Raw genomic sequence first — 72,089 nt, 5'->3', positions numbered from 1 at the left:
TTTGGTGAGTATATTTACAGCAGTCTGCAACCTGCTTTTTCTTAGGTTGTGGTTGTCTTTGTGCCATAACTCTAAGTTCATATTTATCATTATTAAAAAAGCTTCACAATTTTCTATTACCTGCATATATCATAATATATTAATGACATTTAAACTACTACTAATATCCCAGTAATAGAAAACTTATGCACTCTTCACTTAACATGTGAAAACATGCACATCATACGGTCTTGTCATTCTGCCTCTAGTACTTAACTGGTAGAAATGAAACTTATGTCTATAGAAGACCTGAACACACATATGCATAGCAGTTTTATTTGTAATAGCCAACATCTATAAGCAACATGATAATGCAATAAAAAGTAATTACAGGGCTGGAAAGATAGCTCAGCATTTAAGAGCACCTGCTGCTCTTCCAGAGGACTCTGCTAGTTCAGTTCCTAGCATCCATATTGGGAGACTCACAACTGCCTGTAACTCCAGCTCAGCTTCAGGGAATCTGACACCCTTTTCTGGCCTCCAAGGGTACCACACACACACACACACACACACACACACACACACTTACATATGCGCGCGCGCACGAGAGAGAGAGAGAGAGAGAGAGAGAGAGAGAGAGAGAGAGAGAGAGAGAGAGATGCAAAAATAAAATAAAAATAAAAGATAAATACAACAGTAGCAATGAGTATCAGGATAATTAAGCTCATTGAAAGCAGTTAGACATAATACACACTATGAATCTGTGCATATGGAGTCTAGAAAGCATCTTCACTGCAGTGAAAGATAGTATGTTGGTGGTTGCCCACACAAGAGGGAGGGAGAGGTGGAGGGAAGTTTCCTTAGGGGGATGAGATGCTGGAGGTGATGGTGGTGTTCCTGTACTGTCTGTGATGACTGTGATTACAGATGCCTACTATGCACAGATTAAGTATATGTAGTTCACATGTCGGCCATACCACATTGTATAATGCTACTTTTTACATGTGCCAATTGCTTAGGACATTCTTTTGAACTGGTGTAAGTATTTCCTTGAACTCTGTCTTCCTAACATACTAACTACTATGATAGATTCCTTGCAGGTTCCAAGGTTGCTAGCCTGGCCTTCTAGACCCTTCCTGGAGCTGAGTGAATCTTAAAGCACAGCTCTGATCAAATTTTTTCATCTGCTCAGTACCTAGTGCATTAGTTTTTAATTAAGTCTCCACATGAACCCCTTATCAGGGTTTCTGAGACCTATTTGGTCCCAGTCTCTCTCTCTCTCTCTTTTTTAATATATATATATATTTTTTATGTTATTTAATTAACTTTTTTTCATTTATTTTACATACCAACTACATTTGCCTCTCCCTCCTCTCCTCCTATTCCCTCTCCCCCAATTTTCATCTACCCCCCTCCCCATCCTCTCCTCCTCTGTCTTCATTCAGAAAAGGATAGGCCTCCCATGGGCTTGAACAAAGCATGGCATACCAATTTGAAGTAGGACTGAGCTCCTCCCCCTGCTACCTGAGCTTGTGGGATCACATGGACTCTGGACCAACAGTTAGGGAGTCAGTATGGGACTGATCTTGGCCCTCTGTATTATGTGACAGTTGTATAACTTGGTCTGTTTGTAGGGCTACTGGCAGTGAGATCAGGACATGTCCCTGGTGCTTAGCTGGCTTTGGGAACCTGTTCCCCATGCTGGATTACCTTGCCCTAGTCTCTTTTAAAAGCCTCTTTTCCCCTCACTCCTTACTTTCATGCAGTCCAGGTGTCATAAGCAAATTGGGTCATCAGCAGGGAAGGCCACTGAAGCAAATCACTTTATGTATAGGACTCAATTTCTTCATCTGTAAAATGGTAAAATGACTATAATCTGGTTATAGTTAATAGGGAAGTCAAATATTCTCAGGAAGATTTAAAGCTATGATTGGCATATGATACTCTGTCTGGACCCATGTCTCTTACACTCATAACATGTTTTCCCCTTCTACACATTCCAGTTTCATTCAGCCTTTATGATCTTTCACAGTCTTCTGAATTCTCTCCATATATTAGATGTCCTTGTGTCCAGACACTTTCTCAGCTTCCCTACTTCTCACAGGCATGTCTGTGATTGCCAGAAACATCATGGTGCCTTTCTGTCAGCCTTCATCAATAAGATGCCCACGGACAGGCTAGTCTGATTCAAGCTGCCTTTTCCACCATGCCTTGATGATAATGTGCCACAAATACTGTTCACGGGTGAAAGGGAAGATGTCCAGTGCCCTGTCCTCTGACATGAGTCATTATTACTTAGGCTGCATTTCTCAGCTCTCAAGAAGAAAATGACTCCAGAGTTATTTCTAGTGACACCTGAGCACTAAACCTTCAAATCCCATGTCCACAGGACAGTGGCCCATGTCTGGGTCATGCCCTGACATGACTGTACTGTGTGTCCTGGCTAGTAGAGGGCACCTGAGGTCTTCTCGTTGTCTCCTGGGCTCCATTTTCCCTTTGTACACACATTTCTCTATCCATATCTTCAGCTTTTCCTGAGGCTTTGGCATCTATTAAACTCATTACTAATTTCTATGATCACTTGCCTAGTTTTCTGCCTAATCAAGCTGTCAGGCTTATGAGGACAGACCCATGCCTGTTCCCACAGCAAATGGTACTGAGCACACAAAAGTCAATGAATAAATATTTGTTGTACAAGATTAAAATTATTTGAAGAGTTTCTCAGTAATCTCATGACAAAAGTTCCCCATTGTTCTGCATTTCCAGACACTTGAAGTATTTGAAAAATGATGTTTTGTTTCAAAGAACAGGGGGGTGATGCAGAAACTATACTGCCAGGTAAATGCACTTAAACTTTCCCCCAGAAAAAAGGATTCACTAAGGAAACAAGAGAAAAGAGATACCTGAATTTATTATTGCATATCATACAGGATCAAGAGATAAAAGCCTTGGATTTGGGGAAAACAGATTCAGTGAAAGACCAACGTTTACAAAACGGATAAACATTGCATTAAAAGAAAAAGAAAATATACTTAGACATTTTGGCAATTGAAATGTTTAAATGTGTTAACTAGAAAGAAGGCATTTAATTTAATGTATCATAATAATTAAATACACACATACTAATGACAGCAAAAATTCTAAGTAACCAAATATCCAGTGATAGAACACTAGCCAACTCAAAACTGAAGAAGCCTCAAACTACAGCTCTGTGCAGGCATCAACAGTCACTATGATGATTTTGGACAGGAATACTGCCAATGATGAATACAACTCCTTAGAACCATCTTACTGAATGATACAAGTATACAATTCCATTTACACATAATAACTCATAATTGCATACTATGATTTATGAAATAAGAGAATGACTACATGCCAAGGATATTAAACATCTGACTAGGAACAATCATTTGTAGGTAAGGTTGTGTTATTTTTGCTCTTTTTGTTTATCTGCCTTTCCTAAAATTTCTTCAGTAAATATGAATAGTTTGATAAAGTGAATAACCTGGAAATCAGGGAATAGAATGCAGACATACACCATACATGGTACAAAGAAAATCAGTGCAATGGAGTGAGATAGCACAAAACAGCCATGACAACAATAAGCTGTTCGTATCGAAAACATTAATGTTTCAAAATCTGACAAGCATGAAAGCGAGGAACCCACTGTGAGCATCGCAGGTGTTTTCTATACAATGAGAAATAAAGGATCGTCAAGAAGAGGAAGCAAGGGGCTAGAGAAATGGTTCGCATGGTAAATTACGTGCCAGGCAAACGTGGATCATGAGATTTGATCCCCAGGACCCACATAAAAAGCTGGGTGCCATGGTATACACCTGTAGTCCTTACAAAGGGAAAGCAGAGACAGGAGAATCTACCCAATCTTGCCAGGTTGAAGTGGTGAGCTCTGGGGTCAGTGAAGAGGCCCTGCCTTAAAAGGAAGGTGGGTCTAATTGAGGAAGACACCTACAACTGACGTGTTGTATTGCCTCAATGTGCATACACATGCACACACAGGAACATGTATACATACACCATACACACACACACACACACACACACACACACACACAAAGGAAGGGAAGCAGAAAATAGAAGAAAAGTGACAGAAAGCAAAAAGAGAGCAGGGAGCATACCATCTGGTATTTCCAAGCCCAAGAATAGAAGTATAAAACAGAAATGGCTAGGCTACTTGTAATTCTGTCTTCAAGGAGGAAATGTCACCAAGTGGAGGAAAAGGGCCTGGCACATGGGTAACAAAGGGGAATAAGAGAGGCTGCTCTTGTTTGGGGAACCTGTGTGTGAGAGAGAGTATGTGTGTGGATCCTGAAGAACAGAACGCATGCCTGTGCCAGTGGCCGACAACTGCTCCTGATGTGCATCCCATGTTCTGCTCTGACACTCTGAGGCTGGAGTGTCAAGAACTACATTTCCCAGATAGTTTTCCAGTTGGCTTTCTCTGAAGTTCAACAACTGAAGACACCAAAATGAGCAATGATGTCACTTGCTTTGTGGTCTAGCTCTCTTCTGAACATCTATACCCTTCAGAGAAGCCTATTTTTGTACAAAGAAGCAGTAAGTCTGCAGGGCCCTTCCCCTGAGCTCCTGAGGCTGAGGAACTCTACCCCACCTTGGTCCTCTATCTCTGAGAGTAGTACCCATTCCCTATGGATACCTCTGGGGAGGCTTTATAACTCTCTTTGGTAATCTCTGAATACTCATGAAGTTCATTCCCTAAGTTAAATTCTCTCCACTGAAATACCTAGTTTCCTAAGTGGTCCCAGATTAACACAAAGAGGTATAGAGAAAATGGCCCCAGAACACCAGTGAAGCACTGTGTGAGTGCCTGCAAGCATCTCTCACTTGCATGGCAAGCATTTTGATTCAGTCCTTCGAGGCGAGCTCTTTACTAGGCATTACTAGTTGCTAAAATGTCTAAAATGATATATCCCATAGAGAGCTGCCTCCCTGTGATCCTCAGCATCACTGAACTGATGCTAGATGCCATCCCACTTATCCAAGTTTTTTTAATGCTTCAAATGTTGTCTACATAAAGCATATTCATTTCCAAATTAAATATATTCCACTCCTTCAATCATTAATCATTTTCCATCAGAATTTTTTCCTTCACCTTCCTAGAGTTTTTTCCATCGAAAAATAATTCTTGATGTCAGTATAATGCCCAAGTTATGGCTAGATGAGAGCAGAGGCCCCCATGAATAACCCTTAAGAAAAACTTCACTCAGCAACTCATCTGCTCAAGAACTATACTTGTATTAAATTTGATAGTTTGTTTAAACTTTACTTATTGGGGTGGGGATGTGGTAAATTTGGATGAAATACATTGAAAAGGGTCCCAAAAGGTGTCATTTCACTTAGAACCAAAAGAAAAATATTTTAAAGGGTCTTGGATGGAAGTAGAGGGAAAGGCAGTCATATAATGTCAGTTTTAGAAAAAACATTGAAGGAAATAATTCCTCTAGTAATTCACATTTGTTATGGTTTCTTTAATTTTCCAATTTGATCTCCTCTGAACATGTCCTTTTTTTTTTTTTTTTTTTTTTTAGTGTTTCAGTGTAATATTGCACTTGAATGTAATATGTCTGATGGAATAAATGAAGACACATTATACCCGGTATAGGTTATGTCAATATTGCCTGGGATTTTGTCTGCTTTTAGGGTAACTATATATTGTGCTACCTTAAATTGTGTCAGTAGAAAGATTTGTTTTTAATTGATGCCTTAACTAAACTATCCCTGTCCTGTTCTGTATCTTTCTACATGTTGTTTTCACTTGAAATCAGGAATACAATTTTCACAGTTCAGGTCAATATTGTTACCTCCCATTTCCAGCCTGCCAGCTTCATTTATGGCTGTGATCTTCGCTGACTGACATAGCTAGCCTCTATTCCTCTTTCTTGTCATTTGTGATGTTGTAGATGGTCTTACTATATTGCTACGTAAATCTATGAATAACCTAAAAAAATAAAAACATATTTCCAGGACAGAGAGCTGAGGTCCCTGCCTCCTCACATACCACGGGAAGTGTGAGTGTGTCACCTTCTTCAGGTAATGCCCTTAGACCCAGAATGGGGAATAAGGATGAGGGACCTAAACATCAGCTCCTCCTAGAGTAAAATGAGTCATCACTGCCACATACAGGAGTCTCAGTGGGGAAGCCCAGCCATCTCAGAGCAGAGATCTATTCTGCTTAGGAATGGCAGTGTAGGCAGTAATTGGACACAGTGGTAAGTGCTGGGAAAAACTGTAACAGAATGATAGGTAGGATCCAGATTTTAATAAGTGGCAGAAGAAGCCACTTAGAAGATAGAGATGTCTTAGAAATTGTATGAACTGGAACAGTGTGAGCCCAGGCTGAAGTATGCTTCTTTATCACTGGGTCAATCAAATTCATGTGAGCTAGTAACCAAGACAACGATTAAAGATAACTTCAGCACGGATCATGGTGCACACAGAGCAATATTTGATGCTGTTGGTTGGCGTGGCTGTGACGAATACCCGGAGCTTAGAGAAGGATGGTGCCACGCTGGCACTGAAAGCGTAAGGAGATACCCCTGATGACTGACATCATGAAAGGGGTACACTCACTCCTTTGCAAAGGGTGGAGCATGATGAGAGGGGGACAGAAGAAAGAACTTCAGGGGGCTGGAGTTCAACGTAGAGGATGAGAACAGGAGCAAGAGGAAGAGAAACTCACAACTGGCAGATAAAAAGTGAATGAAGAGAACTTCACTTGCTTAAAGAGCCAGCGCTTCCAAGGAGTGAGTGACAGATTTTGAACTCCCTTACCAAGTCCACTGCTTGGGCATGCTTTATGTGAGCACATTCACAACTGCACATTTATCATCTGTTTGTGTTTTAGAGTGTTAAAACAGACACAAGTCCGAGAATATGACTCCTATTAACCAGAGCCCCAGAGTCACCGGCACCCCCTCCAAACACTTTTTTTGAGGGTACCTTTTTCTAGGGTGCCTGCCGCTGCTCCTTGGAGATTCATAGATATCACAAGCCCAAGACATTGCAAAGGATTGGGAGGAAGGCAAGTGTGCCTCATCAGTATGCCTTTCTCCTCTTGCCTCTGGCTGCCAACTTATTTTGGGAGGCAGTGGGATGGAAGGTGGTGTTATTGCTTTTGACTTGGCTTTCTGTTTTGGTCTTTTACACATAATCTGCTCCCTGACCCAGCATTAGCATAATACTCGTTAATCAAGCTCTGGCCTCCAATTAATGGCCAGCTGTGTGGATGCCATACATGTAATAGCTTCTGAGTCAGTCAGGCAAAAGGCTAGACAAATGATTTTGGCGGGAGAGACGGGGGGACATCGTAATTCTGACAGAGCCCAGAGCTATCTACCAATGCGATAAACGTGCATTGATCTCATTTGTGAATAACTGGAGTAGGCACTAGAAGGGATTTTATCCCTTCCTCCAGACTCTGGCCCACCTCAGATGGCCTGAAGACAACCCTCTCTTCTATACTCTGGCCTGGGGTCACACCCCACATCACTGAACAGGCAGCCAACCAAAGAAGAAAGCCCTGATTTATTGCTCTTGGCAAAATCTAGGCTGGGCATTTCTATAAACCCAGTACCGGGCTTGACTAATAAAACATACACTCGGAGTTGCCCCTCAATAAATGTCTTTCAACCTTTAATCCTGTTCAGTGCAGTCTTTTAGGGGGCATTGATTCAGTGGGCATGAGGGCTTTTCCTTCCATCTATCTCCTACGAATCGATGTCCTGTCACCCTGTTCCACCCAGCCTGACAAAGGGGAGGCCTCAGAGGAGAGAGGGCAGGGGAAGGGGAGGGCATCCTGCCAGATTTATTTTACCCTTCTTCTGAAAGGGTTTTTAAGATTGTTACTGGAATCCTGCTCCGGTCACTTCTTTGACCCTCAGTACTTCTAGGTGACCTCCTTGGCTTGAGCAACAGAAGCCACATCTCAGAGTAACCCTGCAGGCATCAGGAAGCCTTTGTACACCTCACCCGGATAAAGGAAGACTTCTCCCCTTTGCCATTTCCTCACTCTTCCCCCGAGGTCCTCATCTTTGTTGTGAGCATCAGCATCTGTCCAGACACCCAAGTGATGCTCCTAAGCTGTCTCCACTCATTTCCCTAGCTGCACATGAGGATGGGAAGCAGGACTTATGTTTCATGCTGAAGTCACATGCCATGTGTATGCCTTCATCAGCCCCCAAGCCCAGAGGGACTCATCCATTCATCCCACTATCCTGCCCCACCCTCAATCAAACACCTCACTGCAATGACTCTGCTCATATCATTCCTTTGATTGTAAAAGCTTGGTTTATTCACCCAAAGTCACAGCTAGTGTCCCAGCAATAGGAACAGAGTCACACCACCTGAAATTTGCTCTCAACCCCAGGAGATATGAACTCCCTCTCAGCCATCAACTGTACAGGGCATAGATCAAATCTTATTTTGTTTCCCAGACCACCACATGCTTCTTGGTGTCAAATACACAGGCCAGCACATTAGCAGATGTTGGACAAATATTTGCTCACAAAATGTACTCAGGAGCTCTGTCCTGAGATCAAGCCAAGTGTGCCTTCAGACGTATCCCCTGGCATTTTCTTAGGGAGCAAGCATTAGAAACTAAACAGTGTTTCCAATTCTTAGAAGGAAGCATCCAAATCTTAATTGAGTTAGAATCATCTGCTCAGTGTTAAGGGTAAATAAACAGGAATATACAATCTGCCACTTGAGACTGTCCTGTTTTAAAGGTTTAGAGTCTGCAACCATTCTCTATGCCTTGGGCAAAAGGTCTGTACTATAGTAAGTGGAAGGGATACAGAGCATTAGAGCAAGCTGACCAATCTTCCCATCACAGAAAGGACCTGCAGGCAAGGCCCCAAAATGTTGTCATCCCCACCCCCCTTGCCTTACCGGTGTATCTTTGTTGAAAGTCACTATCCTCCCTACCCTCAATTTGGCCTTTCCTCAGCATCTTCAAAGGTTCAAAGCTACGCAAGTATACTTATTACCTGCCAATGGAATGTCAGGTTGCATTAGCTGCGATTGAATTAACAATATCCTATCCAGTTTCTGGAGAGGCTTTTGACATAATTGTTCCCATATCTCTGCAGATTAATACATCTGCAAAGGTAATTCTGCCATGAGAGAGAGCCAACGGATGATCTCTTTGCCTCACATCTTCCATCCCTGCCTCTTGCCTACCTCCCCTTTTTCTCCTTTCTGAGCCATGATCTATACAAGGCAGCCTCTCTCTGGGGTAAGCCTACATCCTGGCTTTAGGCTGACAGAACTAACTTCTTACTCAGCTGTTGGCAAGAAAGTCACTAACAGGAAGCAGGGGCCAACCCATCCAGATGAGAAAGGGAAGTCAATCTGCTATGCCCAGCTCTCTCCTTTCTGGCAGAGACAATCAAATTGAGATGTAAATTGACTCTTTCAAGAGCTTCACTTTCTACTCTAGCTCTTGTTGTTTACCCCAAAAGGAAGGTCTCTTGCCCGCTGGCTCTGTCTCTCCAAGGCAGCCCATAGCTGGGAGGCTGAGCTCAGAGCCCGGAGGCAGATTAAAATACAGTTATGACCTTTCAAGAGAAAGCCTCTTGCTCCACCCACACTTTCCACAGCCCTCTCAAGTGGAAAGTGACTTCTCCCTAGGATAAGTGAGTCTGAGCAAGTCTTTGAAGTTTACCTTCCCAAAATCCCTGTGCTCATAACCAGTAATGGCACAGTGTCAACCACAGACTGAGAGGGAAGGTCTGAGATCAAGGCTCTGCACCGAAGACTGTGAGCCCAAGCTGAGGAAGCAGGACAGTACATCTACTTTTTGGTGTCTACACCTTTCTGGAGACTCTTCCTTATTGATTATGGGATGAATGTGGTAGATTGTAATGAGTAGGACAGGGCAGGAGTTAGGTGAGGAAGCCACTCTTTTCCCTGAGGGATCACAGACTGCAGGGAGGCCGGGGAGTGGCTTTTAGTGTGGCCTTGTACGGGTTGGAACCAGAAACACCAAAAAAGAAAAACAAACAAACAAAACAAACAAACAAACAAACAAAAACCCAAAGCAGCACTGAGCTCTGGCCCACAGAAACTGAGACTAACATTTGCCGTAAGAACACGCTGTCTGTGGGGTAGTTAGGAGTTAGGCCACATTAACCAGTAGACACATTTGTCTCTGTGTTGACTTGACTGGCAGGCAGGGACCACATGCTTCAAAGGAAGGGAGCTTAGGGTTCTAATCTCCCTAGTGCTTCAGCTTCCAAATGGGGGAGACAGTTGGGGCTGGGCTGCTATGTTCCTGTCCCTAGCTATTTTTTCTCTCACACAAGCAGGAATGCTTTTAACCCTTGAAAGGTTTCCCAGGACAGATGAGGAGGCCCTGGCCATGAAGGCCCCTGGTGGTCCCGAGAGGCCCATGTCTCTTGCTCTTATCTCTGAGCTAAGGTCAGATTTTCAAAATACCAGACATGACTAAGCCAAAACCAAACCAAACCAAACCAAACCAAACAAACACACTCTTTTTTTTGTAAGATATTAACTCTTCCTTCTGTAAAATACCATGGCTTCTAGAGAGAGCAGAGGAGCTAATGCAGTTACAAAGTGGGACCCCAGATGTTCTTTCTCTCTTCCTTTTTTCCCCTAGTCTCTCACTGAACATCAAGTCAGGCAGCAGCTTGTTCCATACTGTGTGGCCCAGCTGAGGAAATTCTAAACATTGCTTCAAGGTTCTAACTCACAACTCATCTTAAACCATCACTAGAAAAGCCCCATTAATGAGCGAAAGGGGAAGTGTGTGTTAATGAGCTGAAGTGTGAGAATGGGTATGAATCAGCAGCCGGGATCCAGCATGGGCGGCAAATGAAATAATTACCCAGCTTACCATTGTTACGATGCAATAAATTTAATGTAATTCCTAAAGGCCAACCCTGTTTGTTTTTTTTTTTTTTTTCAGTTTTTTTAAGTCCTTTTTACATTTTCAGAATTATACTTTAATTAGCATAGCATTTAAATTAGCGAATGGAGTCTTAATTAGCGGAAGAAATAGACTTTTGTTGAAGTGGTAACTAAAACAAATAAATCTACTTCCTTTTTCAAGAGCCGTTTGCTTATGGTGCATTTAATAGCCTAGTGTACCATATACAATTTGAGGAGGAGATAAGTAATTAAATTAGAAGACATACTGGACAGCACCCAGATCCTTTCTGTCTTTCTCTCTAAGGCTCTCTCCATTACCTTTAATCCTGTGGGCCTCTGCACTTGAAGAACAAGAACACAGACTCGCCGGACGGTGGTGGCGGCGCACACCTTTAATCCCAGCATCCGGGAGGCAGAGCCAGGCGGATCTCTGTGAGTTCGAGGCCAGCCTGGGCTACCAAATGAGTTCCAGGAAAGGCGCAAAGCTACACAGAGAAACCCTGTCTAGAAAAACCAAAAAAAAAAAAAGAACACAGACTCCTCTAGGCACATGGGTCTAAAGCAAACTGAAGGTTTAAAACTTCTGTTTTCCCAGTCACATGAACTTGTGCCATTCACTGGGTTGAGGACAGAGGTAGGCACCTCTGGCTTAAACAATGGCTTGCTACTAGATACCTCATTTCTTTGCTCTTCTCCAAGACCTCTTTCCAGGCTGCCTGTTCTCCCCTCTGATTGGACACTCGGGACCAAGGAGGATTCTGGGAAGCACTGCCCAGGGAAGCATCACAGTAGCAGATAGGACAGAGCAAGGTGATCTGACCTCAAGTGTCCCAGGGTACTGCCCACCCTCCCATCTCAGATGAAGGCACAGGTTCTGGAGATGAAGGGTCTGTTTGTAAACTGGCCCTGGAGGTAGTTGGTCAGATCTTCTGGTTCTCCATGAACTCTTCCTGATGTACTGCACACAAATGTTTGCAAACACCTGGCCAGGCTTTCTGAGATAATTCCTAGGAAGAGACAATGCCTGGCTTAAATTTGAAAACAGATCTAGGCTCAGAACTTAGAGTGGCCCTGTCTGTGGTATGGAAGAACTACCATATAACCAGTCAATGCTCTGGTCTCAATACAAAGGCTAGATGCCACATGCATGACATTGAAGGGTTCAGTGTTGGCCCATTTCACAAAGAGACCCTAAGACTGACAAGGGAACAGACACAGCCTGTGTGTCATCTAATCTGACGTTTGTACACAAATGAAAGTTATGGGCCTCTTGCCTGCCTGTCCCACCTCAGTTTAGCTGGCTTCTCAGGGCACTGAAGGTATGAACACCTCCCTGGCCTCTCAGGACATTGAAGGGATGTAGGCTTCCCTGACTGCCGTATGGTTTACTAGAAGGTTCGGAACAAACTCACCAGACATTTGAGCTTAGGAAGCTAATCTGCCCAACTAAGCCATGTGCTAGTTGATTAATTCTTTCACCCAGTATTTGTATTTATTCTGTAAATATTTATGCACAGCTTGCTATATCCCAACCATTTCCCCAGGTAGAAACATGGGATGAACAAAACATACAAAAGCCTCATTCACATGGCCCAAGCTCCTAATGAAGAGGTCAGGTCTCTCTAGCATCTCACATGATCATGTAAAGTCATAAGCACTGTGAATCAAATGAAAGATGGGTTTGGGGGTTATTCAAAATTCTGTAAGGATGTGTCTGTCTCAGGTAGGAACTTCACAGAGTCATAAATCTCCCATGGAGATGGCAGTTCAGAGCATTTCTTCTGAGAGGTCCTCCATGTGCAAAGGGACCTATGCAACAACCAGCTTTGTAAAGTAAAGGTGGTAACCCTGCTGTGAATGAGAGGGGCATACACGGACAAACCACAGAGGGACATCTGTCCCTGGTTTCTAGTCTTGAGCTTTAGGGGAAGTTCTGAAGTGGATGTTCTCTTACAGTACAACTGTCACCTGCCTGGTACCATGGCTAGCCCCTCGCAAACACCGATACAATTCTGATTATAATTACCTCAATCATGCTTACAACTGGAATTATTGTATTATAATAGAGGCTAAAAGGAGAGGAGCTTGTCTGACACACAGACACACGCGTGGAGTGTCACTCACATCTAGTGCCTCCTGTTTAATTTTGCCCTCTTGAGGACACAAGGAAAGTGTAAATGCACTAAACACTTGAGGAAGGGACAGATGTTCTCTCTAGCTCCTCCCCTTTGGGTGTGTCAGGCAAAAGACTGGCAATACAAGAGAGGACTGCAGTGCAGGAACAAGTTGCCAGGCAGATGATAAAGTAAAATCAGTGCCTTTCTCAAGGAAATTGTAATCAAACCCAGGAAAGCTCCTTAGGATTCCCGGGTTCAGTCTACGGCAAGCAGAAAGTAGTGGCTTCTAGCGGGGATATAATGAGGCATTAGATGTTCTCTACTCTGCTTTGGGGTCATTTCAGGGGATTCCAATGCTTCAGGGCATGTGCCTTGCTTTCTATCTGCCTGATAATACCATCTTAATTAAGTTATCATATACCACTAACCTTTCCCCAAAACCGTGAGGCTCAACACGGGATACACGTGAATTGCCTTGGTAATTTAATGTGGGAGATAGTAAACATTACATTTTATTGAAGATTTATTATATTCTAGGTTGAGTAGCCAGTGCTTTAGAGGCTGCAATACAGGCAAAGTAGTTTTTTTAAAGTATCATCCTCATGTAACAGATGAGGAAACAGAGGGACATCGAAGACTAAGTTTATCTACTTAGTGATTGGCAGAAGTAAGAATTGGACCCTAAAACTCTGACCTTACTACACAGCTCTCACTCTGTTCTCATCCTTTAGTGACTTGGAGAATATTATGGATAACAACTGTCCTTCTTAGCTCTTCTGTGACTGATTTCCCACAAGAAGGATGACAAACATACCAGAAACTAGAGGCCTTGAACCAGAGCAACGACTCATTGCAATGAACATTTGCTAGTAAAGCTGACTGGACAAAAGGGTAGACTGTGTGACACACCACTCCGAATGCCACCAGGACGAATGAAGAGGTGTTGGAGAGGCGGGAAAGATGGAAGAACAAAGAGGTGATTTTTGTTGTTGTTGTTGTTTTGTTTTATTCTTGTTTTTGTTTGTTTGATTTTTTTTGGTTTGGTTTGAATGTTTTAACTTTCTTTTGGGGGGCATGCTACAGAGGTAAGAGGAGGATATGGGGGGACTGGGAGGTGAGCAGAATTAGGGTGCATGATGTGAAATTCCCAAAGAATCAATAAGAAATTATGGTTAAAGAAAAACAAAGATGTCAAAATCCCTACCCTGGATGATAGAATCTTACAAGGCTTTTGATCATAAAATGTGGTTTCTATGCATAAAAACGTAACAACAGCTTGAATTTACTCTGAAAGAGACATCACCATGTAGCCCTTCCCACAGCTGACAGAGCAGCAGAGAGAGCACACGTCTGGGTTGGAGTCTCTGTTTGTCCTCTAACCCCCAACGGGCTTCTTGCAGATAGCATGGCTACTCAATGTGTCTGCTCAGATCTGACTTCCTTATATCTATTTTGTAAGGTTCCTCTCAGAACGAAAAACAGAATTATCTAAGTGTTTAGTGCGGCCAGCCCCGAATGAAACATGTTTTAATGGCAGTGGTTGTTGTTATTATTACTTTCTCTTACTAACATACATTGTATCTCACACAGTTGAAATAACTTTGGCTGAGCTTTGACCATCACAGGTCAATAAATGCCCCCAAAGCCCAGACATCCTTCACTTGGACACTGTTATAAGACATTACTCATTCTAACGTTCATGCTCAACTCAATTCACATTGTACTGAAGATTTCTGATCCTTCTTGCAGATTAAGGATTCTCACATTTTAGGATTTATAGCAAGAACTTCTGTCCATTGACCCAACCTGAAGAGGCAGGTGAAAATCTGCAGGAAAGTGGGTCTCCAAAGTGAGGTGGAGACCACTGACATTGAAAAAGCCTTGAGTTCATCCAACCAAAATAAGGGGACTACAGGGAGAGAACCATGGCCTTTAGTTGATCCACATAGGACTCCATTGGAGTGATAGGACTTCAGAGAAGATGCGACAGAGTAGAAAGCCTGAGTGCACAGTTACAAAGGGAGTCAACCCAAAAGTTCAAAGCAGTTTGACACAGGGCTGGGACCAAAAGGAGGAGACTGAACAAAAGGCACACATACCCCCAAAATTTCTGGTGAATAAGCCAATGGAAGAAAAAGCTTTTCCAACTGCAGGCCCCCTCAATTCCACTCTGGCCAGGCAACTGCAGAGAGCAATAAAACTTTAATGGCTCCCAGTGGGTCGATTCGGCAAGAAGGAAAGTGCTATAAATCTCGTCCAATGCTTATGTGCAGCTTAAAAACAAACGGCTCAATCACACTTAGCAGAGCCAGCCAATTTCCCCAGCATGTGGATGCAGTGGGGGGAAGATTTACCCACCTGCGTGACTCAGTGGAAGAAGTTTGGGGAAGAGAAAGGGAAAGAAAGATCTGCTGTATGATGAAAGTCAACAGCTCCACAATGGATGGCTTTCTGGAAAGACCTGGCATACACTTGGTGACCCTGCTGAGCAGCATGGACAGGCAGCCAAGATAAATGGTTCCGTGCAGTCATATGTACCCTTGGAGACACATTTGTGGCTGCAAAACGACCTCCCAGTGATGCTTCTGCAAGCCCACAAGGAGATCTGTTTGTAGCTGTGTTCCCTATTACTATGGTTGGTTGCCCAGTATGCCCAGCTTCTCCTGGGAAGCTCAGTATCTTATTGATAGCTGTTCTTCAAGACTTCTAAGGATATTTGAACTGGGAATACTGGGAAGCAGACAGCCTTTCCTCTACCAAGGCAGCCTCTATGCAATTGCTCAGTCCTCAGCTCTCAGAGTAACCTACAAAAAGCCACAGAGGATTCAGAGAGAGACAGAGACAGAGATATGCACAGAGAAAAGATGAGTAGGTAGAAAGAAGGTGGGGGAGGATGTAGGAGGAGTTGGGGGAGGGAGATGAATACGATCAAAATACATTATATAAAATTCCCAAAGAATAAATAAAAACAAACATTTTTTAAAAACATAAGATTTATTCCAAGGATGTACTTTATGGGAAGAAAGTTTGTTAGTGAAGTTAAGAAGTGTATCTAGAATCTCTAGAAAGCATTGCAATATATTCTCAGAAACCCAGTTACCTCATTATTAATAATACTATATGTCACAAAAGTTCTTTTACATGCATTACACCATTTAACACTCTAAACAATCTGAGAGTTAGGTATTTTCTCTTTAATGGATTAGGAAAATACAATTCTAAGAAATTCGGTAATTTGCCCAGGATTGCTCAAAAAGTAAAGAAGATTGAAATAGAACTGAAGTTATTGTCTGTATTTTTTATTCTCAGGCATCAGTAAGATGCAACACTATGCCTTGATCATTGACAGGAATTGATTGCTTTGTTACAGCAGATACAAATAAGAACAGATGGGTGTACAGGTAAATATGCAAAAACAAACAAACAAAAAACCAATCATCTCTATTCCTCTTTTACCTGCCTACTGAGGGACATTGACCCAACACCATAAAGTAAGTCTTTTAATGATAAGGCAAAATACATCATCTGGAGGGAACAGAAGGAGGGGACAATCCTGGTACTAAACAGATAACACGTTGCATTTGCCTCTAAGTTTGTGCTAGCTAAGGCAAATGTAAGGACACTGACTTGTGCCACTTGCTCTCTAAAAACAGAACACATACAAATTCACCAGCAAAGACAGCATCGTGCTTGAAACCAAACTTAAGCAGAAATTTACTGTGAGACAGTGTGGAGCTGCAATCACTAGGATTTATAAAAAGGACTTTGAGTGACAGAGTGGAAAAGTACCTTCAACGCAATTTTTACAAAAGATACAGAGAGGCTGTTCAATTGCCAGGTCTCATATTGATCCAGGTAAAGGTACAGGCATTCCATTAAATCTTGATGCAGCGAGGGCATTTCTTCAAGAAGAGGATGCCTTCTACCCATCATTAGTATGGCATGTTCTCTGAACTATTTTCTAACAGCGATGATAGATTTGAGTTTTTCCAACCCCGCGCTGTCACCTCCTGCTTCTGTTGTCAAGAGCAAGCTCCCGAGAAACAAATGGAGGAGGCTTGCTGACAGGGACCTGAGCCGAGGGATGACAGACTCCTAACAAATGACAAGAGCCAGCACACAACTCAGACATCCTTCATGGCAAGTGAGGCCCTCTCTCTGACATTTCCAAGCTTGGGCTCTCATGTTTACCTTAGAAGTGGTCTCTCTCAGGGCTGCCCTCTGTGGTACAATGTGGCCCCTTGAGAAGTCAGATCCCTGTTATTTCCACACAAAACAATTTCATGTGTGTGTGTGTGTGTGTGTGTGTGTGTGTGTGTGTGTGTGTGTATACACATACATTATATATGTATCAATATTATATATTATATATATTGTGTATGTATTATACACACACAATTTTCAAAATAAGTTTTTGAGGTTCTAAATTGTTTTGTTATCCCACTGTAAGAAATACAGAGCCGTTCAGGCTGTGCGTACACCCTCAGATCCTTTTCTAATGCTTTTCAACCAGGCTTCCTCAATCTAATCCCAATAGCATGCAAGGCAAATGCCAGGCAGTTCTTTCTCATCTCCTTGCATTTACCAAACCTACTTTTCTATCAGCCTACCTCTCCCATGTGGAGATCATTCATCTATTCTGCAAGACTTCTTCATGCAAAAGGTTGGACCACTGGCAATGAACAACGTCAATGAGGCATCAAGGAAAGCTACACCTGCTGAGTTCAGAGGCAAATATGAATTCTTGAGAACGGGGTCCATTAGGAGTGCCACTTAGATGGGAGGAGCCTCTTCTTCAGCTGGAACATTGGTATTTAATTGCTTATACTGTTTTAAACTCTTTTTGACATCTGTAACAAATCAAAATATGATTTCTATATATTCCTTTTCAAAGTAGGAAAAATTAGTGAAGAAACTATAGTGTAAAGGAGAAGACAAACAGGAAGATACTTTTTTTGTTTTGTTCTATCACTTTTTCCTGGAGAAAGTGGGTCAAATTTGCTATTTCTACTGAGGATGGAGGGTGGTCTTTGGGCTTAGGAGTAAAACGGGACTGGATGTGAACACAGCTTTCACCTTCATTAGCCCTATGACCTAGGACAATTTGCATAACCGTCTCAAGCATTAATGAGCTTGATGAGTAAGAAGTAAGTTAGTTGATGTGTTTCATGAAAGGCTGTGTGCACAGTAAGCTCTTAATAAATGCCGATAGTTGTCCCTTGTCATCACTACCATTACGTTTTCCTGCTTCTCTCTCATGGTGCATTTGTAAACCAATCTCATTACTGTGGCACATGGTGTGTGCATGCCGTCAGAGCAGAATGAGTCCTGTGAATTGTTTTATTTTTCTTATTTTTGTAAGTTCTGGGGATTAAGTCTATGGCTTATCTGTGCTAGACAAGAGCTTTCCTACTAGACTATTATCCCCAGTCCTGAACAGCACAAATACATACCCCACCTTTTTACTTTCATTCTCTAGATGAGTAAAGAATTGGACACTAGACACAAATGGCCATTTGGTCCAAATTTAATTCCACAGAAACTGGTGAAAATAAAACACTCAGACACAGATCCAAGTCATCTGATTTGTCTTCTCAAAAGGAGCACATCATTTCCACATCTGTCTTCTCTTTAATCCAGTTTCCAAACTTCAACCAGATTTGCAACATATATATTGCAAACATATACACTGTTGAATATATAAAATGCTTTCATGTGTTTATCTACTAATGAATGTGTAGGGCCATGCTGCATTGTGCTATACAAGGTAGACAAACCTTTCTGAGAACTCAGGATGGAAGAACTGGTTCGGATAAAGTCAGAAGGCCACCTAGCATCTGTGAAAACTTCAAAATCACACTTGGGAGAGTTCTTTCTCTCAACTATTTTTAGACGGATTCATTAGGCCTCATGTGTTCTCTCCCTCTCCTGACTTCTTCAGCTTTCCTGACCCACTCATTTCAAATGTGCAGCAGGGGGGAAATGATATCTTCTAAGTCTAGGCTCAAATGAGGAAGTGATTGATGCAAATTTGTTGAAAGTTCAAGTTGGGCATGACTTCAATTGCTACAGGTAATCCCTGGGGCATCTCCACTAATTTGAATCCTTCAAAAGAGATCGTTTGCTCGGCCTTCTCCAATCATTTACAAGTAAAGCAACCCTTTGAAGGTGACCTTTGCCCCTTCTGCTAAATTATTGGGCAATAAGAGGCATGACAATATTTTGCATTCCTATGGTGAATTATGCTCTTCTAAGAGCCTTCACAGAAATGATTTCATTTCTCTCTAAAAACAACCCTTATAGCCCTGGAGATGGATGGTGGTGATGGTTGCATAATAATGAGAATGTACTTAATGCCACTGAACTGTACATCAAAACATGATTAAAATGGTCAATTTTATGTTATGTGTATTTTGCTGTAATAAAACATTTTAATTTAAATAGGGAAGTAAGTAGCTGGCCAATTCTGGAAAGGGAAGTGGCATGTTTAAAAATAAGCAGTGCTCCTAGAGTGGCCTCCAATTCTCAGTTTAATGGTGTCCCCAAGCATGGCACCACCTCTGGACTCAACTCCAGCCTCTCTCAAGATACCAGGGTTCAGACATCGTTATTCAGTCTAAGCCAACTGTCTTGGTTTTGGTTTGTTTGTTTTCTATTGCTGTGAGAAAATACCCTCACAAAACAACTTGGGGGTGGGGGAGTTTATTTTTGCTCATGGTTCCAGGTTCCAGTCCATCCTAGGAGGAAAGTAACATTGACAAGAGTTTGAGAGAACTAATTACATGGCACTCACATTTATGAGAAAAGAGGAATGAATTCATGCAGGGATGCTGTACTGGGTGGTTTTGTGTGTCAACTTGACACAAGCTAGAGTCATCAGAGAGGAAAGAGCCTCAGCTGAGGAAATTCCCCCTTGAAATCCAGCTGTAAGGCATTTTCTTGTTTAGTAATCAATGGGAAACAGTTCAGCCCATGGTGGGTGGTGCCATCCCAGGGCTGGTGATCCTGGGTTTTATAAGAAGGTGATCTGAGCAAGCCATTGGTAACAAACCAGTAAGCAGCTACCCTCCATGGCCTCTGCATCAGCTCTTGCCTCCGGGATCCTGCCCTGTTTGAGTTTCTATCCTGACATCCTTCAGTGATGCACAGCAATGCTGAAGTATAAGCCAAATAAACCCTTTCCTCCCCAACTTGCTTTTTGGTCATGGTGTTTCATCACATTAATAGAAACCCTAACTAAGGCAGATGCCTAGTGCTCAACTGGCTTTCTCCAGTCTTAGCCCAGAGCCCAGATGATGAAATGGTGTGACCCTTATCCAACATAGATTTTCCCACCTCAATTGATCCACCTAAGAAAATTCCTCACAGGCATGCTCACAAGCCAATCCATTCCAGATAACTCTTTATTGTGACTCCCCTTTACAGGTGATTCTATGTTGTGTCAAGTTGCCAAGGAGTTGACTTGTGATAATTAAATGGTCTGTCAACCTGACACAATCTAGAATGACATTAGAAGATAATCTTCATGAGGGACGGTCTAGATTAGGTTGGCCTGTGAACCTGTTTGTGAGGGATTGTCTTGAGTGAAATGGGATGGGAAGACCTGCCCACTGTAGGAGACACCACTCTCTAGGCAGAGGACACTGAACCATTTAAGAGCCAAACACAAGCATGCATCCATTCTCTCTCTGCTCTTGACTAATGTGACTAGCTGTCTTTCTCTCCTAAGGTGCTTTGGTCAGGGTATTTTATAACTGACAGGAAAGGCAACTAGATGGCCACCTAAGATAGAAGATTCTTGAAAAGGATCCTCATCTCATGCTTTAAACATGCCACACCTTCAGAGAACACTGATCCCCCTCCCGGGACACTGTGACTCTTTCCTTTCCAGCACAACCTACTCTCATAGTTACAAACTTCAGAATCCAGAGTAAATGTTATAAATAAATCCATGTTGCCAATTACTCATTCTAACCATCTCCAGAACTTTACACATAAATAAGTGCAACCAGAAAATAAATAAATACCAAAAGTCCTAGAAGTTAGAGCCCAACTTACTTTAAATATTAGACAACTCAATCTCACAATGGGTTCTGTAGGGTAAAGCAAGCATGGTGTGGGAGCAAAATGAAATAATTGATGTGAATGTACACACAGTTCCAAGGAATTAATAATCAAACACTTCATTCTCCAAGCTACAAAAAGAGATAGAAAATGAATAATTTAAAAGGGAATAAAATCCATATACATTTCTGTAAATATAATTAAGCTTTATACAATATTTTACAACTTGCAAAACAGCCTCCCATATATTTTTCCTGCAAAAAGACTACAAAATAAACAGATAGTATTATGTTTATTCTCCTTTTATTAAGAGGTAACAGAAGGATTGAGAGTTTGCATTTTTCTAGGATATCAGGTGGAAAGTGATAGAGTTGGATCAAATAGCAGATCTACTTTCAAATGCTGTTCTGACTTTATTATTGTTAGCACACTTTCTGCAAGTTTCCAGTTGCATATTGATAGGCTTGGATTTAATAGGATTAAGAATTGAGAAATTTATTCCAAATAACAGTAGCGTGCAATTTTAAAAAATTGACAAGGTGGAGGGGGATGCTAGGTGGCAGGGTGGGTGTGCGTGGGGGTGGGGGCATGTGGGGGGGTAGGGGGTGTTACAATCAAATGGCAGCTTGAGACTATGTAGTTTCCTAGAAGACAATTCTCCCACTCATGATCTCTTCACAACCAACTCCATACTAAAAATAGACCTCTTTCAGGCTTATCCTCTTTCAAGGCTTCAGTGGAGTGGGGGAACTGTTGAGCGGGAAAATTTCAAAGGCCACATCTGGGAATTTCAACGAAGCTGGAGACAATGCTCACAGCAGTGAGTTCCCTGCGCCACAGCCGCGTGGGTTCTGTAACAGAATATGTGCTGATTGTCAATCTCTAAAATCAATCGGGCCATGAGCAAGTCAGGTGCACAGACTCCAGGAAGATATAAAAAGATTCTGGAAGTCCTCGTGAGGACTTCATCACCTTACAGCTACTGTAGAGAAGGCTGGCAGCTGCACTGTGCAGACAGGTGATCGCTCTCCCATAATCACACAGCTTCTTAGCTTGGATCTCGTGTCTTTGAAAGGACAAAAAGATATTTTTCTACTTACTACAAAAATATGGACCTTGCCTGGAGTCAGGAAACTCTGAATCTCTTGGGTCTGACAAGACAATGAGAATAGCAAGAGAGAAATTTCCAGAGCCAGAGACTAGTGGGGTATGTGGCCATCCCAGCTCAGGCTGTTCTCCTGTGGTGCCCCACTGAACATTCTCGGGGAAGCAGACTATGTCTCTGCCTGGCAGGCAGCTGCACAACCTCCAAACACAGAAGCTCCTCCCTGAGACCAGGCACCTGGACCAAAGCAGAGCAGCAGCTGCAAAGATGAATCAACCACAGGTGCCAGTCCCTCCTCTCTCCCACCAAGGGGCAACAGTGACTTCATCGAGAAGTGCTGTACCTGCACTGTTCCCATGACCAGGGTGATTCTCTGCTTGCCTTTTCTACTGCCACACTCAAAACTCCACTGGGAGATTGTGTGTGTGTGTGTGTGTGTGTGTGTGTGTGTGTGTGTGTGTGTGCATGCGTGTGTGTGTGTGTGTGTGTGTGTGTGTGTGTGTGTGTGTGCGCAGTGGTTAAAGAATTCAGGAATCAGATTATCCAGGTACAAAAATGGGTCTCTGCCACTTAACCTGTGACCTGGGTAATATCTATGTCCCAGGAGGGCTGCTTTCATCCTCTGGGCAATGGATGTACTGAACCCTGAGTTACTTAGCAGATCTGAGGCAGTGTAATAAGTACATTGACTGAAATATAATAAAGACTTTATAAAATGGAGGCATCACAATACCTGAACTCAAATAATACTACAATATTACATAGCTATAGTAACAATAGCATGGTGTGGGCACAAAAGCACCTATGCGTGTGTGTGTGTGTGTGTGTGTGTGTGTGTGTGTGTGTGTGTGTTTAGGAAATAAAAGTAGAAAAGTGACTATGAGAGGGAAGGAGTCTAAAGGGGGAGGTGACAAAAGAGGATAATGGAAAAGATATGTTTTGAAAGTAGACCAGGGGACTATTTGGGAGGGGAAAGAGGACCAGTTACAGAGGGACAGGGAATAGTGAATGAGACCAAGGTATAATTATATGTTTATGTGTATTCATATAATTATATATATATATTACAATAATCAAAAAATCAGCTTTTTAAAAATTTTAACTATTGTTTTATTGTCTTATTCACCGTTGCCTCTTATTTCCAGGATAATGCCAGGCATATAACAGACCACTTTATTAATGTTTATGAATGAAATCCTATTCAAGATCAATACAATTCTACATATACTCCTAACATGAGTTGGTGTATATTGACTTATTTGCTTAATTTAAAAATGCTTTTACTGGGATTTACCAAATATCATAGAAGGAACTCGTAGAGGCGTGGGACAGAATCAGTATATGCAGGGGCTAAACTGACAGATGGAGCCAAGAACAGGTCCTTGCAGGTAGTAAACCCCTATGGAAAGTTCCCTTTCATGTATGCTATTTTTAAAGTTATTTGGATGTGCACTGTCATCACACCAATTATATCTCACAACATGATTAAAATCATCCAATTGAATGAGAGAAAATACACTTGATATTTAATTTACAGTAGTCAATACATAAAATGTGCTGATAACCTCTACTTCCGTGAAAATCACCCCATAATTCTATACTTACATTAATGACTTCATGGTGGGTTATCTCCAACTGAACACATGTTCACTGACTAACATCTTCTACTGTCCAAGCACTCTTACCATTTGATATTTGGTGAATATCCAGGACGGCACTTCCTTGGCCTGTAAGTCACCATAAACTAGGTAGTTATAAACAACAGATACTTATTCTCTCATAGCTCTGGAGGCTAGAAGTCCAAAATCTAGATGTTGACAGTGACAGTTCCTTCTAGAAGTTCTGGAGGAGAATCTGCTCTGTGTACCTCAAGAGCCAGCATTCTTATGCATAACCTTCCTACAGACACATCACTCCAATCTCTCTCTCTCTTCACGTGGAATTTTCTCTTGTGTTCATCTGTGTCTTCACATCTTCCTCAATGTAAATCTTAATTCATCTCCTTTTGCAAAAACTAGCACCGTTGCATGAGTCCACACTCCTCCAGTTTGCCTCCCTCTTAACCTAAGTAACCTTCTCAAAGACATTACTTCCCATTATGGTCATGTTTGCTGGTCTGAGCAGTTGGATGTGAACGTATCTTTTCAGAGGACACAAATGAACCTATAATAGTACCCTTCATGATTTGGAGAATAAAAGCTACCAATTACATAGCACTGCATGCCAAGCTTTTCTTCAACTCACACATCATTCGCTGCTCATGTAAGCCTCACTACACTCCATCAAGTACCCGTGTCTTCCTCCCTACCTTACAAACTAGGGATAAAGTGACTTCTCAAAGTCATATAGCTGCCTAAGTTTATTTTTTAATATTTATTCTTATTACTTTCATGTATGTGTTCAGGTAAGTGTACATGAGTGCAGGTTCCCACAGGTAAAAAGAGAATGTCAGCTGGGTTTACATGTGTCAGACCCCTGAAAGGGGTGCTGGGAAACAAACTCAAGCTTTCTGCAGAAGTATGTTTTTGTGTTCTTAACCACTGAGCCATCTCTCTAACCCCAATACAGCTGCCTCTTTACCACTAGGCTACACTGTCTCTTGCAGGTCATAGATGAGACTAGGCTGATTAAGCAATGTCAAGAAGAAAAGCACAGAAGATAAGGGGAGTCCAGAGGAAGGTGACACTGCTCTGACTAAGGCCATGTGAACTGAGGTGTTGTCTCACTCAGTACATGGTGAGCAGTTCTGCATGCCAAAAGCAGTGCTGCTGCTGGTGAGGGGTCCACAACGTCTCAGAGGTACAAACAAAGTAACAAATCCAGTTTGACAAAGTCTGGTCTTGCGCAGAATAAAATATAAGCAGCTAATATCTACATAATGTGTTGTGATGAGTCATAAGCACATGGAGAAACCATAGGAATCACCACAGGGAAATAAAACTGGACATTGTACCATTTCCTTACATGTGTGTATATCCGTATACCAATCAGAACACAAATACCTTGAGATGTCATTCCATTTTTTTTTTCTTTTATGCATCCCTAACAGGCTTTTGCTGGGCTTCTTGTGCACAGGGCTGGGCACACGGCAAACGCAGCTGGAGAAGATGCTTGCTCAGCCAATAGTGTGAGAAAAATACAAAAATATGACAGTGTGACTTCTGTCCTTCAAATACTTGACTTTCCCAGATGGCTGACACCCCATAGGGGACACTAGGGACATTTGCAATTGTTAAACACAGTGTCCCCTCTCATGGAGTGTCAGAGTTCAGCAGAGTTTTGAAGGCACACCTGTTTCCTCTGAGAGAGTGGCTTGTTTGGAAGAACATGACACACCAGGCAGACAGTGTCTGGCAGCCACAGGCTTGGGATCCCAGCTTCCTTCTTCCACTGCCCACACATCTCTCTCCTGGTTTGCCCCCTCCCCCCCACCGCCTGTGTACACGTTTTCCTTCTGTTACAGTCTGCATTTGGACCTCCCTGCTCTACACCATAGGATATGAGACACAAAAGACCCGAAAATTGCTGGTCTTCACACAGATCCGCACACCTCTATTTCTAGCCTCTCCCATCCCCTGGGTTTTCTCTGCAGCCTGACCCAGGGCCTATGGAGGCAATGCTTCTGCAGCATTGCCCAAAGCCAGGAGTGGAGACAACAGGATCTGTCTTGTACCTTTATCCCAGAACTTCAGCTGATGTCAACGTCTCCAGGCCTGGTGTCTTGCCTCCAAACCAGATGTCCCTCCTCTTCCAAACCCTCTTACTTGATACTTTATGAAATTGACAGCACAAAGAAAAACCCTGAGCAAAGTGAAGACTGGGCAGTGTGGTTCGGGCAATGCAGAGAGAAAGAGATGCCTTTGCTAGGCAGGAACCAGAAAGGAAATTATTTCTTCCTTTTTCTACTCTCTCTGCAGTTCATTTCTGTTGTTCCTTTTGTTTAGGTCTTACTTTGCTTCCACAAATATAATAGGTCCACTGGGGAGGGATGGTGTCTAATTGTGTGCTGTTTGCAATGCCTGGTACATTACAGTTCTCAATAAACACATTATTATTATGATTATTGTTATGATCTATTGTAACAATAATTGCAATTCAGTGCGCATTTTTCTACACTTCAGGCTGCTTAGGGGGCCAAGAACATACTCATGGTCTCCTGGATATCCTTAAGTGTCCTGGATAAGGATCTAAATTTAAGGGGTACATGTTCGAGATGCACCTCTAGACCTATGGAGACTGGAGGGTAGTTATCTCCTAGCCACAGAGGGAGCAGAATAGGAGACCTTCTCCTTCCACGCAGAAACAGTGAATAAGAAGTAAGGAGCGATCAGAACAGATAAAGGAAAGTGGGATTGTATTAGAACATATGTTGGTTTTTTTTTCCCCCTGAGACAGCAAAGACCACAGCTAGAGCTGACCCAGTGGCAGAAAACCTGTTCAGGCAATGATAAGAAAAATCATTTACTGGGCACATTAATTTAAGTTGTGGGAGCCGAGCTCTCCCTGGGTTGCCCATTGGATAAATGCTGTCAGGATATGCTGTGAGCTCTTCCAATGAGATGTAATAATTGAATTTGTTTTCATTTAATTTGGAGGGCCTTTAATTAAAAGCCAGGCTTGTGTGTGCAGAGAGATAAAGCCAGGCACACCGAGAATGGGGGTAATTTAGGTGCTGAATGTAGTAATTAATTGTAAATTCAGAGGTCAGGAGACTGGCATTATCTTTGGGAAATCAGAACAGGGAGCTGGCCATCCGACTGGAATAGGGGCTGAAGTAGCGGAAACATACGCTTAAGTGATTTTTTGAAACCTTAATCGCAATTACGGAGCAATATGGAGGTTAATTTGCGAAGTTCATTAATCAGAGACATAAATACATCAGTGATCACCTGATGGAAGAGAACCTGTAATGTCATTTTCCAGCCACAATTTCCAAAACTCAGCATGGGAAATGATGTACACTCCATCTTCTGACTGTTCCCACCCTCCTTCATCATCAAGCTGCTTAGAAATATATTTCTCCTCTCTCGGTATGAGCTAAAGCCTACCAGCAAAGTCTACTTCCAGGCAATATAAACATATCTTAGAATGATAGGGCTTGCACCAATAATAAGCCCCAGAATGATTTTTAGGTTATTCTATTAGTACCCAAGAAACCAACACCTAGAGGTAGTATCAGAAGACCATGCTTGAATTAATGCCCAATTTTAATCCCTAGAGTTAGGATTTGAGGATGAACAGCCTCATCAATCTTCAGAATCTATTGTACTTCATGATATAAAGCAATAAAGTCAATGTTTGTGCTTACATGTGAGTTTCTACCTTGAAAAATGACATTCCATTAGATGCATATTTTGTGCTTCAGAGAGCATCATGATGGGAGTATGTCCCAGAATGCAATGGGGAAGGTGATCGAAAGCTGCTTCTTTCCAGCCCTCCATGCCAGGGCGGAGATGGGCTCGTGATCATTCCTCCACCGCAGTGCTCAGGAGCTCACAGTTACTTAGCTACCAAAGACAGTGGCTCTCTGACATAAAGGTCACGGCTGCCTATGCCCAGGCTTTATTTCTGAATGTCTGTCACTTTTCATGCCTTCTCCCCAAGGTTCTAATCACTCCGCAGAAGACGACTTACCTTAGAGAAAGGGAACGAGACCAGAAAATGCCACCAAAATTGCTTGGGGTACTTTTAATATATGTATGTTTTCATCTTTCCCTAGACCTGCTGATTCAGGGCCTCGAGGAACAGAAATCCAGGTACTAATTCTGAATCACCCCAAATTACTGCCTCACTAGCTAAACAAAGCTCTAAGCTTCTCCCACATCTTCAGTTCTGTGAGTCTGGGCTGTATTGTTAGAAGTCGAACACATGCAGTGTGGTGCCTGGCAGTTTGCAATCCTAGAATGTAACCCCAGCCTCTGGGGGCTGAAAACTTTAATGCAGTCACCTCTCAGCCACTGAATAACCTTGTCTATATCTCTGCCAAACACTGCCTATCCTCTGCTGAGGTTTTTTTTTTTTTTTTTCACCTACTTAGCTATAGGCTTCCTGTAGTTCCTGGCACACCTTGGACAGAGAAGCAAATAGCAGACAGATGAAAAGAAAGGACTGCAGATTGCCAACAGAAGGAGGCAGTGACCCTCTGGAACAGGGAGCGTCACAGTATCTGTTTCACAGATGGTAAAACCAGGGGATGGAGACAGTCACAGCAACAGAGAACTCAGTGTTGGAGCCTGGGTTCTTGGTGCTAAAGCAGTGCTAGGCCTGCTTGTGCCAAGGCTCTTTCAGGGCTAAGTGGTGAGTTCAAAAAACTCAGCAGAGGAAATAACGATGTGATTAGGAGATGGCACAGGAAACTCCTTCAAGCGAGCTGGTGTGCAAAGGCTGGTGTTACCATGGAGAATATTTGCTCCATGAATAGAAACTAAAAGCACCTTGCCTCTGGGTGGGAGATTCAAGCAACAAAATTTCTCTAATGCTGGTCGAAGCCACATAATTATTACTACTACTAAGTTCTGATTATGAGCTACATACTTGAAATCTTATTCTTATGTACATATCTATGTTTTTTTTTAAATTTGTGTATGTGTGTGTGTGTTTGTGTGTGTGTGTGCGTGCGTGTGTGTGTGTGTGTGTGTGTGTGTGTGTGTGTGTATGTGTGTGTTTATACCACAGTGCAAGTATGGAGGTCAGAGGAGATCAGTTTTCTCCTTCCACCATGTGGGTTCTGTGGATTGAACTCAGGTCACCAGACTGGGAAGCAAATAACTTAACCACCTGAGTTATCCTGCAATATATTGCTGGCCTGAATTTTTCCGCCAACTGAAAAGATATTACTGGCTACAATATAGAGTTCACAAGCAGATGGGGACAGTCACCTTGGGTCCTATCAATAGTAAGAGACTTCAGCCAATTCAAAACAAGGACAATAGTTTCTTAAGTGAAAGGCTTAATCAGCAATTAAGCAACAAATAGATGCTAGGTACAGTGCCAAGAACTGTATTGCCTGTAGACACCGAATAAAGAATCTTGCCTTGAGGCTGGAGAGAAGACTCAATGATTAAGAATATTTGTTGCTTTTGTAGAGGACCTGGGTTCAATTCCCAGCACCCACATGGTGGTTCAAAACCATCTGGAACTCTAGTTCTAAGAGATCCAATGCACCTCTTCTGACCCCCTCAAGCATCAGCTACATGTATGGTGCACATACATATATGAAGGCAAAACACTCACACATAAAATGAATAAATGTTTAAAGAAAAAAGATCTCTTGCCTTGGGGCCTTGACAGTCTAGTCAGAGAGACAGAAAACATCACAACGTGTCAGTCCCAAAATCAGGAGAATGCTCTGTGCTCTGACAACATGTGGGTGGGCCATCTACCTGTAGACAGAAGACAGTCAGGGATGGGTCAAGGCAAGACGTGCTGGAGGTGAAGAAGTAATGAAGACTAGAGCTGGCTGAGAAGACAGATCATGCCAAGGCTTGGGGATGAAAGTTAAAGTGCTGAAGCTCGGGAACCTGGGACGATCTGGGGTGAAAAGGGCTTACACGCAGCCTATGAGAGCCACCACAAAGTGTTATACTAGGACAGTATGTGAACAAGCAAACATCGTATGGCCTTAAGGTTCTTGTTCGAGGTCCATGTCATCAGACGCTTATCCAGAACTCATCTGACATCCCTCACCACCACCACTCCTGAGGCCCCCAGTGACTTGCTTTGCTTGTGATGAATCGATTACTGGAGAGAGGCAGAGCAGGAGACACCTCAGCACTTAGCTGATTCAAGAAGCCAGGCATTCAGGATGTCTTTTTCTCTGGGTTGTAATTGCTCCCTTGAGAAGGGTTGCAAGGTTGTGAGGCTTGCGTTGGCTTCCCTTGCTGTCTGGCTCTATTTTGGGAACCAGTTTAGAAGTTGCAGCGGGGTGCTTTTCCCTCTCCCCTTGAGTGAAAGTATACATATGTTAAGGGAAAGAAAATCTCACTCCCATTGGCTCTTTTGATGTTGCTGGGAGACAAAGCGTGCAGTAGCAAGTCTCCAAATGGGTTCTAAAGAAGAAATATATTTTAAATAAAGCCCTAAAGCAGAAAACATCACTTGGCGATTTGTTGTATGTTCTGATTCGCCTCTGCCTGCTGCCAGGAAAGGCTTTGTGTAGAAAAGAAGCAATTCAGAAGAACCCCCAACTTAACTTTAGAAATAACAGGACTACTCAAGTCCTGACCCACAATAACAATGAACATGCTTTCAAATCCAGACATGGTCCCCAATAGTTACCCAACAGTTTCATCCTTCCCTCCAGTATTCTTTCTCTTGAATCTCCTTTGGTTAGGCCTACAGCTGGGTGAGGTCCCGAGGAATTAAATGGATGATAAGGGAGTAGTAGATGAGACAAAGTAAGGATGCTGGAACTGAAGCAAATATATTAAACTTCCAAGCTTGAATGGAAGACACAGTATCGTTAGTCTTCAAAGATTAAAGAGGGCATGAATAACAGTTGTCCATGGTGAGAGGGACACACTAGAGAGCTTGGTGGGGGAATAGGCTCAAAATAGAACTTAAAGTGATTTAGCTTTTTAAAAGCATATATGATCTTTAGTCTACATGTGAATTGTTGAAGCAAGGCTCATAAGCACTTTTTGACCCCACCATTATTTTAAAGCAGTGGCTGATTAGCAGAACTCCAGGAATTCTTTTCTGCACTTGCCTTTGAAAGCATCGTTAGGGACCAGCACAGTCCTTGAATGAATCTTCTAAGAGAAGGAAACCAGGCCAAAGGAGGCCAGGGGCAGCCAGAAGTGGTAGGAAAGAAGCCCTCAGGGTGGGATGCAGCTAACCAGGCCTGACTGGTCCTTGCTGTTGGGATAAACTTCTCTACATGCGTCACATAATTCCTGTATCTGGGCCCTATTACCCCTCAGTCTTAGTAACATTTTAGTTGTCTTTGAGAATAGCAACTTATAGTGTTTACATACATTGTTTTGTGTTGCTATCATAATAAACCTAAGAGACAGTGGGTGGATATTACATTACTACATCAATTTATCAATGAACAAATGCCAGGTTCAGTGAGTAGAGCCCAGAGCAAAGCTCAAAGTTTATCAAATCCTTGGTTTTCTTGTGCTTCTGTGGTAGCAAATAATAGGAAGGTATACCTCCACTCAACTGTAGCCTTTTCTTGTTATCTTCAAGTACATCCATCAGTGTAAGACAAAAGGAAAGGACAGTGTCTCTACCTCACACAAAAAGGATCAGTGAACATGATGCCTGTCACCTTCAATGTCATCAGAGCAGCTGCATACCTATCATCCCTCCAGATTTATCTGCTCATTTAGTACAGGACAGTCTAAATTCCTGGGTGGAAATACACAGCACATTCCAGTTGGCTGTTATGAAGAAGACACAGTCAAGGCAGTAGCCCCCAGGGATGGGTATGAGGAAGCCCACAGAAATGATGGATGCATTCCTAGAACTGAGGTTCTGTGTATTGTTACCATTCCTAGACCCGAAGGAAGGACCATCGCTGGAACAGTGACCTAAAAAAAGCTTTCAGAAAGGCCCACTCAGCAGAAGGAGAAATGTGGTCTCTTGTTGAAGAATGCCATGATCCCACAGGTACCCAAGAAGGAGAGCCAGGAAAGGAAAGAGCCGAACCTTATTTCCTTCTTCCAAACTTCTACTGCCATTCTCCGTTGTCCAAACCAATCAGAAACCATACCAAGTCAGAGGCCACATTGCTCTGGGTAATGCAGTCAGCTACAGGGCACAAGATCTCTAAATAGAAATGCCTTGCCCTCAACATGGTCACATTATTTTCTTTCACATTGGAGCCTACTTCGTGTAAGTGCATTTTCTACAAATAACAAGGCTCCTGGTTACCACAAGCCAGGTGTGGAAGACAAGTATGAAAAACAATGGGCTGACACCCCCTCTCCACACCTCAGTGAGCCTTCCAGACTAGTTTATTATTTGTGTTTCCTGGATACTTCAGCCTTGGTTTTAGAAGGGAAGTGCTAAACAGAATGTTGGAAGTAAGAATGGCTGCGGAGCTCTGTGTGGGAGGGTAGAGCCTGTTTACTGGCCAGTTGTGATACTCAGAGCAAAATGTTCTAAAGCTGTAAACTTGAGGAGCACCAAGGACTATTCTTCATCAAACGTTTGTGTTACTTCCTTTTGTCTTTAGCAGTCTGCAGGCTCTCCCTGGAGGCCATGGCTTTTACTGAGGTGGAATGTGACTTAGCATCATTACGACATAGGTTCGGCGGCACAGCTGGTAGGTTAGGTGACTATCCTTAGAGTGTGGAGGCCTGAGGGCAAATACTTAGGATGGTCAGGTTTTGAACAGGGTGGGATCTGGGGAAGGTAATGATGACTGGGGAGAATTTGAGAGCACAGAGAGTTTTACCAAACTGACAAGATGCTGTAGGCCCCCCTGGAGACCTGTAGAAAGCCTAGTGGTCCAAGAAAGAACTTGATACAGTAGCCATAGGAGACTACTGGAGCTCAAACTCTTTTTTCCTAATTTCATCCAATGTCCTTTGCAAGTGCAAAGAAAACTGAGCATCTTGGCCCGCTCATCATGGCATCTTCTTTAGCCGAGGCAGACCCAAGAACTGGGTGAGTGTACTTCCTTTCCTCCTTTTCTCTCCTTGACTCCAAGCCTGGGGACTTGTCCAGCAAGGGGAGCTAACTTTCCGCTGCTAGAACTGTGCTTAATTAAACATTTTAATTAAAACCTACAAGAGTGATTGCGCCCGTTGGGTGTGAAAGGAAAGCTAATAAAGTTCTTTTCATTCAGTCCAAGGACATGTCCCTGGGGACAGAAAAGCCTGGGAGCAGAGGGGCTGAGCACTGTGGCCTGCTCTTCCCCAGACTGGAGTAATCAGGGAGAAGTGGCCCTCTTCTTCTCTCCTCCCTACAGCTACCTAAATTTATGTGCTCACTTAGAAGTGTGGCAGATGGAAAAGAACCCAATCACAGTCATTCACACTCATTCATGTGTTTTCCTTCCAACAGCTGCCTACCTCCAGCCTACACGCACAAAGCACACTGTCCCTTGTTGAGGGACTGGGTCCTGGTTTGGGCAAGTTACAGTATCTGTGTGCTGATCGTGGTAAAGAGTCAGGCTACAGAAGCCTTGATGGTTGACAGTAGGAACGCTCAGCCTCTGTTCTTAGTGGAGCCTTACCTTGGTAAAGATTTGAGGTTTGTGGAGCATTTTCAGAAGGCTGATGCCCTCCTGAAGCTGAAAGTGGGGAGAGACACACTGGGAGAAAAACTCTCACTACATGACCTCACCTATACACAGTGATTCTTCCAGGCACACGGCAAACATGTGAAGAGCTATTGTTAGCTATCGACGTGTGTGCTGGTCTGGAGGTGCAATGTTAACAGGAGAAATTCTACAACTGTCCTCAGTGTACAGTTGCTTCACATGAGCACAAGTGGCTTTGGCCCCAATGGGCTTACAACTTTATGTAAAGCTGCAGACTTTGAGAAGGAAACAATTCTGTCTTTAATGACTCTCCAAGAAACCCAGTTAACATCTGGGGATCAAGAATTCCCAGTCCCTGCCTCTTCTTCGTCTCATGAGCATAAAGATCTGAACAGGCTGCACCATTTAAAAGCACTTTCCTCTCTTAAGCATTCACCCCAGGGTTCTCTATACTTTCCACCCCTTGCTGGCTGTGCCATTCTGAACTTGGAGCCCTTCCCTTTAGAAACACAGACACAGAAAGGGCCACAGGACTGGCATCAGTTCCTACAAGTTACCAAAGGATGAAGAGGAAAATTTGGTGCTCAACACAGAGGGTGTTTTTGATGAAATCCCCTCAGCAACACAATGGGACAAGAGAAGGAAGGAGACCACTGCCCAGTGTAGACAGAACAATGGTCCACTAATGATTTTTGTGTCAGAACCCCCAGAATCCACAAATATATTCAATTATATTTGGCAAAAAGGGCTTTGCAGATGTGACCAAGAATAGGAGCCCATGATGAGGATCTTTGATTGTCCAAGTAATCACAAATTTCCCAGGCTGAGTCATGGGGACGTGCTGAGGAATGGATGCCCATGTGCTTAGACACCAGTGTGCAGAAACAGGAGTGAGGCCTCTAGGAGCTTCTGGTGATTCCGAGCTGATAGCCAAGAAGGAAATTGAATGCCCCTATCTAAAAGCCATGGAAAGCTGAATTCTTGTGATGAACAAAAGTGACCCTCCATAAAGGAGCACAGGTTTGTCTGTACTTTAATTTTACCTTAGTAAGACCTATATAAGACTTCTGGCCATCAGATAGTAGATTTGTGTTGTTTGAAGTCACTAAATATTTTTGTGGGGCACTTTGCACACCATAAAACTAATATACTACCCATCTGTTGGCCATTCAAGGATAAGAAAACACTCTTCTGTTGTCACAATAAAAGATGATCTAATTCCTTCTAGTATTTTTATATAATTCATTAATTATGCACAGCAAAGAGAGAGAGAATGCATGCCAAACTTTCATCATAGTCATAACACAGTATTTTTAATATCCTTTCATGTTTCAAACTTCTAGGCAGAAATTAAAATGTCTTTATAACCTGTCTTTGTTTAGTTGTCTAGTGTATCTGTCACTATGACCTTCTCTGTAATCAAACCAGCTCTACCAACTGACTCATTGCTCAAGAAGGAAATGGATGAATAAAGCCAGAGAACTCTGTGAGGTCAACATCAAGAAGCAAGAGGCATGGGACAGGTTACACATAAGGAGGTGTGACTGGAGCATGGAAAAAGCTTGATAGACCTCCAACATGGGCTCTTTGTTGGAGCTCAATGTTGGGAATGGTGTGAGAAGGTGGAAGTGAACAGTAAACCAACTGAACTTATTGGAAGAGACCAAGGTTTAATGGACTACCAACTGACTTTGCTTTACAAAGCTTGAGTTACTAATGCTAACCCCAAATCCTAGCCTCTCCTGGGCTCTCCTCACAACTCCTTTGCACAGACTTAGGATCCACTTCACTATTGTCAGCCTGTGTCATTCCATTTGTTTTCTTTGGTTGTCATAACCAATAGTACACATTGGTATTTAAATGATGGTAATTCACTCTTTTATCCTTCTAGAAAAAGAAGTCCATGGTTAAGTTAGAAGGTCCCTTCTGAGGCCTGCCTCCCTGGTTTACATGTGGCTTTCTACTTGTCATGTCCATATGTTGTCACCCTTTGGTTTGTGTTGTGTGTATATATCCATTTCACCTTACTTCTTTAAGGGCTGTATCTCCTAACACTTTATAGCTGAGGTGCTAGAATTCGGGCATGAACATAGAAATTTTATTTTTTTTCCTTATCAAATTTATTCTTTGACAATTTCATACAGTATTTGTTATCATATTATTTCTGGTCCCCCAACTCTTTCCTTCCTCTATCCTTTCAAACTTCATCTTCTTTATCTCTCTTAAAACTAATAATAATTATAAAAAGAACACTGAAACACATGGTGTTTGTTTTGTGTTGGACAATTACACCTGAGCATGGGGCCCACACGGAAGTATGGTTGATAACATTATCACTCCATTGAAGAAAACTGAATTTCCCCCAGAAATTATCAATTGCAAATAACCCATTGGCTATTGGTGGGACTTTGTACCCATTTCCCCTCCTTCATGAAGGATTTTTTTTCTAACTAGAACTTGTGCAAACATTATGCATGCATGCTGTTATAGTCTGTGATTAATAAGTGTATCAGCCCTGTTGTGTCTGGAAAACACTGTTTGCTTAAAACTGTTTGCCACCTGTAGATCTTAATATATTCACCCCCTTCCATCATCCATATATATATATATATATATATATATATATATATATATATATATATATATATATGTATATATCCCTTAGAATTGATGGGAGGCATGTGATGAAAACATCCCATTCAGGGCTGAGAACTCCAGTCTCTTACTCCTTACTCTCTGCATGTTGTCCACTGTGAGGTTCAGTGTTAATCACCATGTACCTCAAGAAGTTTCTTTGATGAAGGTGAGTGATACACTGGTCCATAGGAATAGCAATAAGTCATTATATGTGTTTTATTGCTAAGACACACAAATTTTACAGGGATGTAATTTAGATTATAAATCTCAGAGTGTTGGTCATTTTGTTTTGTTTTTAATAAAAGAGGTCTTCCAAGTGGCTAATTCTTTCAGACATTTATGCTGAACTTGACTGTGTTAATTCATTTGAGTGTTTTCATTGTACCATGTCACCGAACAAAAACCATTAGTAGTAGCTAAAGTTTCATTCATTTTCTTAATAGAACATTCAAAGCCCATGATCTTACCCTTCCACTAATCCTTGGATATGCTTGCCCTCTAGAGAAAGGTCCTATATCTTAAATTCTGCTGGACTATTTTGCATAAGGAGGGCCTGCACTTTCATCTTGGCATCCATGTGAAACATTTTCATCTTTTTTTCTAAATGTCTGGTGTAGAGAGGGTAAGTTCCTTTAAAACAATCACCACGACTCAGGTTCCTTCAGATGCTGCCCGCAGCAGAAGCTCATCTTTGTCAGATTTGTTATATGGACTCACTTTGCTCCCAGATTCCTAGACTGTCCACATTAAACCTGGCCAACAGGAAACTCTAAGAACTATGCCTTCTTTATTCTGCCAAAAACAGCTGGTGGATAAGCACTATGCAACAGAGACCAACAAAGCATGGAAAATGGACTGTATCTCATCACCCCAAATCCTCTCTATCTTACAGGAAATCAGCACATAGGACAAGGTAATGTACAGTCTGAAAAAAAAACTGCAGTCGGAGAAGAGAAATAGCACTAGTTATTAGTTATTTTTATGTAGCTGTGACCAAAATACCAGAGAGAACAACTTAAAACTTGTAGGCTGTATTTTGTTTCAACTTTCAGACTTGTCAGTTTATCATGGAGGGAAGGTTCAGGGTGGGACAGAGCAATTCACATCACTGTGGCCAGAAAGAAGAGAAAGGAGGATCCAGGCCTGATAGTCCCCAAAAACATTCCCCAGTGACCCACTTCTTGAATCTAGACCCCACTTCACACTCTCGGACATCTCTCAATAATTCTATCATTTTATGAATCCACTAAGGAATTACCACCTTCATGAGATCAGAGCCCTCAGGCACTCCCTATCTCTAGAAACACCATCACAGACATATGATAGTGGTGTGTTCTAGTAACCCCATAAGACGTCTCAATCCACCCTAGTTATTAGCCGATTAGCTGTCAGAATTACGTATCTGAAATGAAACTAGTATGTTAGCAACAATATCTAGCTTAGTCTTTCCAACAGTTCTAAAAATCAGGAGTTACTTACTCACTCAATTTTATAGATGAAGAAATTAAACTATAAAGAGGTTCTATACTTTGCCAGGAACTACCAAGTCACTGAGATCAATAGTTTAAACTCCATGTCACTGCCAGCAGGACACTAGAAAAGAGACTAAACATTGAATATTCCTTAAATGCCATTCTTTGTGCATAGATGATACTTAATTTGAGCAAAATCTGAACAAGTGCTGATGAGGATCCAGAGGACGGAATAGGTTGCTCTTCTTCAGTAAGTCAGGCAAAATCTTGAGAGACACATGCAACATCCTCTGCTGAAAAAACATAGGAAGAATAACCTCAGCAGACAGAGCCAGCCACCTGAACACAGAACACTACCTAGGAAGAATGTTATCCTAGTGTGCAGTGAGGGGTTGGAATCCAGAGGAGGAGGGGACAGCAAGGCTAAGCTCCTGGCTTTTATACACAGAGGGTGCATTGTTTTTACCTAATAGTTGTGGTGAATGGCAAACCAAGTTCAAGAACAACACTTGAATGATGTGAGAGGTTCAAGAAGGCAGGTCCAGTACAGCCATAATCTAGACTTGGCTTTGTGAGCTTTGGAATTCATCGTAGAGGACAAGTCCAAGAGTTATTTAAGAAGTGACAGAAATAGGAGTTGGAGGTTGATGGGTGAGTTTTAAAATCAGAGAAGAAGGAGTCATAAATGGCTTCTGTGTTTCTAGCATGTGTGGCTGAGGCAAAATTAGTCATATTTGGAAGAGGTAGACATTCTTGCCTTTGAATATGTGCAGTGCCCAGAACATGCTGGCACAGGCCTTGGTCCCAGGAATAAGGTCCCTGAGAACAATTTGCTAGACTTGGCATAGTCAGACTTATCAGAGAGAGTTTAAAGTCTCAGGAATTATATAATCTAAAGATTAAACACTGTTGTTGTTAAAATCAAATTATGTAAAGTTTGGATTAGACTAATTGCATTTTAAAAGGCAGTGAATCCTCAACAGCCATCACTACTTCCTAATTATCTTACCACACTTCATGCTCCCCATGTTTTTCAAGTCATGTACATTTCCTCCAGATGGTGAAATGTTCTATAAAGATATGGCTGTGTGGACCCCTTGCAAGTCCTATTGAGCAATATCAAACTGCTAGCCTGAAAGTGACCGTGGTTAGGGTGTTTACCCACAAAAATCAGCAAACACTGCAAGCCAATACTTAATGTTCACTGTTACAATTAAGAAAGACAGAGAGAAAATGTTAGTAATAGAAATTAAATGTAAGGGTCCAGTAACTGCCACACCATGAACAATACAGAAATTATGTAAATATGCACTGAGTGTTCAAAAATCATTGTGTGATTCAGCAAAGAAGTTGTTCAATATTTACCAAACCAAGGTTCTGACAGGCAGCCTTGTTTCCTTTTCATCTTTGTCTAAATGAAAGTGTCGACCTGTATCCACGTCAGCACTATACTTGTTCAAGAAAGATTGGCAATGGCTGTAAGATCTTTGCAAAAATCAAAGAATTTTTTCCAAAATCAATTAACTTTATTGAATTTACAAGACCATCACATAGTCATTATTTGTAAATAATGTGCAATGCATCCCATGCCTTAGTCTATTTTGTGTTGCTTTAACAAAGCATTTGAGGTTTATGCTCTATAAAGTAAAGCAGTCTCTCTCTCTCTCTCTCTCTCTCTCTCTCTCTCTCTCTCTCTCTCTCTCTCTCTCTCTGTCCTCTCTCTCTTTTGAGACAGAATTTCTCTAGCTATCCTGGAACTCACGTTGTAGATCAGTCTGGCCTCGAAATCACAGAGATCGGCCTGCCTCTGCCTCCCTGAGTGCTGGGGTTAAAGGCGTGCGCCAGCGCGGCCGGCTGTAAAGCAGGTTCTTTCGTTCACAGTTCTGAAGGTCTAAGAGCATTGGCCAGGCACCTGCTGAGTTGTGGAGAGGCCCTCATGGCAGATAGGATGGCAAGACAAAAGCAAACGTGAAGTGAGAGGGATCAGGCTTCTTTATGAAAGCCCATCCTTACTAACACCAATCAGGACCTTACTAGAACCAAGAGATCTGCCTTAGTCTCTTATGAGTGGAACACCCAAGACCTACTCACCTTGCATGAGACCACGATTCATAAATATCCTATCACCTTACCATTCCCACAATGGGTAGCAAGCTTTTTTTTTCCATTAACTTAGTTTTTTTGATACAATTTAATTATATTTCTTTCTTCCCTTTCCTCCTCAAAATTCTTCCCACTCTCCTCCAAATTCATGAGCTCTTGTTTTTTACTGTTATTGCATGCATATATGTGTGTATACATAGATTCCTAACTATAACTTAGTTAGTCTATATCTTGCTACCTGTATGTATGTTTTCAGGGCTGACTATTTGGCACTGGACAACCAATTGGTATGCTTTTAACACAAAACTTGGAGGATGTAAACCCTTTGAACCAGAACATTCTTTATGTCAGCCATAATGCCTCCTTTAGCTATTCTTTGCTTGTTTCTGTCTGTAGGTCTCCAGAAGAAGAGTTGGCACTTTTTAACGAGGAGTTGTTCACAATAATATACATCATATTAGTCAAATCTTGAGTTTGTTTTCATTACTATGTGTTTTTTTCTCTTGTATGTTTCTACTTATTTAAAACTTTTATGATTGGCTTTCTGGCCTCTTTGCTATTAACAACTTCTCCTAATTTAGATACATCTGCAAATGTCATTAACATGCTATTTACTCCCTCATTAACATTGAAACATTATCATTTATCATTATCTTGGTAATGATCATGGGATTAAGGGTGTGGGAGCCTTAGGAAGTTTTGCTTCTAATCAGCAAGTTGAAAAGGATGAGTCTAGACAGGCACTGAAATGTATAACAGGGCTTGGGGATGAGGTTTACAAAGTAACTAGAATTTCGCCTTCAAGTTGAAATTCAATAACCCCTAGCATAGTATTATTTCAAGCCCAGGAACACAGGGAGATCTCACACCAAGATAATATTGGTGTGTCCTGGCAGCCACAACCAGTTCTATTTTTATCAGTGTCCCGTGAGCCTTCAAGGAAAACAGTCAAAAGAATCACAGTGGCTGCTAATTGGTTTGAAAATAAGATCTTTGATCCAGGTAGGGGTAGAAGGAGAAAAGAGCTGCATGAGCTCAAATTCAACTAGATCGGAGGGTACCATGGGCTCTGGCTTTCATCTTGAGATCCTGCTTGATTGTCTGAAGGCAAGTGTAATTTATAACAACAGGTCACTGCTTCACAAATTTCCCCAATGAATGTCTTGTTAGGAAACATACACAGGCACACAGACACAGACACACAGACACACACAGACACACACAGACACACACACACACACACACACACCAAATTAGAAATAGACAGAGATATAAATATTGACATAGATATGAATATAGATATAGTGGTAGCCCTTAGTTACATGGTGAAGGGCAAGGTGCTCCAGAAACCTAGGTCAGAATCTGGCTGTCCAGACTGACTTTACACTGTTGAACTTCACCAGAGAAGCACCTGCAGATGGTATTCCACCAAAGAACAAAATCCAGCCAAAAAGCATCTAGGGATGACCAGGACATCAAAGGAAGACTAGGACACAGGCTTACCATTTGGAGAATTGTAAGAAGTAGGAGGGGATTTCATTGTGTCTGCTTCTCACTACATTTTTAATGAAGCAAAATTGAGTTTATTAAGAAAAGGTCTTAATATATATTTAAGCACAAGTATATGATAGATGGGGTGGAGCTTAAAATAAAGAATAATAGTATACACATAAGAGGAAGTGTGGGTGTCTCAAGAAGGGTTATCCACTATTAAGCCTTGGTAGAGTTCAGATGTATAACCAAAATTATTATTTTTACACGCTGCCTTTTTCCTCCTCAATCCTCCACAATCTATGCAAACTTCATAGTTGAGATTGTTAGTTCAGCTACCAAGAGGAAAATGGAAATCATTGAACATTAAGACTCAGTCATTCACTGTTATGTTGTTGTAGATCTAAATGAGCTCTTTATTTATCAAATCTTGGCTTCCTTCTCATGTGTAAGAAGTTACATCCTACCCTACTATGGGTGTCAACTCTTTTCCAGCTGAGTCCACAAGCACCCTGGAATGAACAACCACAGGACAACTCTACTGAAGCCTGTGTGAATTCCTGGCCCCGGGAACTGAAAGAAATAATGATTACTTTTAGCATAACTGGGGGATGGAGGAAGTGTGTTACACAGCAAAAGAAAAGTAACACTGCATTCTCTAACCAACAATGTACAATGACTGCAGCAGGATTGACTAAAGAGGAGTGAGGGAGATTAAATGCTTCGGACTGACTAGCAGTTACATGTGAACCCAACACCCAGAGCAAAAGACTTTTACAAGTATCCATATGTAATTAATCATGTGACATCCTTATGCCACCTCATTTACTATCACTAGTCAAGGAAGTCCCATTCTACCTCCATACTAAAAATTAAATATGCTGCCACTTTTTTCCCCACATATATTGACATTGATGTGATACCAGACCTTACTATTCTGAACAGGGTGACACCTGAAACATTTAAACATCCTTTTATTGCACATCTACTTGAATCTGGGAACATCCAGACCTAAGGAGTTAAATTAGTTGATTGAATTTATAATGTTTTCATAGTAATTATTTCTAATTAAACTTTATATTGTATTTTTATTTATTTATTAGGGGGGCAAGTACGCCATAGCACATATGTGGAGGTCAGAGAGAAACTTATATGTATCAATTCTTTCTTTCCATTGTGTTGGTCCCAGGGATTGGACTCAGGTCAAAGGTTTGATCTTGCACACCTTTACTTGCTGAATCATCTCACTGGCCAAGTAACACCTTCAATGTCTGAATATGTTCTGAAACATGTTTTCTATAAGATCATTTTCAAAGCTTATTTTTCCCCATGCTCATGCTTTTAATCCTTATGAGTTATTTTGTTTATCAGCTGAGGAGTTCTAATTTTGTATTTTTCCTTAAAAATCCTTAAAATTAGAATTTTAATTTCATACTTTAGAGCTGTTTTTATGTGCTCCTTGCCTGATATCAAAATTCCACGTAGAGGATTGTTCCTAAACTTCCTGTACATTTCCATTTGTCAGTCTGTCCATCTCTCAGCATTCTGTGTACCTGGCTGGACTTCCTATCTTGGTAAGCTCTTGCTCTAGCCTCACAAGTGCTGAGGTTGCAGGACTGAGCTAGCACAGGTGCTGTGTCTCAGGAAGCACTACTTTCTTATAAATCTCAGTATGGAGAGGGACAGGTTTGTCGTCGTAGTTCACCTCCATTCAGCTGTGGACTGTAGTCAAATATACAGCTAAAAATCCATCAAGATCCATTAAATTCCCCACTGAGATTTTGATTGAATTGTATTGAACATCTAGACAAGTTTGAGATTTCAAGTCTATGTAATAATGCCTTTTATCATGAATATGGTATGTCCTTCCAATTATTTGACTTCTTTAATGATACTAAACAAAAGCTCAGAACATTTTTCTATAGAGACATTAATATTGCAATATGGTTTTCTAGCTTTTGTCATGAAAGAGCATCTGATTTTTTTGTGCATGCAGCAGCAGCTGCTGTTCTAGGGCCCCTCTACACTTTGCATTTGTGATCTTCCTATTAATTAATCTGGGTCTTCAATGCAAATAGTAGCATCTTCTATGCACCATCTTGATGTATGCCACTCATAATTTATGCATCTCTAACTTCTTAATCCTTTTCTCTTTACATTGAAACTCTCAATGCAATTTTGAGAACAGGTACTGATAACCAACTTCTTGACATCCACTAAGTTTAAATCAAATGTTTCAAACTTTTCTGACTCAGTATCATACTTACTCTGCAAATTTTGTCTGTATTATGTCCTAGATATTTACAATGGGTAATTTTTATGTCAAACAACCAAATATCTGCTTAAATATTACTATTTCTAAAAATGTATTCTTGGTGATATTAACATTAATTTGGTAAAGCAGATGATAGTGACATTAACTTTGAGTAAATAAAGCAGACTGTCCATCACAACATGAGTGGGCCACATCCAATCAGCTGAAATCTCAGAACAAAAAGACTATCCTCCCCTGACAAGGAAAGAATTCTTTAGTAGATGACATTCATCATCAGCTTGCCTTTTTGCTCTAGCCTACTTGCCTGTCTTGAAGATTTTAGGCTTTCCAGCCTCAACAGCTTGATGAGCTGATTCCATATAAAAACATCTTATTTATTATATTTATGTGTCTATATAAGCTGTATATCAACTTCCAGATGTTTAAATGTTTGCTTTCTTGCATCTGTTGCTGGCACTGGAGGGTCTACTGTTAATTTCATTCTTATTTTCTCTGTATGCTTTTAATGGTTTAATTTTTTTCAGACTTAATGTTCTTAAATGCCATTGTGATTTTTTCTATCTTTCTCCTCACATTCCTTGAATCTTTTTTGTCTTTAATATTTTTTTATTGATTTTTAATTTCAAATGTGTATCCTCTCAAGTATTTTCTCATTTATGTTCTTAAAAAATGTGTCATTGTTGAGATCTTTATTTTCCAGATGTGACTATGTCTCTATCCTTTATGTTTCTTAACATTTTAAAAACATATTCCATGTTCCATTATTTGGGCTCTCTTCTTCTGAATTGAAGAATTGTGCAGTATGTTGTTACAATGAGTCAAGTGATTCCTCAATTATAGCATTCTACTTATCCCTTCTGCTTTTTAAAAACTTGACTATTATACTTTTCATATTCAATATTCTTCTTGATCCTTTTTATGTTTTCCTAGTCTTAACTCAAATTGCTATTATTCTCTATGTTTTTAGCTCATCAAAGTAATTGTAATTTTTTTCAGTTCTGCTATTTGAACACTATTCTGTTAGATGGAGTCTGATGAATTTCTTTTGAAACAATCATACTTTCCAATTTGCATGAGCTCCTTTCCTCGGGGGTTTGGCGGGAGTCAGGCCCAGGCTACTGGAAAAGGCCAGACTGACAAATTCCGTCTCAGAGGCTCTGGTAAAAGAGAAGGTGGTGCTGAGAGACCATAGAAAACCATTTTACCCCATATACACAGAGTGCTGATGAGAACCTAACCTTTAGGCTGAATGGAGGAAGCCATGTTATAAGAAAACTACAATTTAAGTTGTATTTCATTGTGATTTGTTTCATCATTCCCTGAAAACACATTGCCCCAATAAAAAGATCTGAATTGTGCCTTTATTGTAGGAGTCACTGCTGAGTACAAAGAAATGTAGTAAGATGGAGACATGCACAAGTCCATGATCCTTCTCGATTTTATCCCAGCAAAGTCATATGCTAGTCTATCATTTCTCTTTGGCCACAGGTACCTTGTTTATAGGCCTTACTGCAAACCTGTCTTATCTGCCATCATTGCTAAGGGAAAACTTAGGGGAGCTGCCAGTGGACACCCTCTTTCAGTGTGTTGCATGCACTATTGAATGGTTTTTTTAAAAAAACAATTATTATGTCACTAGGAACCTCAAATACACAAAAGCTACCCCAAATCCCTTCATATTTCTAACCTGTATAATATGTTGATGATCTATCGATAGCAGAAACAACTTGTCATAGCACAAGATGTCTTCATCTGTTTTGTGCTGTTCCAAGTTGCCTGATGGTGGATAACTTTGAAGAGATTTATTTGACTTACGGAATCTAGCAGCTGGTAAGCTTAGAAAGCACAGTGCCAGCATATGGTGAGGTACCCTGGCTTCTTGATAACCAGAGGAGAAGCAGGAAGGCCACAGGCAGATGTATAAAAGCAAGGAGCTGAGTGGCTGGCCTCCTTTTAACTACTACTCCTACCAGATCTGAAACCCCTCCCTTCCTGCTCCCCAAGACAGAATTAGTCCTTTCAGACACTCTGGGACCTAGTGAATCACTGCTACGCCTTACATCTTACAGGTTTCATTTGTTACATAGAGGACAAGACTCCAGCATTTGAACTACTAAACTATCTACAAACCAGAGCACAAAATCAAGCAGGTTTTTTTTGAAGCAGAAAGTATTGTTAACCCAGCTAACTCAGTTCCCGATTCTATGCATATGAAGCTTCCATCTCACAGAGGAGAGTCAAGACCACTGAAATGGCTGGAGGCAGACTCCTGACAGAGACGAAAAGCCCTGGACTGGTGTCTGTGTGCCTTAACCCCTTCTCCACTGCTCTGTCCAGAGACACTCTAACCTTCCTCTTATTTTCCAAAGATTTCAGACACACCTACAGGAATTGAGAAATGGACTTTTAGTGGCCTTCCATGACCTTATAAACTTCATCTTCCAGTTTATCTCTCTTCACAGACTTGCAATCCTTGTCTTTAGTACTCAATTATCCCCTTGATCATTTTACTTGTCTCTTTACGAAGTTTTTCCATCTTATAATTTTGTCTTTTGTTTCAGCAATTAGAACTTCAAACAAAAGAATTGTATGTCTGGTGTCTTTCCCCTTGATAGGCTCACCTGTTGACCACAGGGCTGTGTCTGCCAGTAAGTGTAACTGGGCAATATTTTCAGGATTCTTTCCCAGCTGAAGGCTAACGACTGACATGCACCTGTAGACAAATATTTACATCTCTAGACTGTTGCACTCCTCACAATGGAGGTCATAAAACATTTCCAAATTTGAGGAAAAAAAATGATTCATGAGAAATCCTAAAGGGATTTTCGTATCTCATGAAAATCTTCACAGAAATAAGAAAATAATCCTAAAATTCATAATGAACTATAAAAGACCCTTGATGGGCAAAGCAATCCTGAGCAAAACAAACAACACTGGAGTGATTATCCCACCAGATTTTAACCTATATTACAGATCTAAACTAATAGAAACAGTACAATATTAACACAAAACAGATATGTAGCTCAATGGACCAAATAGAAGACCTAAACATGAGTGCATGTAGGCACTTGCTAATTGACAAAGATGCCAGAAACACACACTGTGGGAAAGAGCATCTTCAAGAAGTAGTGCTGGGAAAACGGGATGTCCATATAGAGAAGAATAAATGTAGACCCTTATCTATCATTCTGCACAAAAGTTAATCCCAAATAGATCAAAGGCCTCTATGTGAAACCCAAAACACTGAAATTGCTAGAAGAAAACATGAGCAGTATCCTACAAAGTGTAGATGTAAGAAAGGACTTTCTGAATAGGACTCATTTGCCTAGAATCAAGGCCAATAAGGGACAAATTGGATCTTATGAAACTAAAAATCTTCTGTACAGCAAGGGAAACAATTGAGTAAAGAGGGAGCCATAGACTGGGAGAGAATCTTTAACAGCTATGCATTTGAAAGAGGATTAACATCCAGAATTTACAAAGAACTCTAAATAAAAGAATCAAGAAAACAAACAACCCAACCTAAAAATGGCCTAAGATCTGAACAGAGAATTCTCAATTGAAGAAATAACAATGGCTAAGAAATATCTTTAAAAGTGCTCAGCATCCTTAGTAATTAGAGAAATGCAAATTAAAAGTATGTTGAGAATTCATACATGCCAATCAGAATGGTTAACTCACCCCTGCCCTTCCCTCCAAAAGACTAACAGAAAATAATGATGGGGAAATAGAAACCAAAAGGGAACTCTAGTTTACCATTGGTGAGACTGTAAACTTGTGTATCCACTATGGAAACAATTGTGGAAAATTCTCAAAAACCTAAAGGTAGATCTACCACGTGACTCAGTTATACTACTCCTTGGCATATGCCCAAAGGACTTAATATCTTACTAAAGAGAAACGTGCTTAGCCATACTCGTTGTCACTCTACTCACAATAGCTAGGAAATGGAAACAACCTAAACACCTTTCAACTGATGAATAAATAAAGAAAATGTGGTACATATTCACAATGGAATACTACTCAGGTATAAAGAAAAACAAAATCATTAAATTTGCAGATAAATGGATGAAACTGTAATACATTATACTAAGTGAAGTAAGCCAAGACCAGAGAGACAAACACCACTGTTCTTTCATGTTTGTGGATCTCAGCTCCAAATGTGTGTGCACCTGTTCATGTGTGTATTGAAGTTATATCACACAAAATGATAATGTTCCCAAAAGAGCCAAAGATTATCTTACAAAATCCAAGTGCCCAGGCATGGGAACCTCCCTTTCAGTTGTTGGTCAGGAGAGACAAGAGACTTCCAAAACAATATAGATCATTGCTTTTGCCTTTAGTTGCCTCCCAGAACTTGAAGATAAGACCTATTGCTGAAGAAACCACTTGGTTCATTTTTGTGAACCAAGGAATTTGAGGTATTGGGCTGGAAGCCTTGTAAGGTGCTATGCAGGTTCCCAAAGGAGAAAAGCAATCAACAGTCCTACCCAACTATAAAGTCTATGAACCACAACAATGACAAGCTCAGTAGGACATCACCAATGGTGCAATAGTGGCACTTTTGTCTTGAGGGTAACCGACAACTGCCTAATTGGATTGAAGGTCTATTTAGTAGGAGGGAATTCATCTCTGGTGCTGTAAACCTTCGAACCACCTCTAGTTGGAGAGTTCATATACCATAGAAGAGACCCTACTACTGTTATTTTCCTAAAACAATGTATTTTCTTACTGTATTATTAATATTTATCCTTATACTCACAGGTAAGTATAGCTATCATCCCTCATCAAAAAAAGCTTCTTTTTGCAACAGATAGAGTTATTAGAGATATCCACAACTGGTGAAGTATAGAAAAAAATAGGTGACTGTAGATATCTAGCCCCAACTGATACATCTACAATGCAACCCCTACATCTAGGACTCAGAGAATACTATTGAAGAGGAATTGAAAGACTATAAGAGCCAGAGGACCAGAGCTTGTGCTTTGAAGTAGTGTTTTCTAGATGTGACACACAAGCAGTGCCCATGGAATCTCAACAATCTGGTTACCTAAGCAAGACCTGCATAATGACAACACTAGTTGACAGGCCAATTCGGATGGGAGCAGGCCAGCATGGATGGAGTCAGCTTCACAAGGCTCCACGTCTAGATGAAGAGTTCTAGGCAGTCAATGGCTGCTAAGAAGGAGAGAATCAGTTTTCTGCAGAAAAGATCTCCTTGATGGGTTAATCAATTTGAAGTGATCAGTCCTAAACACATACACAAGCAATGCTAAATAGACTCAGTAAGTTGTTGTTGTTGTTGTTTTGTGTGTATGTATACGTATGTGAGTGTAACAATAATAAGTAAAGAAGAGGTCATGATTTGAGAGGGTATAAGAAGAGGTGGAATGGGTAGAGGGATGGGTACAAATGATGCAAATATAGTATTCATGTATGAAATTCTCAATAAAAAAATCTATAAATAAACAGAATAAAGTTGAATGTCTGAAATCCTGGTCCCCAGACACTTGACATAAGTGATGCTCAGTCTACAGTTGGTACTTCTATTATAATGACTGTCCTAGTTAGCTTTGTGTGGCTGTGATAAATAAGGGCCACAACCAAGTTGGTGAGAAAAGAGTCTACTTGGCTTAGACTTCTATATCACACCATCATCAAGGAAGGACAAAGCAGAAGCTCAAGGAAGAAACCTGGAGGCAGGGACTAAGGCAGAGATCATGGAAGAATGCTGCTTACTGGCTCCTCTGGCTTGCTCTGCTACCTTTCTTCTAATAGCCCAGTCCCATCTGTCTGGGGATGGCAAGGCCAACATTGATTTGAGCCTTTCTACATCAATTATCAGTTAAGAAGATGCCCCTGTTGAGTTGGTCACAGGCCCATCTGATCTAGGCAATTCCTCAATTGAGGCTAAATGACTGTGGTTGTGCCTAGCTGACAGCTGAAGCTGACTATAACAATGACGTTATGATTCCAGAAACGTCTAGGTCAAGAAGGTAAACAAGCAATTGCTTAACTGTTTGAAAAAGTTACTGATCTCAAGAGAAGGGAGAAATGATGTAATTATATTATGATCTCAAAAAGTAAAATATTATTTTTAAAATGTATTTATTTTAACAATAGTTTCCTCCACTTGCCTTCATCATGGAACATAAATGTCTTAAAAGAAGAGATTGCTCAGTTGGGATTGTTGCAATGTTTGATCTTGAAAGGTTATGTCAAAACCTTGCTTTTCAGTCTTCTTCTTCTTCTTTTTTTTTTTTTTTTTTTGTTTTTTCGAGACAGGGTTTCTCTGTGTAGCTTTGCACCGTTCCTGGAACTCACTTTGTAGACCAGGCTGGCCTCATACTCACAGAGATCCACCTGCCTCTGCCTCCCAAGTGCTGGGATTAAAGGCGTGTGCCACCACCGCCTGGCTGCTTTTCAGTCTTCTTATCCTAAATTGTACATCGTAACTTTGGCTCAATCCAAAGCAGATCTCCTCATACCCTCCAAATCATAGAGATGTCTTAACTTTGTCCCACCATCCTAAATTAAATGGCGGTTGTGCTCTGTTTTTACTGACAACAAATCTGGCTTTGTTGTCTTGGTATTTGGGATTCTCAGTAAGAGACAGGATCATTTGGGGTAAACCATTGCCATGTAGAGACATGTGCCAGGCTCTGTCCCCACTGTATCATTTCATCCTTGTCCCAAGTCTGCTAGCCAAGCACTGCTGTGGTCTGGAATGTGCATGTACCTCAGAGGTCCATGATTAAAGGCCTGTTCCCAGGATGGCATGAGCAGGAGGGGAAGAGACCTTTAGAAGATGGCTTTACAAGAGGTCCTTAGGTCACTGCTGGTGTGCATTCAAAGGCAATTATAGAACTCTGGCCTCTTCTGCATCCTTTCTTTACTTCTTGACTGGTAAATTCAGAGCCCTCCCACCCCCACCCATATCCTCTCCACTCTTACCCTCTGGTATTCTTACCTGAGGCCCAAGCTGATGAATCTACAAGATCTTAGACTGGAGCCTCCAAACTAATGAGCCAAAGTAACTTTTTTTCCTCTTTTTAAGTTAACTTCCTAGGTATTCCATTATAATGACACAAAGCAGACCCATACAGCCACTAGTATTCAAACTGCCAAATACCACATATTTTAAAATGGCTTTGGGAACTCGACTTCAATGTGTAGTAACTTTCCAATTGGAAGTGCAACTTTCCAATCTATGGTACCCAAATGGAACCCTTCCTTTTAGTCAGCAGACAGATTCCCCTCTCAGTGCCACCGACAGCACATAGTACAGGAGCTCTACCTTGGGACAGTGTTTCTACATTGCAGTCTCACTTTTTTCTTTATTTATTTTTATTGTGAAAAATTTTCTGCATATGGAGAAATATAAAAAGAGTTAAAACATGCATCAATACACCCATCTCCTTAAATGAAATTTCTCCACTGCTTTTAATCTTTAAATAATTTAACTTTTCATTATATTGCAGTTTACTTCTTCCCTATGCATTTCTTTATGAAATAAAGACCCTTTCCTAAAGAAAAAAAACATGCAACTATTTTCATTTCAGAACCTACTATTCCTCTGGCAGCATTACAAATACCTGTCTCCCAGCCCAGGCTTTGGATTGGAGGTTCAGCATTACATTGGTCTCCGCCCACACCTTTGTTTTTTCTCTACATTCTAGTCTGTACCTTCCTAGCTGCATATAAATTCATGTGTCCACATGTGGTTGCCTCTCTAATTGATCTCTGTAACTGACTTCTCACTCCATTCTCAGCCTCAGGGGTGCATGGCTTCTCCTGGAGCTCTGATTATATCTGAGTTAAACATTCTGGTACAATCTGGCCAGAGAAGAGTTCTCAAATTTAGCACTGACTGAATAGACCACATCTGTTTAGAGACATTTTTGAAGCAAAGTTGTTTGGATTTGTTTTTAGTTTTTTACTGGACTAAGCAGCTCCTGAAGTTATGTCCATTAACTTTCCACAAAAATTCCCATAAAGAGCTGAGGGAATAGCTCAGTCAGTACCTTGGTTGCTGTGCAAATGTGAGGACCTGGGTTTGGTTACCAAAACTCACATTAAAACACCACTTTAATGACATGAACTTCTAATCCCAGCAGTGAAGAGGTATATGTAATTTTCCCTGGGGCTTGCTGGCCAGCTGGTTTAGTCAAGTTGATGAGTGCCAAGCCAATGAGACTCTGTTTCAAAACCAAGGTATATGCTACCAGAAGAAAAACACATGAAGCTAACCTTTAGCCTCTACACATATGAACTGACATGTGCACATGTACCCCTACACAAATATGCACCTGCACACGCACACACACACACACACACACACACACGAGAGAGAGAGAGAGAGAGAGAGAGAGAGAGAGAGAGAGAGAGAGAGAGTCTATGAAGACACTAGAGGGAAAAGAAGGAAAGAAGAAAAAGAACACAGAACAATTTCCTACAAGGAGACAGGCCCACAGATGTTCTCTTCATTGCAAGAATTTGGGAGTCATATTTATATACTAAGACAACTAGCTAAAGCGCAGTGAATGGGCACAAAAAGAAATAGAAAGCTACCCTCATTCCACTGTGCTCCAGGAGCCTCAGGTTGACACTAAAGTGAACCCCATTCAAGACAGACAAAGTATTCCCACCACCCATTGAGCTCAGAAAACTCTATATACATAAAAGAAACATACAGTATGGGAGGAGGACAGTTGGGATAGGACACGATGGCACGGTAGAATAACTACCCTTCTATTTAGGGGTGGGGTATCTTGTGTTCTGTTTCTCTTCTTGAAGATAGTCCCTGGCTTATCACTTGCAGGGTAGTGAAAGAACCTTGTGGTCAATAGACACTGCAGAATGTGATTTACTCAGGTCTCTCCAAATAGAGAACAGAGTGGAAATACGAGTATTAGTAACTGTAGATGTCAAAACATGAGGGAGCTGACTTGACATGGCAGTAAGAAGAAGACATTTCTAAATGCAGAGGTAGTTTCAAAAAAATGGTGCAAATAAACAAATACAAGAATCCACCTATAATTCATAGGCCAATGGACAAGCTTCTGGCAGGATGGAAATTTCCAGAGGTACTATAGCTGGGTAATAACACCTTTAGAAGCAAAAATTAAGATTTAAGATAAGACAATTTGATGGTGTGACTAATAGATGGAATTTTTAAGTTTTCTTCACTACAGATAGAAATACACCATAAATTCAGGTGGACATGACATTATAAAACAACCTATATTATCACAAAAAAAGCTTAGACAGAGGCAGGAGGTCAGAAATTCAAGGTCATCCTCAGCTACATAGTGGATTTAAGGCCAACTTGAGATATGGGAGAACCTCTCTCAAAAAATGCCGTATACTGTACACATGTGCATAACTATAATTTGAAAATTTAGCCAAATGAGCCACTTATTGAGAAAACAACAAAATATGCTATCATTTTAAAAGTTGAAAGTGGAATAAACCTATAACCATGGTAGAGAGAAATCAATAAATTACCAAAAGTTTGAGGATGTTGAGACCAGGTAGTTAATAAATTCTATCAAATCTATGGAAAGCACCTACTCTTCATAAAAATATCCTCATTTGCATATGCATATACACCTACACTCACAGACATATTCATAACTGTCTTCTGTTCTAAGTATGCAACAAGACAAATTACATCTCGATTTATTTCATAAAAATACCATAACATCAATTTCAACAGCTGATGAAAGATGGCATTAAAATGAAAGCTACAGACCAGACACACTTGGTAAAATCTTCATTTAAACATTAATAAATCAAACTCAATAGTATATTATAAAAACACAACTTGTTAATTTGGGGAAATTCTCTTAAGCTAATTAACAGATAATGTGAACTTGATATAAAGCAGAAGACAAATATCCCAATGATTCCATCTTTTTCCAAAAGTAGCTTTTAGTAATCATGAATTTCCAAGATACTTAATTGAGATGAAAATAGCCAGTTTCAAGAGTGAGCAAGGAGAAGATAGACATGGGTCAGTAATTATTACTGCTCTCCTCATCAGTCACGTGAAAGTTTCAGTCAGTGAGCTGTAACATAGCAAACAAGTCAGAACTACCAGTGTGCCACATGGGAAACAAAAGAGACTATTGGTAGTTAATTGTCAACATAATTGGTTAAGAAGTACCCTTTTATTCAATCTTGAAACCTGGCCCTTAGGTTAGGACTGTGTTCCCCACATCAGGGTCTTTCTTTCTGCCTCAGTTAATCTACTCTGTAAACACTTTCATAGGTGCAATTGAAGACCTATTTCACAAATGCTCTAGGATATTTCTCTGTAATAAACTCCACTATACTGTGTCTTAAACCAAAATACATTTTCCATTCTTTAAGTTGCTTCTTTCCAGGTATTCAGTCAAAGTGACAAAAAGTAACTAATGCAAGAACAAGCTAAAAATTTATAAACAACAAAAAAAAAACCCTAACAAGATATTGACACCAATGTTATTGAATATAAATTGAAAAATAAACATCTATATATGGAAATAATATCTGGAAAATATATGATGAATAAAGAGTAAGAATAGACTTTAGTAAAAAAGAAGCATATATCAGTAACTAAGCCATCCTGGGCCAAATTCCACAGAGAAAGTATAGGAAAGGTAAAAACAGAGCCACAAAATTCAGGACAAAAAGAAAAGAGATGAATAAATAAAAAAGTAAGCTTTTATTCAGAAAGGAAAGAACAAATGTCATGATAAGAATTCTTTCCAAATGAATATCCGTGAATTGTAAAACTACAACAAGAACCTCAACTTGAGTTTTATTGTAAGAATATGACAAAGTGCTCTTAATTTAATCCAGCATAAAAAGCAAAGACTAACCAAGGGGATTTTGTAAAGAAGAATAAGGAAGACTTGCATCACTAGACATGACATATGTTTTACAAAATCTTAGTGATTAGGTCAGATGCAAGAATCTCAATAACTGACATGACGATGGATGAAAAAGACAAAATGTACTCAGAACTAGACTCTGACACACTTGATAGTGTGTGAGGTGACAAAGCCAACACAGTAGACGTGGAGAATGTTTCACACAGGTGAGTTCATAGTGAGAGCAAAGATAGATAGAAGTGGGGCAGTCAGCTGTCAGCACTAAGAATCAAGACTAGAAAGAGAAGCAAACCCAAGAGACTGCGAGGCAGGAGGCTGTGAGTGTGTGTGTGTGTGTGTGTGTGTGTGTGTGTCTTTGTTGTTGTAGTTTTTCAAGACAGGGTTTCTCTGTGTAGTTTTTGGTGCCTGTTCTGGATCTCGCTCTGTAGACCAGGCTGGCTTTGAATTCACAGAGATCTGCCTGGCCCGAATGCTGGGAGTAAAGGCTTGTGCCATCACCACCCAGCATATTATTACATTTTTAACTCCCTTATCAATATATAACTATATATTGTGGCTGGAAATCTTTTTCTTAGGTATGAGAGGCATAGTATCTTAGATAATATGGCTCCTGAGTTCCAGTGTCTGTGTTATTTTATGTAGTTGCTTCCACTTCCATCAGTTATGCTACAAATAATAGACTTTGATTCTTCTTAAAAATGAATAATATATAAAATATTGGATGCATATCAAATGTTTTCTTTACTCATTCATGCATTGGTAGACATATGATTGTATGCCATATATTGAGAGTAAGACCAGAACTAATAATAAATTAAGCTAAATGTAGATTAAAGGTCACCAGAGGTTGGCAAGGGTGGTGACAAAGGTAAATAAAGGAAAAGGATATGGACAGGGAATTATGTGCCTTTGCTGAATTATAATATAAAACCCCATAAATAAACAATGTATGTTAATCAAAAACGAAGTATAACATAAAGCAAAAGTAAAGAAAAGAAAAACATCCCCATGACTGATATACCAAAAATTGCAGAAACGTTAACATAATAGTCAAACTTATATTTAAGGAATACATGACACACACATGTCATATAAATCTACGGCCATCTGTGCATGGTAAGAAAACACACAGGCAAATGCCTTCCTAGGAAAGCAACAAAACACCCAGAGAAAATTCAGCAAAACCAAGAAACAAATGACTGGAGTTTCAGCTACCAATAGGACACTCACCAAGGCACTGGGCTCAATCCTCAGTGTCCCATACACACAGAAAGATTACACCTAGCCAATATTACATGTACAAATATTCAAATATATTTACACACACACATGATGACAATACGTTTAGAGAACCTTAGTAAAAGACCTTAAAAATAGAAACGGAAGCTATCAAGCTCTGCAACTAGTGTCAACATTCAGTTTGCCGAAGTTCCACTGAAGTCCCAATCACAGTATTAATCAGTCAAATCTTCCTAGAATGCTGACTGGCAGCATCAGTGCCCTTAACTTTAAGGAAGTTCATGAGTTAAACAGCTTCACTTCTAAAACACTAAACATAATGGAAAATATTCAGACAAAAGGACACTAATCAAATGCTATTTATGAGACTTAAAAATGGCATAGGCTAAGTCCCCCCACCTGTGAAATAGGCACAGTAGCTATCTAATGGAGTTATTAGGAGTAAACAAATTCTGGGCCTAAAAAAGATGGCTCAGTGGTTATGAGCACCTACTGTTCTTATGGAGGACATGTGTTTGTTCCCACCATCCACATGGTGGATCACAAACTGCTTGTAACTCCAGTTCCAGGGGATCTGACACCCTCTCTTGACCTCAGCACATACTTCGATCATGTGACCTCACACAAGCTCCTCTCATACATTTTCTTAAGGGCTGCCTTCCAAGTCACCAGTCCCTCCCACAGATGGAGGCATTATCCTGCTTTTCATCTGTCTGTTGAGGGTTTTTTTTTTATTGTCAGTTATTACGGTTTTGAATTTTGAAAAATTTTATTTAATTACGTGAATGATATTGGTAGCTGTTTAATATTTTCTGCTCCTTTCTTATATTGGGATAGTCATTTTATCCCTTTGAATAAAATTACATTTTTTTTTTACATTACAATTCTGAAAAACTGCATCATCTGTAATTTTTGCGGTGCCTTTTGCACGTTACAACAAGTGTTGACTTTTGTTCCTGGTGATCTCTTTCCTTATGTATTTGTGGGAGCCGTTAGAGAAGACGGGGTTAAAGTGCACTCCTTCAGTGGGGATTTACGGTCTTTCTCAAAGGATTGGAGTCTCGCCACCCTAAGTGTCATCTGAACTTTCTTTTTAGAGCTTCTGGAAGCAGCACAGGAATTGTGAGTCACAGGAATCTCAAGTAAGGGTAGCCTTATGGTCCAGGATCTGGAGGGAGGCTGCTCTTCCGGTCCACCAGTCTCTCCCACACAGACAGACACACAGCCCCCGTTCCCTCTCTATCCATTATGGAGGGGAAACCCTAAGGAAGCCCCTTGATTTTAATAGTCACTAATTTGAGGAGCCACAAAGTTGTACAGCATGGTCAAGATTCCCCTGTGGCTTTGCTAAGCAGCCACCTTCCAGGTTAAAATCTGGTCCCCAGCGAATGGTGCCTCTCCCCACACTCCGGAGCGAAGCTGCTTTTCTCTATTGCTCCTGGACCTCCTGGGAAACTATTAATTTCCTATCCCCTCGAGTTCTCTAGGCAAAAGATTCCTTTTGGGTCCCAATAACTGACTGCAACTAAGAGGCCATGAACCCTAGGACTTCAGCCAGTGGTTTCCTTTAGGTTTACAGAAGCAAGAATGTCCAGTAAACTGATGGATAACAGTAGCCAGTGTGTCAGAGCACCACATCTTTGTAACTATTTTGGTTTCTTATCTCCTACAAACCTCCCTCCCTCTAACTTCATAAATAGTCCGGCACCTAAGGCCACCATCAGGAAAATGGCCTTTGTTGGTGACAGCCCCTCTCTTCTTGGGTTTGTAAACTTCCCTCACCCCAGCTGCTTACCCTCATGTCACTGGTCCTTCTGAGTGGTGAGCAAGGAACCTGGGCTCACTGCTACACTTCTGCCTGCAGATATTCACCCTTTACCTCTTTGAGGGTCTCACCTTTAGGCTCCAAAGCTGAAAAGAAGATACCCAGTTCTACCTCTCCCTCTGCTCAGGCCCTTGGCTTCTCTGATGTCCACACACAGGCCCTCAAATTCAAGCTCTAGGAAATAAGGGACCAGAAGATGCTCCCTGTGCAAGTCCAACTGCAGGAGAGCTTCCCTTTGTGAAGTGATAGCTTGTTTACTCTGTGCAGCTTGAACTTCCCCTTACTTTCTTACCAGGCTACTGTACATTTGAAAGTATTTGTTTTAATGTATTTTTAAACACACTGTACGTGCTTCTGTCATATTATTGAAAAGGAAAGCAGTTCCTATGTTTTCTATATTAGGATAACTACTAGATCCCTTTTCCCATGGAGGCTTCCCATGTCTCTGGTTCATTTAGTGTCCTGTACTTATTCTGTCTTTGTCCTTGACATTTTCTCAGCCCAGAAATACAGCTGTCCCTCTGAAGCCTTTCTCCATCTTCCTACAGCTGCTAGTTTATTTGTCCCTCGACTTGGGGAATTTATCTTGTTTTATCCTGTATTGATCAGGTAAATACAATATTGTGTTTATAGAAGTCAGTGCTTTGGCTATTTGCAAAGAACTTTAGGTTTATTGTTGATATTATATTTTAATTTTGTTGAGGCTAAAATTTGAAGCAATATGTAAAGACTGATATTCAAAAATAATCCGCATAGCTACCAAAAGCAGCTAGGAAAGTGCTGGGCTCCCATCTCCAAGTTAGTATATTTTCTTTCATAGACACGAAGGAAAAACATGAAGCTTCAAAATTTAAAAAAAAAAAAAATGAAGAAAAGAAAGTTTTATAATAAGATCATTTGCTTCCACTGCTGGTAAGAAACTTGCTTTAAAAAAAATGAGATCCAATCAAGCAATGCTTTGGCTAGCACATATCATTTTTAAAATAAGATTGAAGATTGAAGATTTAGACTCCAATTGACTCAGACATAGACAATTTCGCCACGTGTTTCATTGGGAAACTGGAAAGAGAAATTCATAGAGCTACTTTTGCAATTGATCTAAACAGGCAGAATTGTCTGAGTGAGAACTATCGTTGTACATCATTTATGTTAAGGGTGGAGTTTGTTATACTAGCTTTATAAATTAGTTGAGCCTATATTTTTAGAATCATTAGAGGGCCAAGGGGGTCATTTACATTTTCCGTTTTATTTTATTGCCTTTTATGTAGCAAATGATATACTGTAGTCAGACTCATGAATACAGGAATTGATGAAGGTCTCAGAGCACATCCCTTGTGAATGTCAAGGATTTTATAAATGTTTATTATGTCCTGAAAGGGAAAAAATGTCTGGTTATCCCCCTCCCAAAGCGTCTAATGGAACTTTGGCCATCTGAGGTTTTCATTAATATTTACTGAGAGCAAGAGAAGGGGGAAGCACTCTCATTATGTCGCTTTCCCATGCTCTTGGATTTCTCCTGAGGTGAGTTTATTTAAGTAATCGCAGAGGGGATAAACGAATGATGCGGAGTTTTTCTTCAGTTTCCATTTGTGGAACTGTAACAAATAAATAACATCCTCATTCATTATTAATAGGCTTTCTAGAGATCAAAAAAGTAGATTCCACTTTCCAATGAATAATTCTACTGGCAATTATCTGCAATTTAAATAAAAGGAAAGGCATTTTATGTGGACGATACAAGCACTGGATAATTAAAATAAAGTAACTGATTTCCATAAATAATGAAGATGGGAAATTATCTCTGACTTCGTTTGCAAAGCTCAATTTCCAATTCATCCCCCGTGAAGAGGATTAAGCACTTCCACTCCAGCCCTGCCACTCCACGGTGGGGGAGGGGGGGGAGGCAGAACATATCATGCATATCATACAGTTTTGTTCCAAAAAGGTATATGAGAGAGCTAATTTCAGCTGCTCATCCTTGAAAACAAAGCACTAAGCCTGTAGAGTTCCTTGAAACATTCTATTTACTAGCTACAAATAATGCTTTCTGAAACATACACACACACTTTCATGTACACAGCCATGTGTTCAACTACCAGACATGGGTGCACGATGCAGGAGAGAAAGGAGCAATTGCTGAACTGTAGAAGGAGCAATACATTGCTCAGTTTGTAAATTAAAAACACCTAACGTATCTTTTACAAGAACAGCAGCAACTAAATGGTTCATTGCTTATATTATCACTTTCAGAAGAAATAACCAAAGCCTAGGAACAATTCGCAACATAAATGAATGCTAAGAGATTGCAAATTTTGGTTCTTCTGTGCAATATATTTCTGACTTGGCAAAAAGAAGAGTGGAATATGATGAAGTGAGTGAGCTGTGTGGACAGCTTTTATCTTCAGTTCCCTTTCATTTTGCTGCAATCCCTCTACTTTAAAAGAAGTCCAGATATGCGTAAAAGTCAAAATTCCCATCCTGACTAAGTTAGCAGGCCTTGTGTGTTCGCCTTTGCCTGAGGACAAGTTTCCTTAGAATCTGGAGGGCTCTGGTCTACCAAGCTCACAAATGTGCTCTCAGAATTCATCATCTCACATCAAGAGTTCCTATACTCATGTGTGAGGGCCAGCATGAACCATGTCTGAACAAAGAATGTTCTGGAAAATCTCAGCGCACGTGATTTTTGACACAGTTCCACCTTTCACTTACTGTACGACTTTGAACAACTTACTGAGTCATCACTGTTTCTTCAACTGTAAAGTGGGGATGATAACAGACTCCACATTTAACTTCTTCTAAGAAGCAAACAATACATGATGTGAAAACCTCTCCTTGTATAAATACCCCTAAGCACTTCCAGTTCTCAACATCCTTCTGGAATGTGGTTCATTTTTACATTCTGATTGTTTAGCTTTTTAGTACTTGGATCTGATCTCTATGATGTCACAGTATTCTGATATCGAATCAACATTTATTTGCAATTAGTGGATGATGTTATTTGCATGTTACTGGATGGTCAGAGCCCAGAATACAGCATGTTATATGTCAGGCAACCTGAGTATTGACTCATTAATGGAAAAAAAGAAAGAAGTTCTATCTGCCACAGATAGGAATCATGATCAATGTTTGCAGAAGCCGTGATGAGATGGAATTCACAAGCTATCTCTTCTATACACTCTCTTTTCCTCTCTGAGGAGTCAAAAGATGTTGTACATTTGTGAAAGTGTGAATCTGTAAAACCTCATAGAAGACAGCTAGCACTCCATCAGTATATACTTCTGTCAGAGTCCTAGCACACCTCTACCATGTGGCTCCTTCCTCCTCCTTCAAGCATTCAGGACTATCAGAAATATTAGAGAACACTGTAAAATATAATATGCAATTCAGTATCTCTGCAACGCTGCATACCTACACCTTCTTGACTTGAATGTCATCTTCTGCTCCATATTCTTGACACCCACCCAAATTCTCTGACTGCACATTCTACTTCTTGATTGACCCATTCAAAAGTCAACTTAGCTATAAAATTATTCCCTGTGCTTCCATTAAGGGGAAATTTAGTCACACTATCACATTTTGAACCATAACCCTTTTTTAAATTATGAGATACATTTCAAAATATACAACTAAGCCTGACTCTATATGTGAAAGGATCTAAATTGTACATCCTTACTCTCAGAGAATTGCCAGGAGAGGGTCAGTGAATGTCAGTGAAATGATAAATAAAAGACCCTTTGTCCCCAGAGAGCTGGAAAATCTAAGTCCTTTACTTCTCAGAAGAGTACCATCTTAGAAGAAGCTAAGACTTGAGAAGGTCATCCCTAACCCCAATGGATTTACCCTTTAACCCAACTCAAATCCCACGAAGTGGGGAGAAAGCCATGTAGGAGGGCTGGTGACAACGCTCAGTGATGGAGCATTTGCCAAGTATGTGCAAGGCCCTGAGTTTGATCCCTACACTGGGGGAAAGAATCAGAAAGGAAGGGGAAAGGGAAGAGGAAAGCTATGAGCTATGTGGAAGAGAAAGCATGTAAGAGCAACGCCAGGTATGAGTTTTACAATGAACAAGAAGTGTTGGTCATTCTCTGAAGGAAAGAAAACAGTATTAGTTGTGTATATTTTGAAATAGGGAGTCACCATACCAAACAAGAGCCTAATTTGTGCAAGAGGTGGTCTATGAAATGAGAAATCCAAGAACTTCCAATTACATGATTTTTACAAAAGAAAAATATGCAGGCATTTGAACTGTGTGCTGGAGTCTCTAAGGCTGCTATTTCCTCTACCTCTGTCCCGCTTGTCCACCAAGCCATCAGGGCAGTGTGATATCTGTACCACTTAAAAGCAGTTTGTGTGGGAAGTGGATCAAAGAGGAACTAAGAAATTGACACTAAGGGATACATAATCCATGAGAGCCAGTATGTCAAAAGTCAATCCCATTCAGCAGATCTACCCCCTGCCCCAACAATATAAGCCCTCTTCAACAGTGTTGAGAAACAGGACAATTATCACAAAGGAAGATGTAGCTAGAGTTTTCCTGCCTGGCCCACAGTCAGGACAAATCTCTGTCACCCGCCAGTCCCACAGCTGCTCAGAACCAACCAAGTAAACACAGAGATTTATATTGCTTACAAACTGTATGGCTGTGCCAGGCTTCTTACTAACTGTTCTTATATCTTAAATTAATCCATTTCTATAAATCTATACCTTGCCACGTGGCTCGTGGCTTACTGGCATCTTCACATGCTGCTTGTCATGGTGGCGGCTGGCAGTGTCTCTGACTCAGCCTTCCACTTCCCAGAATTCTTTTCCTCCTTGTCCCACTTATACTTCCTCCTGCCTGGCTACTGGCCAATCAGTGTTTTATTTATTAACCAATCAGAGCAACACATTTTATATATAGACCATCCCACAGTAGGAAGAGGCATTTAAGAGAGGGAAAGAGCAACAAGAGGGAAATATCAAGATTTTCACTACTTGAAAGAAAACTATATTCTTTAAAACAAAAATAAGGGCTGGCGGGAGATGGCTCAGTGGTTAAAGCTCTTGCAAAGCAAGTGTGAGAACAGGAATTCAGCTCCCTGGAGCCCATTTAAATGCTGAGTGAGTGTGGCAGTCCACCCATAATTCTATCCTCAGCAGGAGGGAACTGGATCTTCAGAGCAAGCCAGCTAGCAAGATGAGATTATCTAGTCTAGATTTGATTGAAAGACCTTGCCTTAATGAGTAAGGCTTAAGAACATTCCAGGATGATTCCCAACATCAACCTTAAGTCTCCACATGCACACACTCACGTGTGCCCACACATATAAGCATGCACACACACACACACACACACACACACACACACACACACACACAGCCAAATGAAAAGAAGAATAAATAAATAGAACAAAACAAACACTTGCCAAAGGAGGAGAAAGAAAGAAAAACGACAGACCTCTCTTTAAAAGAAACATCTAGATTTTTCACTGAAACATATGATCTTCAAAGTAAAACAAATATTGAAATATCATAATGAAGTTGGTGAGGTAATTTGGAGAGCTACAAGATCAAGCTAAGGATTCTCTGACAAAATTGAACATGAGAAAAACAGATAGGAAGCATGTGGTAGATTTTAAAATATAGAAAAAATGTGCTAAGGGCTGAAAACCACATAAATCTTCTGCCTTGTGCCAAAATGATGAGTTTGAAAGGATCCACAGCTTTAAACATCACAGTGAAATATCAGAATGCTGTACAAAAAGGTATTTCTGAAAAAGTGTAAAAAGGGAAAGTGATGAGTTCTCTTCAAGGGTAGGGCTGCGTGTGTGTGCCTGTATGCATACGTGTGTGTAAGCCTCCTGTCTCAACAAAAAGTTCATTTACAAGAAAATGACCAATATTGTTGTTTAAATCCAGAGTCACACCCTGTCTGATTTGTAATTTGTATTTAAGTATGAGGAAAGAAAGATATTTTTGGATTTGTGAGGACTTGTTAATTGTGCTACCTACAAATATTTCAGAAAAAAAAAAGGTCAGGAAAATGCAAAAGAATTCAAAACAAAACCATACAAGAAGGAGTAGTGATCAATTAAAACACTGACAGTTCTAGTTGAGTTGAAATAACTGCTGATGCTTAGTGTTTTAAAAATGTGTAAAACAACCGTCTGGAAACAGATGTTCTCGGCAGCAGAGAGCCTGCCAGAAAGGGCAATGGGAAGTGTAAGAACACTACACTTTCTGTCATTATGTAAGAGGAAGATATAGATACCATCACTGCGGACTGAAATGCTAGAATTATGAAAATAAATAAATAACCACTGGAGAGTAAAAATGGATACAAAAATTACATGCTACTAGAGGAAAAATATAATGAATATACAATGACTGGTATATAAATATATCTGTGGGAAGAAGGAAGAAGAGGAAGAGAAATAACATAATAACCCTCCCCCAGATGCCCATTTTCAACTGAAAATAAAAATACAGCTTCCTGTAGAATACACAACCCCCAATGAAATTAAAAGATCCAATGTGGACAACAAAAATGGAAAAACATGTAGAATGTGATACACGGCAATCCAACGAAAAAAAATGTACATTAGATCATTGTTGCCTCTTTCTGACATAGAGCAAATGATGAGTGTCAGGTAAAATAATGAAGCAGTTGGAAAAAGTCAGGGATCTTTGATCGGTGTGTAAAATGAGTGAAAAAGTTTTCTTAATAAATTTTTTTTTTTTTTAAAAAGTCAGGTAGCTTGAGAAAGATAACTCGTCTCCCAAAAGACACAATCATGATTAGAAAGATGAAAGTTTCCGTCCACACCATCTCTAGGGAAGAATGGTGGGCTGGAGATTGAGTTGATCACTAGTAGCCAACACCATGGCCAATTGCAACTATGTAATGAAACCTCCATCAAAAACTCTAAATGGGCAGGAGAGATGGCTCAGTGGTTAAAAGCATTTGTTCTTGCAGAGGACCTGGGTTTGATTCCCAACATCCATATGGTAGCTCACATTTCTCCATCACACTAGTTCCAGGAAATCAGTTCCATGGGATCTGGTGCCCTCTTCTAATCTCCCAGGCCACTAGGTTTATAGGTAGTACATAGACATCCTAAAGAGTATTTCTAAGTTCTCAGACATGGAGGTCTTATTTAACTCTTATTAAACAGCCAAGTGACCGACCTGAAACATAGCTCCATTTCATGGTTGAATCTAGGGACTTATTCCTGGCTAGAAAGTTTTACAACACTTGGAAATCATTGTGTTTCCTGAATGAGCACAGTTAATGGTGTTTTAATTCTGCTGTTCTTCAAGACTCTGGGGACTTGTGTGGCCTGGGATCACCTTTAGCTTTGACCCCTGGTGAGCTGGATCTGTTCTTAATCCAGCTGCAGCTCCTGTCTTGATGATCATGGACTCCCCCCTGAAATTGTAAGCAAGCACCAATTAAATGCTTCCTTTGTAAGCTGCCTTGGTCATGATATATTTTCACAGCAATAGCAGTAACCAAGACACCAGGCAAGGGTCCAGGATGATAAGGAGAGTTCTGCAGCCTAACCCATTACACCCAAGACTATGTCCTAGCTCTGTTCATTTGCCTGTTCCTGACTGTGCCCTTTACAATAAGCTGGGAATGGTAACCTAGTCCCTTCATTCTGTGAAACCTAAGAAAGCAGTCCTGATCCCCCAGTGATAGCCTGGACCTGAGATTAGCCTCTGAGATGTGAGGAGTTTCAGGGAATGAACATTTAACCTTTGGGATCTGCACTAATGCCAGGTCATACCACAATCTCATTCAATTGTCAGATTCCCAATGGGTGTCAAAGAGTCAGGCAGCTAGTTATTGGTAAAGCAAACAACATAGCTCACATGGAGAGTGCTCTGAGTCAGAGTCTAGACAAGAAAGACATGAAAAGCAGAAAGCAGGATCATTAAGATGTAAAGAATGAAGTAAGATAAGCAGAATAAAGCATAGAATCCAATAGGGAGGCACAATTGTGGTAGGTTTTATGAATATAACTACAAAGTTACTCACATCTGCATATACAGATATTCAAGTGTGTGTGTGTGTGTGTGTGTGTGTGTGTGTGTGTGTGTGTGTGCAGCCAAACCTGATGAAAACGAAAGGGAAACTAAAGAACCAGAAGCATACGAGGAGGGGGTTTCCACAATTGGTTAGGCAGTCAGAGGTACAAGAAATGTGGGAGACATAGAGGAAGGGAGGGAGGAAGGGAGGGAGGGAGGGAGGGAGGGAGGGAGGGAGGGAGGGAAAGAAGGAGGGAGGGGAGAAGGAAGGGAGGGAAAGAAGGGAGGGAGGGAGATGGAAGATACACACACAGAGAATATTCTACAGTTTTGTATCATATATTGTGTTGAATAAAGTAACTTATTCAAGTCACTTAAGAATTTGAAAACTGAAATAACAACAGAAAGATTTTCATGATTTCTCAAAAGCTGTTATTTTCTTCCAAAAATAATAAAAGCCATTTTCTAACAACAAAAATAAAAACAGAACAAACAAAAGCCGCTTTGCTATTCCATACACAGTTGAATTTATGAGAAAAGTTCCCTCATTTTCAAAGAACAGGACCTTTACATAAAACTGGCCCAACTTTGATGTCCAAAAAACAAACAAGGGAATGGGTAGAGAGCTCAGTTGGTAAGGTGTTCACTGTGCAAGAGTGAGGACAGTGTTTGCATCTCCAGCACTCATATTAAAAGCCAGGCATGGCGATGTGTGTGTCTTGAACTCCAATGCTGGAAGAGACAGGTCCATTCCTGGAGTTCACTGCCCAACCAGTCTAGGTGATTAGTGAGCACTGTCTCAAAAAATGAAGTGGAGAGCCACTGAGGAAGCCACTTGACACCAACTTCTGGTCTCTACACATACACGTAAGTGCACATGCACATGAATACATATACATACAAACAAAAGAAAACCTACAAAGATAACAAAAGGGTAATTTAATTTTCCAAGATGATAAAACAAATAAAATCCAGTTATGAATTAAAAGACTGGTGTGATAAAACATGCATGGCTTGGAAAGCCAGAATGGTTAGACCTTAGGACAGTTTGGAAAATAACTAGCTGGTATAGGAAATTGAAAGAGAATCATTTTAATGAAGACTGAGAGAAGTAGGAAAATAGACATGCCCAGGGTAATAGTCTTTTGTCCCTCTGGAAATAGTTCCAAAATCCTCAACCTTAAAAATGTATTTCAGAGAAACCTACCCCTGCTCTGTGTTAAAGCAGGGAGTTCGGGAAGTCTAAAGACTATTTTGTAGGTCTAGTAAATGGAAATGCTCAAAAAATATATTTATGAATAATACAAACATTGCAGAGATCTCTTCAAAGCTAGAGGATGGCTACAGCACAGCCACCAGCTCTGAAAGAAGCTGTAGACAGTGCAAACTCTGGATCATCAATATGATAGACACATATCCCACAAAATTAGTAATTAACTTATATTATGTGTATAAGCTAGAAGAGGTAATAAAAATATTCTCTCTCTCTCTCTCTCTCTCTCTCTCTCTCTCTCTCACACACACACACACACACACACATACACATACACACAGCAATAAAATGTACTTTGAAAGATGAATGTCCAATAATAACTTGAAAATTTTTTTAAAGAAAATTTAGAAAGCAATTGATACATAAACTTAAGATTACAGTTTTTGTTATTATTATCATGTTAAAAATCATAAAATTGATGCAAGAATTCTCAATAAAATATTGGCAAACTCAACCCAAGAACATATCAAAAAAGTCATCCCAGAGATGCAGAAATGTTTAAACATATGAAAATCTGTCAGTTTAATCTACCATATAAACAAACTGAAAGAAAAAAAAAACACATGATCATCTCATTAGATGCTGAAAAGCCTCTGACAAAATCCAACACCCCTTCATGATAAAGGTCTTGGAGAGATTAGGGATACAAGGAACATACCTAAACATAATAAAAGCAATTTACAGCAAGCCAATATCCAACATCAAATTAAATGGAGAGAAACTCAAAGCGATTCCACTAAAATCAGGAATAAGACAAGGCTTTCCACTCTCCATATCTATTCAATATAGTACTCAAAGTTCTAGCTAGAACACTAAGACACCAAAAGAAGATCAAGGGGATACAAATTGGAAAGTAAGAACTCAAACTTTTGCTGTTTGCAGACGATATAATAGTACATGTAAGTGACCCCCAAAATTCTACCAAGGAGCTCCTACAATTGACGAATACCTTCAATGATGTGGCTGGATACAAGATTAACTCAAAAAAATCAGTAGCCCCCCTATATACACATTATAAATGGACTAAGAAATAAGTCAGGGAAACAACACCCTTACAAAAGCTACAAATAATATAAAATAACTTAAGGTAACTCTAACCAAACAAGTGAAAGACTTGTACAAGAACTTTAAGTCTTTGAAGAAAGAAATTGGAGAAGATATCAGAAAATGAAAAGATCTTCTATGCTCATGGATAGGTAGGATTAACATAGTAAAAATGGCAATCTTACCAAAAGCAATCTACAGATTCAATGCAATCCCCATTAAATTCTAACAGGATTCTTCACAGACCTTGAAAAAACAATACTCAACTTCATATGGAAAAACAAAAAAAACCTAGGATAGTTAAAACAATCCTGTATAATAAAGGAACTTCCTTTATTGTAGAAGTATCACCATCCCTGACTTCAAGTTCTCCTATAGAGCTACAATAATAAAAATAGCATGGTATTGGCATATGAACAGACAGATGGATCAATGGAATCTAATTGAAGACCCTAACATAAATCCACACATCTATGAACACCTGATTTTTGACAAAAAAAAAAAGCCAAAATTATACAATGGAAAAAAGAAAGCATCTTCCACAAATGGTTCTGGCATGACTGGATGTTGGCATGTAGAAGACTGCAAATAGATTCATATTTATTGTCCTGCACAAAACTCAAGTCCAAGTGGATCAAAGACCTCAACATAAATCCAGTTCCACTGAACCTGATAGAAGAGAAAGTGGGAAGTAACCTTGAGTGCATTGGCACAAGAGACAACTTCCTAAATAGAATACCAGTAGCACAGACACTGAGATTGACAATAAATTAATGGGACCTCATGAAACTAAAAAGTTTCTGTAAGATCTTCACCAAACCCACATCTGACAGAGGGCTGATCTCCAAAATATATGAAGAACTCAAGAAACTAGACATCAAAATGCCAAATAATCTGAATAAAAAATGGGGTACAGATCTAAACAAAGAATTCTCAAGAATTTCAAATAGTTGAGAAACAGTTAAGGAAATGTTCAACTTCCTTAGCCATCAGGAAAATGCAAATTAAAATGACTCTGAGACACCATCTTATACTTGACAGAATAGCTAAGATCAAAACACTAATGACAGCCTATGTTGGAAAGGATATAGAATAAAGGGAACACTCCTCCACTGCTAGTGGGAGTGCAACCTTATGTAGCCACTTTGGAAATCAATATGGTGGTTTTTCAGAAAGTCGGGAATCAATGTACCTCAAAACCCAGCTATACCAAGCTTGAACATATACTCAAAGGATGCTCAATCATACAAGAACACTTACTTGCTCAACTATGTTTATAGCAGCATTATTTGTAATAGCCAGAACCTGGAAACAACCTAGATGCCCCTCAACCAAAGAATGGATAAAGAAAATATGGCACATATAGACATCTATCAAAAACAATTACATCATGAAATTTGCTGGCAAATGGATGGAACTAGAAAAAAAATCATCCTGAGTGAGGTAAATCAGACCCAGAAAGACAACCATGGTATGTACTCACTCATAAGCGGACATTAGGTGTGAAGTAAAGGATAATCAGGCTACAATTCACAACCCCAGAGAGGCTAGGTAACAAGAAAGGCCCAAAGAGGGACACATGCATTTCCCTGGGAAGGGGAAATAGAAGAGATATCCTGGATAAACTGGGAGGGTGGCTTAGGAATCAGGTTGTGTGGGTTGGAGGAGGGGATGGAGGGGTAGAGTTATGAAAGAGATGTCTTAATGGGGGGCATTTAGGGGTTAGGGAGAAACCTGGTGCCAGGGAAACTCCCAGGAATCCATAGGATGACCCCAGCTAAGATTCCTAGCAATAGTGGAGAAGGTGCCTGAACTGACCATTCCTGTAATCAGATTGGTGACTGCTCTAATTGCCATCCAAGAGCTTTCATTCAGTAACTAATGGAAGCAGATGCGAAGATTCACAGGCAAGCACTGGGCTGAGCTCCAGGAGTCCTGTTGAAGAGAGGGAGGAGGGATTTATATGAGCCAGGGGCTCAAGGTCATCACAAGGGAACCCACAGAGACAGCTGACCTGGGTTGGTGGGAGCTCACAGACTCTGGACCGACACCTAGGGAGCCTGCATGGGACCCCACCTAGGGCCTCTGCATGTGTGAGACAATTGTGTAGCTTGGTCTCTTTGTGGGACTCCTAGCAGTGGGATAAGGACCTGTCCTTGGTGCTTGAGCTGGCTTTTGGTAACCTGTTCCCCATGCTGGCTTGCCTTGCCCAGCCTTAATGCAGGGAGAGGAGCTTGGTCCTGCTTCAACTTGATGCACCATTCTTTGTTGAGGCCCATGAGAGCCCTGCCCCTTTCTGAACAGAGGTGGAGGAGGAGTGGATGGGGGAGGGATAGAGTGGACATAGAGGGGAAGGAACAGGAGGAAAGGACGGAGGGAAACTGAGGTTGGGGGGATAAATTAAATAAAAATGTAATTAATAGAAAAATTTTAAAAAGACTGTTGGAATACTGATGCAAAATACTAATACATGAACAAATTTGAGAATGAGAGACAGTTCCATGGACACGTAGGATTTATTCCTGGGTATTCAGATGCTATTTCAAAAGTGAGTAAAGAAGTACTAATCAGGTTTCCTAGAAAATAGAGAAGCCAGGTCTTCCATCTTGTGCCATCAGTAAGCCACCAACTATAGAATTTCAAAAGGATTAAGGAGCTCACTAGTAAATAGACAAACGTATGGTTGTTATAGTTTGTGTTTATTGCTCTTTTTTTTGTTTATAATACATTATGTGTGGAATTTTTTGAGTGGGCTTTAAACTCATTAGTCATAAGCCAGGTATGTGGTGAATACCTATAATCCCCACACACAGGAAGCTGAGGCAGGAGAATCATAAGTTCAAGGCCTACTAGGGGTACATGGTAAAAACCTTGTCTCAATAAACAAACAAAAATGTTCCTGGAAAGGGCAACAGATTTGATGAAGAAAGTATTTTAAAATTCTCTAATTTTACAAACAGTCTATGCAGCATTAGAGGACATGAGTATCTTTGAAAAACATTTCCAATATATAATTCAGACAGAGGTCTAACATCTGAGGCATTACAAGTGTAATAAAGTACTTCCAAGTGACTAGAAGATGTTAAAGAGATGACTCAGTGGATAGTAATGTTTGCTCTGCAAGTATGAGAACCCACGTAAGATGCTAAGCATGGCTGCACATGTCTGCAACACATGTGTTGGCAGGTGGAGACACATGGATCAAGAGCTCCACAGCCAGACTAGCCCAAAGTCAAGCTTCAGGTTCAATGAAAGACTCTGTGTCAAAGCAATAAGGTACAAAACAGTAGAAGACCACCAGTGCCCTGCTTTGACCTCCACATAGAGTGCACACCTACATGGAAAACTTTCAACAGGCCAATAATATATGAAATATGGGCTGCTCCAATAAAAAAGTGAGTGTTCTAATCACCATAGTATTGATACACACTGAATCTTGCTACTGGCTGGTATGTCCAGGTTTTATCTTGTGCTAATTGTTGACACTTAACTACACATCTGTGTAGTAAGCTTCCTTTTTCCCTATAAAGAAAAAAAAAGATACCATAGACAAAGAAAATAACTTGCCCACCAAAACACCCCCAGCTATGATGTAGTTTGTGTTTAAACCAAGTTGCCATCTCTTTCCTCCATTTATCAACTTGGCCCAACTTAAGAAACATTGTCAACATCCACTATTAGAGTAAGTAAAACTTTTTATATGAAATAATTATTGATAGACATATAAATTGATAAAAATACTTATGAGAGCAATACGGTTGATTCTTTTTTTAAACATTTAAAGCATATCATTTGACCTAGGAATTCTGCTTCCAGGAAAATCCTATCAAGAAATGTTGACATACACAAAAGGTATTTCTTAAAGACATAATAACAGTCTCATTTGCAAGAGTGGAATTTCAGAGTCAACCTGCAGTCAGTAAGCAGGATCCTAGTGAAACACTTTGAAGGAAATCCATACAATAAAACAGCAATTGCAGCTTAATAAAAAGACACAGGTTCATCCCCAACAAATGGTTATGAACTGATATGGAACAACTGCAAAACTCACTGTTTTACTGTTTAATGAAAAAAAAAATCACAGAAGCAAGTACATTAATATTTCAAAAACGGGAAAAAGGAAGGATAGAGGGAAGAAGGATTGGACTTATGGATTCCTTGCCTATGTGTTTAGAAAAGAGACTGGCAGACAAACACACAGGCTTCCTATTACCAATGGTTTTCCTGTAGGAAAGAGAAATAAAAGAAGGTTGAGATGTAAAACAATGAGAAGAGAAAAAATGTTCTGTGCATTGTGTTAATATCAATAGCTATTCCTTGGAGTGTGTCTATGTGCATGTGTGTGTGTGTCTGTGGGTCTGTGTGTGTGTATCTGTGGGTCTGTGTGTGTGTGTGTCTGTGTGTTTGTGTCTGTGTGTCTGTGTGCATGAGTGA

The sequence above is a fragment of the Peromyscus eremicus genome, chromosome 7 (assembly GCF_949786415.1).
Source record: "Peromyscus eremicus chromosome 7, PerEre_H2_v1, whole genome shotgun sequence".
NCBI classification, from domain to species: Eukaryota; Metazoa; Chordata; class Mammalia; order Rodentia; family Cricetidae; genus Peromyscus; species Peromyscus eremicus.
This window is presented reverse-complemented; position numbering follows the sequence as displayed.